The following is a 71186-nucleotide window of genomic DNA, read 5'->3' as shown; positions in this document are numbered from 1 at the left end:
GAAAGGACATCTCTGTGAAGCATTTGGAAAATGAAATATAATTTCAGACCCAGATCAAGGTGCTCTTGGTGTCAAGGTGAGTAAATCAAATCCTCCCGTCTTTCTCTTCATTTTTAATTGGAAGTAGAAGCTTCACAGGGATTTAAGCAGAAAGTCTCCTTGTGGATGAAGAGAAATTTAATTTTGTCAAGAATGTCAATTTTCACATGCGCTCGTCTACCCTGAACAGAAAAAAATTCAATCTCTCTGGCAAAAAAGTGCTTTTACATCCAGCAAGGATCTCATGTGCAAAACATTCCTGTCCTAAAATCAGTCATGGAGAGCCAGTGGTTTTACCACTTTCAGGCTGTTTCACTTTATGTCTCTAATCCTGGACTCCCAGGCCAAAGGTACCCTGAGTACAATGGGTTTTTCAAAATACGGCTCTTACGCTTCACTAAGGCAGAAAATTGAATTATGAGGGTCAAGTGCAGTGCAGTTCATTATCATCCCCGGCCTGCTATGGGGTGCCAAAGAGTGAAAGCAAAACTGGATTGGTCTTGTGACCGATTTCAAGCAATGATGGTGCTGCTGATTTGTGAGCTGACATTTTCCACTTAAGCCTGGAAGGATTATCTGGCCTGACTGTTTGCTGTGGCCCACAAACAACGGAAGCCTGACATCATCTGATTTGAGAAGAAATAAGATTTTTACCCGCTGTCCCCAGTCCCCCATTGTCTATCTACAGGCAAGTCATTCACTATCTCTGAGCTTCTGGTGAAGCATTTCTAGGAGGCTGGGATTTATGTCACCCTGATGAATGTTGTGAGTCCAATCCCTCATCCCTGGTCCTGGCACAAAGCTGTTCTTCAGAGGGCTGAACACACAGTAGAAAGTGCACCTGAGGGGGTAAAATTGTGTCTTCTTTTTTTCAGAAAGTCCCCTTGTTTCATGGTCAGACCAAGGCAGAGCAGAAATTTCCACAGGCTGCTGCACATGTTTTCAGACCCATAATAACAAACCCAGCAGCTGTAGTATACCCCAGTCCTAACCTATATCCAGGTCAGAGGATGAGCAGGGAAGGCTGGAACTGGTTCTCCACAGACAGCAAGCTCATTTCTGCCCAAAAACCAGGTCGTGGGCACCATGCAAAGCACAGCATCACCTGGAATATGAAGGGGAAAGGCAGCTACTGGAACGCAGCTGGAAAAGCTTTGATAAAAGAAAAAAAAAGTAACTTCCCCTTCTAGCTCAGTTGTGGGACTTTTGTATCTCCTTCAGCACTGAAATTCTTGGCAGCTGTTTGGACTGGTTGAAAACTACCCTTCCCCCACAGGACTGCAGGACCTTTTCCCAGGGTTTCTATGGAAACACAGCTGCTTTTAAAAATATCTGCTCCTTCCTCCAGTGTAAGAGACTCGGTGATCTCCTCATGACTAGTTCTCCCTTTGAATGGGCTGTGTGCTCATTGTCCCAGCACATCCAGGCTCTCCCTCTCTCTGGCTTGGCAGAGGTTTAGTTACAGGTTAAAGCAGCAGCTCGAGTGAAAAAGCTGGGATGCAACCTAGACCATGAAGAGGCCCCAGCTCTTAAGAGACAGGAGTGACCAGGACCAGGAGCTATTTCCAGAGTCCTCCAGTGCTTGTTGAGGCCACGGCCTGGAGATCCTTCATCCTGGCCAGTCCTGCATCCGTGGGGCAGTTCAGGTTCCTTCACCACAAAGTCACTGGACAAAGCCTGAAGGACTTCAGGGTCCAGCCCAGGTACACCTTTGCACCTCTTTGGGGTGAAAACCTGCCAGAAAATATCTGTATCCAGGCTGGGATGCAGTCTGGACAGGCAGCACTCCTGCCTCGCCCCTGACCCCACTGAATTCAGTGTTGGGAAGGGAACCACTTTGTCCCCAGCTCTCACTCCCCCTGCCAGCCACCGCTGCCTGCCCTGTTTGCCATAACAACCATTTCCAGGCATTCATGCAGACTAGAAGCACAAATCTCAGTGCTTTACATCAATCGAAGCAGTTCCACAGACAAAACCTCTTGTTGGCATCTCCACAATCCCTCCTGACTGAGCAGTGATGGATGTGACACATCACAAGCACCCTGCTTGGACATTTTGTCTCTTGCTGAGCTCCCACTGAGGGGACAGGAAGCGGCGTTGGGAAGTGCAGAGCAGGGATTCTTGCTCTGCTGCCATCCAAGACATCCTGTGATTAACAGCTGGTTAAAGCACTACTTGTTATTTCTTCACACATCTTCTCATACACCCTCAGACTTTCTCTAAATACACTGAGAGGGTTTAGCCAGGGCTGCAGCACCTGGCACAGGCTGGGCACTGGCTTTGCAGGTGTTCACATTATATTTTGTCAAATATCTGCGCTATCTGGCTCTCCACATGTTGGGGACAGGGGGAAAAAAAACCCCAGGACACCAAGATCTCTGGGGATGAACACGGAGTTTTGCCTTATTTAAAGGTTCAGACCCCTGGAACCAGACACTGCCAGGAAGATCTTGCTCAGAGGATGGATCTGAGCACTGCAGAACTCACGGAGAGAGCAGAGGGTGGGCAGAGCCCAAGTAGGGGCTGGAGGAGCAGCAGAGGATTGGGCAGCTCCAAGGGATTTGTGGAAAAGCAGCACATGAGCCCTACCTCTCTCTGCTGGAGACAGCTCAGCACACTCAGGCTTTGCTGGTCATTACTTGGGTCTGTGTCTGCCTGGGGAGGAACTCAGATCTCTGACCCTCCACAAGTACAACCAAACCAGACAGTTATCCACAAAATAATGAGATTTGCCTTTAAAGCAAGGAGATTTCGATGACCACAAGTCCTTTTCATTTTCTGGCTGGATTTTCAGCCTTTTCAGTCCCTCTTGCAGCCTCTCTTCTGCAGCTCGGATCACAGAGCTTTGTAATGACATCAGTGGGCAGGTTCACATTTCAGCTGAGGAGCTGAGGCTTTTAGGAAAACATGAAGTTTTGCAAGATTCATAAGTAAATCAGCAGAGCTGGTAGCCGTGTAATCCAAGAGTGTACATTCGCAGCCCCTTTCCTGGTAAAGGCAGCTGGGGAGTCAATAACTCCCTGCCAGAGCTGAAATTTGTCCAAATTATTTAGCAAATACACCCAAGTACTTCAGGAGAGAATCCACAAACAAGTCACTAATCCAAAAGGAGCTGAATTCAAAAGGATGAGTGCAAGTTTGCTATTCCTGGTATGCTCAGGGCACAGAGATATGAGGAATGGTGGGGGTAGGATTAAACACAATTTGTGCTTTCAGCCATGCGAGAGAAAATGCATTTGGGCTGTGAGAAAAGCAACACCACTGAGGAGTTTTTCCATTTAAATAGCCTAGGAATATCACCCAATATTTTATCTGACTCTTTCAGCATGGGGCAGCCTTCCTGCCAGCCATGGGAACGTTGCACATTCTGAAAGGGGGACAAAAAGGCTGTTTGCAAAATAGGACAAGTCATTGCTGTGAATAACTTCTGATAAAGTGAATCTCAGGGAGCCCAGGAGAGGAGCTGAAGTGTGGTACCTGTTGCACAGCCCATTTTATATTGCTTTAATATGTCGTTAATATGCACCTCCCCGAGGCATCCCTGTGTTGGCTCATGAAAGATTAAAGTGAAGGTGACTTCTGCTAATCCCGCAGTTTTTCCAGATACTCTCTCACATTTTGCTGGAGAAGACAGAGGGCACTGCCTCTTCTCTCTCCAAACATCCCAGGGATATGGTTTATATCCCAGAGCAAACATCCCACAGCAGGGCATTCCGGTGGTACACAAGGGAGTGATTTGCCTTAGGGAATCCCAGAGTCATTAAGTTGGAAAATCCCTCCAGGATCATCAAGTCCAACCTGTGCCAAATCCCCACCTTGTCCCCAGCCCAGATCACGGAGTGCCATGTCCAGGCCTTCCTTGGACACCTCCAGGGATGGGCACTCCAAATCTCCCTGGGCAGCCCCTGTCAAGTCCTGAGCACCCTTTCCATGGGGAAATTCCTGCTGCTGTCCACCCTGAGCCTCCCCTGGCCCAGCCTGAGTCCGTTCCCTCTCCTCCTGTCCCTGTTCCCTGGGAGCAGAGCCCGACCCCCCCGGCTGTCCCCTCCTGTCAGGGAGTTGTGCAGAGCCACCAGGTCCCCCCTGAGCCTCCTTTTCTCCAGGCTGAGCCCCTTTCCCAGCTCCCTCACACCTCCTGGGGTTGTTTCTCTCCACCCTTCACATCTAGGATGGCAGGCATGTGCTGTTCCTGCCACCCTTCCTAAATCTTCCCACTCCAGAGCCCCCCAGGCAGCATTTGGGGTGGAAAATGCCCCTGCAGCTGTTAACATCCACTGAGCCTTCTCTTCCAGCTCCCAGCTTTGGTGAGGTGACTCCTGGTCTCTTGGCAGGAATAAAGGCAGCAAACTCAATTTTGGCTCCTAACCTGTTAAAAGCTTGTTCATGGACTACATGAAGTAATGCCAGAGGAGAGGGACCCCAAAGCCTGTGGTGGGAGCAGCTCTGGAGATGAACCCAGGATTCTAACAGGGATTTCTCTCCTGACTCCTGAAAGCCGGATTCCTGCCCCAGCAGGGCAGAGCCAAGACAGGGAAGGGGACAGAGAAGGGCAGTGGTCAAGCATGGCTGGTGCCTCGGTCTCCTGCTCCTGTCAAGCGTAAAACAAACTCACAAGGAGTGACAAGGGCTCATTGAAGTGGAGCAAAATGAGTGGAATTCTTTTGACAACAAGTTTTTTCCCATTAGAAAAATGTCAACTCATCCAAGGTTTTTTTTTATAAGGATATGGAGGATTTCCATTACATTGAAACACACAATTTTTTTTTCTCTATAAATAAGAAACAGATCCTTTCTTGATTTTGAATCATAGTAACTTTTTATTTAGCCCAAGTGAACTGTGATATCCAGCATGTAGTGATGGCACCTGCAACCCCAAGCCAGCCAACTCCCAAGTCCCTGGGCCATCAGTCCCTGTGACAAGATGCTCAGGGACTTGCAGGGACTCAGTTTTTCCTGCTGCATTGCTGGGCACACACAAACGCCCCAGACAAGCACGTTTTTGCACACGATTCCTCTTTCTGCAACAAGCTCTGAGCAGGAGGAGCTTCTGCTCTGGCAGTGAGAGGCTTCCCTGCCTCCTTCAGCTGCAGCCCGAGGGGGAAGCCCTTATCTTCAGTGAGCACCATCCCTGAAGGGCCAGACAGAAAATCAATAGCAGTGCAGAGATTTGCTGGCTCTGAAGAGCTGAGGAGATGGAGCCCATCACACATGATTAGATGTGCTGATTATCTGCTGATTTTTAGCGGAGGGACTCCCTCAGCAGCTGCCTCTGGCTCCTCCATCCCTTCTTTGTCCTCCTCTGCCTCTGCTGTCCCTTTTCTCAGGTGTGTTTTCCTGTTTCCACATATCCCTGAGCTCTGGAACTTATGCACAGGGTTTTTTTTGGATTTTGGAGAGAGTCAGGAAGCACAGAGGAGTGGTAGCTTCAGACTGCCAGAGGGCAGGCTTAGATAGGATATTGGGAATGTGGGCAGGCCCTGGCACAGGGTGCCCAGAGCAGCTGTGGCTGCCCCTGGATCCCTGGAAGTGTCCAAGGCCAGGCTGGACATTGGGGCTTGGAGCAGCCTGGGACAGTGGGAGGTGTCCCTGCCCATGGCAGAGGTGGGACTGAGTGGGCTTTAAGGTCCCTTCCAACCCAAGCCATTCTGAGATTCCATATTTAATAAATTCCTTCTCTTGGCATTCCTCTTCCTGCTGGGACAGTGGGAAGTACATGGCATCAAGTAATCAGACAGACGAATCCATTTGCTTTCCAGCCAGGCTCTTCCCCTGGCTGCACCACAGATCCATGGGACAGACTCGGCCTGAACTCCCCTGGTGTCCATGCTCCTCCTGCACCACATAATTGGTACCAGTTAATTTATCCCCATCTTTTTCTTGTCTTTTCTACTTAAGCTGCAAAATGTTGGGCAAGAGGCTGCTCTAGTTCCTATTTCGTACAGCCGTGTTCTACCCTCCACAGGGCTTCCAAACACTTTAATGCAAATTTCAGGAATCTATAATTAGATCTGTAGCCATGCCTGGTGGTGGCTCAGAAAGCCCATCCCGTGTTTCCATCACTTTTGTGGCACTGTTGAGCATTGATAAAGCAATAAAAGCAGTGGGTGGGGGAGATAGAAAAGATTTCACTGCTACTCAGGGGGGAAAGAGAGGAAAACTGTGAATTCTGTTGTTATTTTTTCTGCAGTCCATCTCCTGTTAACTATGAGCAGGAGCAGGTACAATCTGAGTACAGCACTCCAAAGCCTTTGTTTCCGTGATGTTTACAGCTGTAGAGCCGCCAAGGATGACAAGCAATTCCCCTGAAGAGTCTGAGCACTTGCAAGCCCAGTCACATCCACAGACGCCTCAGTGCTTGGCAGAATAAGAAAATTACACTGCAAGGTCCCTGCTGAACCCCAAACCCAACCAGGACCCTCCTCTTGATAAGGTAGGAGTCTCATTGTAGGGGGAATAGAAAATTCTTGGTTTCAGATAGGCTGGAAATCCTGGTTCTGAGTTCTAGGCTAAAGGAAATTATTTTTAGTTTGTTTTCACTCTTCAAAGGCAGGAATGCTCCGTGGCTCACAGCATTTAAGGGATTAGAGAGTAGAGGTCCCTGCCCTTTAGCACTGCATTAAAGAGAAGCAGACACTGCCCAGCAGTTCAGGTAGGAAGGAGGCTCTGAAGGAATGTACCTACAATGTGTGTGTTAAATAGATATAGACATAGCTGTCACTGGGAAAAAACAACATTCACCCCAAAGACGAGTTTAGACACAAGTAGCTCTAGCTGGATTTGTGGACATGAGACGGAGCAGAGAAATCAGAGCCTACAGCTGGAGCCCTGGTCGCCAGAGGGAAAGGGTCCTGCCACCCCCTCCCTGCCAGCCTTGGGCCTCTCGAATTCCATCAGCTGCCCCTAAGGAATGAAAGTTGACCCTGTTTGTTAACTGGTCCCTGCGAACGTGGGGGTGCCTCACTGGGAAGATAGAGCAAGAAAAGTAGGGAGGACTAAGCAGCCTCATTAGCAGTTTAATTGCATAAAGAAAGTCCCTAAAAGAACTTTTGCCTAGTCAACAGCTTTCCTTTTCAATTAGGGAGGAAATATCTACCTGCTTAGATAAGGTGTGCACCACTGGGATGCTCATTAACCTGGATGTATTTGCTTTGTTGAACTTGGCTGATAATTAAAGTATTTTCTTTTGCTCCTCTTGGGAATGAGATTTTTCTGTCTCTGTCATGGATACCCCTTGAGGCAGCAGGCTTGGCTGGCAGTATCTGTGAGGAGCAAATTGTGTTTCTGTGGAGGAGCCAAAACTGGGACCTGCCCCAGGCAATGCTTCTGGAAGCTGAGCCTGGATTGGAGTGGAGAGTTTGGGTGCAGAATCTTCCCCAGCTTCTGTCCTGCCTCTGGATACCCTGTGGTGACATCCTGTGGTTCAGGGACACTGGGAAGAGACAGGGTCAAGGTCACAACCAGGCACTCCCTTCTTGCCACCAGGGAGCTGCTGTCAAAGTCCTGCTGAGGAAACTCCTCTTCAGGAAGGGGAAAACACCCCCTATTCTTCCTCTCTTCTCTCAAAAGGGATGGAACTCTCCTTTCTTTCTGCCTCTTCCCTGACCCAGGCAGGCCCAATGGTTATTTAGGCTAAATCCCCTGTATAACTCCCACTCCCAGCACAGAGCTGCCAAAAACCCAGCTGGAGTTGGACACCCCGGGAGTGTGAATGGGCCCCCAGCCCAGGGCAGGCCCAGAGCAGGGTGTGGGAGGATTCCCGGTGCCCTCTAAACCCCAGATACGCAGGGAGGGCTGACAGAGCACAGGGAGGGAGGATCCTCCTCCCCTGCAGAGCCAAACACCTCCACCTGCACCCAGACAGACTTGTGCTGCACCGACCTGCGACTGCCGATGAAGAGCCCCAGAAATCCCTGAGCCACCAGCTCGGAAACCCCTTGATTAAAAACTCCCCGGCTGCTCTTGGGCCCCGTAAGCCACAACTGCCTGTGGACGGGGGAGATGTCCTGCCTTTAGCTCAGCACTGACAGCTGCAGCACCTTCCTGCCAGCCGAGGGGACTGGTTCCTGGTGGGATGATGGATTGAGGTGAGCTGGGCTGCAGAGAGGGCCTGGCTCGGGAATGGCCTCTCCTGAGTCTGCTGACCCCAGCCCTGAAGAGGGGTATCTGTGCTCTGCTGCCATGGAGAGAGGGTGCTTTAATGGGATTAAAGGCTGCAAAAGGCTCCAGCCCTGCTGTGGGCTGGGGCTCCCACAGCTGAGGAGGGGACTCTGGGGATGGGGCAGAGGCAGCTTCTCTGCACCCCTGGAGAGTGTGCTGGGGCTTGGTGGCTTCTCAAAGCCTGTGTTCTCTGTGTTCTTCAGTACGTGGCAGAGCGTTCACACCAAGATGACTGAGCAAATTCACCAAAGGCCACAAGCCCAGAGCTCAGAGGTTTGTCAGTTCCTTCCTCTTTCAAGTTTTCCAAAGGCATCAGCCTGGGGAGTTCAGCACTGACTCTGCCTGTTCCTGCTACAGTGAGGAAGAGGGATCAAACCTGCAGAGATTTCCTGTGTGTGTGCTCCAGACTGGCACTGCTGCCTGCACTCTGCTTTCCAGCTCAAGAACTAAAGCTGAGAAAGGCACTTTGAGGCCTAACTTAGCTGGATGGCTTCTGTGCCAAACTTGTGACTTACATGCGAGATTAATTCTTACCTCAAAAAATTTTTTGTGTTAAGGAGGAAGAGAAACGTTCTGTCAATGTCCAATAAAGTATTTCAGAAGCAAGTTTTCCACTGGAGGGAAACAGAAATAAAATATAGCAGTCCAGGATTTCAGCAGAAAACATTTAACTCATTCAGAGCCATCCTGGTCACAAATATCACCTGAGTGACAACACAGGTCCTTTTCAGGCACAGCAGATCCTGTTCAGCTCTAGAGGTGGAAACAGCTCTGTCATTTGCCAAAAGAGAACGTTCGGCCAGTTGCTGGAGCCTGGCACAGCTCCAAGTGCTCCAGAAATCCTCACTCCCAGGGAAGTGTGAGTTATCCTGCTGCCAGGGAGGTGTGTTGTCTCACAGATGTGCCCCGTGTAATGTGTGTAGAGTGAGCAGGGGCCTGTGCCAGAGGAGGATCCCGTGGTCTGTGTGTTGCTTCCCCAGGCTCAAATTGCCTGTCAAACTTTGCTAGGTGGTTTTCCACACTAAACCAAAATCTTTCTTCCTACAACTTGAACCCATTCCTACTCTTGACCCCATGCACCAGGAGAACTCATTCTGCCTTTCTCTTCTCTGTTCTCCCTCTTGCACCTGAAGGCTGCATTAATCTTTACAACTTCTCTAGAAAACAGAGCACTGCGGTTATCTCAAAAAAAAGGATGGGAGCAGAGGAGCTGAGGGTGGGGTTTCTTGCCTAGTTTTAGATATCCAGAAGTTTAGAGTCTAAACTCGTCCTGTGATGCTCTCTGTGCTGTCTGGCACAGACTTTCTCAGCTGGGAATATCCTGAAAGGGCCTCCCTGTGCTACCCCTCAATCCCATCCCTTCAGTGCTGCCATCTTCAACTCCCCCACCACAGAAGTTTTTAATGAAGGACAGGATTAGGGGAATCCTGGCACTGCTTTCCAAACAACTCTGAATTTCTGTAGCCCCCATGGACCCAAGAAGGATGGAGAAGGGGCCATTTGAGAGGTTGTGCCAGCCAGCTGGCACATATGCTACTCAGCACCTGAGACACATCCTCGGCTGAAATATTAATTTACAGGCAAGACTCAAGAAAAAGGCTATTTTCAAGTTTACTCATAATGCTGACTTTCACGTGCAAAGCAACTGCCTCACTTCATCAGAGCAAACAGGTTTATCGGGTGCTCCTTCCTTTTCATTACTTTTTAACAATAAGTCTGTGATTTGTTTGAAATCTGGCAGCAGAATAAGACTGTAACAAGGAGAAGGTAAAGCTCTGTCAGTCTGGAGAAAGGGAGACAGAATCAATTTTTCCAGTGTGAAAAACCTAAATTATTTTGTTATTAATACATGCTGTAAATTCAAGCTGCTAATTGGAAAAAATAAGAACATAAACATTTCAAGGGGTTTTCGTGTTTGTGTCAATCTGGCACTTCGAGAACAAACAAGCTCTGATTATTTTTCATTTGAAGTGATGTTTCATTCCAAAACCTCCTTCAGTTGGACTTATTAGCTGAAAATTGCTCAAGAAATGCCAGAATTGTAAGAGATTTATCCAGTTCATCTCTCAGGGTTTTTTTTAAATTATTTTTTTCATTTCATTAATGATATGAGGAACAAGTTTTTTCCTCATTTCCTTTATTCACCAGACAACCATCCAATTGCTCCTTTGCTCAGCTCAGTGCAGGTATGGTTTGAAAGGGAAATTCAGCCCCTGGGAAAGGAGGAATAGATGAACTGGGGTTGAGTTCCCTGAGCCTGCAGAGAACTGCCAGGTATGACCTTAAAAAATCCTTACAACCCTCTCTGAAAACCTCAGGTTTTTGCTAGTTGCTCTCTGTAAAAAAAAAAAAAAAAAAAAAAAAAAAAAAAAAAAAAAAAAAAGTAAAACAGAAATTCAAATAAAACAAAAACAGCAAAAAATGAGGAGGTGGAGAGGGACAAAAACAGAGATGTGAAGAGGGAGAGGGAATGCTCTGAGATAGAATATTTTGGTCTGAGATAATTTATTCTGAGTAGAGGTTTGCATAAAATAAAAAAGGTTATTAAAAAAGTAGAAAAATCTTATTTGACATCAGAGTGAACAAAACCATCCAAGATTTGCTGTACCATTGGCAAACAGAATATTCTTCCTCCTAAACTTACTTTCTGAAGTAACAAGAGTCTGCACTTTAGCCCCAAATCTCAATAAACCAGACAAAATCTAATTGAACTGGAAAACCCTGAGTCAGCTCTGCTGGTGGAGCCGAGAGCCTTTGCCAAGGAAAGCTGTGCAGGATGGCAGCCCCTGAGTCCAGACAGCTCCCATCCAGCTCGTGGATTTCTCTGCTGGCAGAGGAGAAGCTCCAAGTCCCAGGCCTGCTGGCTTTCCCCACGGAATGTTAATTCCCAAGCTTCGCCAGTCCCATGCTGTCCCTGGCACAGGGAGATGAGCAGGGTTTGTGCTGCTGTGGGATGTTCCCACTCCATCTGCTCTCTCCTGGGAGCTTCGCTGCCTCAAGCTCCAACCAAATGTTGTTTAGCAGGGCAGCCTCCAAACCCACTTAATGGGCCCTGTTATCCTGCTGACCTCCTTCCCTGGGAAATCTGCCAAGGAACCAGGATCAGGGCAGTGCATTCCAATTGCTGAGGGACAGCCCAGCATCCCACCAAGCACAGCAGTGTGTGGTGTTCCCAAACTCTGAACCAGCACTTGGTAGCAGGAGTTTTTGGCTCTTTTTTGGCTTAATTCCCAGCCCTGGTCCAGCGAATCCAAAAACTGGATTAGCCATGGCAGGACTTTTTTCTGTCATGAGCTTGATGTAGTTCTCAAATAACTGGGATTCAAAGCAGATTAATTTTCTGTGCAGATTCATTTCTGTCTTTCTCTACCAAACCCAGGCACAGAACCCTTGGATGATGGCTCCCTTTTTCTTGGAATATGAAATCTCTGCAGCACCTTCTAGCAAGTGTAGTCCTTGGCCTGGATCCATAGGAAGGTTTGCCTGGCTGGTTGAATCCATAAGAAGTAACTCCAGAAGGAGCACAGAACTCCCCTTCTTCTGGGGTGGTTGTGATAGGCTTCATGGGCTACATCAACTCCTCCAATTGTGCACTGACACAGGCTGGGAAATGTCTGTTCTCTGCAGCAGAATTATTAAATATTGGGAAGGAATCCTTCCCTGTGAGGGTGGGGAGGCCCTGGCACAGGATGCCCAGAGCAGCTGTGGCTGCCCCATCTCTGGAATTGTTCAAGGCCAGGTTGGACGGGGCTTGGAGCAACCTGGGATAGTGGAAGGTGTCCCTGTCCATGGTAGGGGTGGCACTGGGTGGTTTTTCATATCCCTTCCAACCCAGGGATTCCATGATTCCATGATCATGGGGCAGCTGAACCATACTTCTGATTTCCACAGCTTCCTAAAATATTACCGGATAATAACAAATATTGTAATTTTTACCCCCATTCTGGTGCCTGTCCTCCTCAAGTTCTGCATGAGGCATTTGGAGGGACATTTCCAAAGACTCAGGAAAGGCACACTCCTGGACCTGAAGAGGCGCCGTGCTCCCAGGAGAGTTTTTAATGAAGTCCTTGCAGTTGTCATCAGTGTTCATTCACTGCCAGTATCACCCATGAAACACCCAGATAAATACTTTGTGTTTCCAGCCCATTCTGTACTGAAGTAAGGGAACCCAAATCTCTCCCTTTCAGCACATGCCACTGGTGTCAGAGCAGGATTGGGAGCGAATGCCAGCCTGACGCCTTTCCAGAGGGGGCTCAGCCATCTTCACCTGTCCATCAGTTCCCTAATTCTGCTCAGCCCAGACAGGAATGTGGCACTACAGAGTGAGTGGACAGCCTGAGCTGTCCTGAACAAGAACCACCTGAAACCATCACCCAAATCTTGCAGCCATCAGCCAGACATCCCCACCTAGAGCCACAAAGGAGATGTCTCATGGGAGAGCAGTTTCTCCTCTTCACACTGCACCTTCACATCAACCCAACATACAGTAACAAGAGATTGCACCACAACCACATGAATAAGGAATCAAGGGATGCATTCAGAAAAATTTCAGTGTCTGCACTTTGGTGGGCCAGAAACAAATGATGCAGAGGAGCCGTGTTTGGGAAAAGTTTTCAAGTGATTATGTGAGTCTGTCATGCAGCAGTTGGATCTTCTGGGAGCTGGTGGAGGAGGCTTTGCTCTTGACATTGTATTTTTTGCTTATTTCTTAACCTTGAGATGACAGCTCTTTCAGGGAACAGGGAAAGATTACATCCAAAGGCTGTCTGAAATCCAAACTTGGGTCTAATGATCTCTCCTCAAAGCACTGACTGTGAACTGGTTCTTCACAAGAGCCTGGGGGATTCAGTGCAGTAGGTGCTCTGCTCCTCCTGCAGTCACTCCTGAGGCACTGTCCTCTTCTCACAGCAATGCCTGAGCAGGTGGCACCTCCTGGGCAATGCCTATGCTGGAGACACCCACAGTGACATCCCTCCCTGGGATGGCTGGTCCGAGATTGGGGTGGTGCCAAGTATCGGGTTCAAGGCTTCTCCTCCTCCCTGCATGGCCACACCACACACCTGTGGTGTTTGGGGCTTCATGTTACTCCCATCCAGTGGCAGCTGTGGAGAAAGGAAACACATGACACTGACAGAATCCTTGCTTCTCCCATGCCAACATCCCAATCTGCCTGGTTTGGGGGCGGTGGGGAGGAGTATCCAAGTTAAAGGGTCATGATCTCCTCTCTGTTTGGCATAAAGAGCTTTGCACTCTTCCCTTCCATCTCCTATACCTCACCTCCCCCTTTCCCTCCACAGCAAACCACATTCAAAAGGTTCAGGGTGATCCTGCTGGTGCTTTGACACCATCTTGGGGTCTAACAAATGGAGGACAGATTGGGCCACATACCTGACTCCTGGGCCACACATTACTACACACACCCCTCAGCTCCTCAGTGGGTGGCAGGACCACACTCATGGGAGGGCTGAGCCTCGCCAAGGAAAGGCAGAGCTTGGCTGCTCCTGCCTCTAACATTTGCTGAGGGGGTGTTTGGGTGTTCCTGCCAGGAGCAAAAGGACCTGTTGAAAAGAGCAAGTGTGGCTGTAAATGGGCACTTCACAGCACGGTCACCTTGCTCCTGAATGGAGCTGAGGAGAGGGTACTCCTCACCAACACACGCAGAAAGAAGGGGAGTCTCCTACTGTAAACCCCAAAGGGATGAAACTTATTCCCAGTCAACTCTTTGACCCAAACAAACACAGAACAGTAGCAACACTCTAACAGTGTGTACTACAACAAGGACAGTCCAAACTGGGTTCCTTCAATGAGCAGGTCCTGCCAGCTCAGAGTTCCTCTATCCGCTCTGAACAACCACAATGGGTGCAGTTCCTTTCAAAAGGCTGGGAAAGCCCAAGTGTGACAGCCCTTGCAGGGTTCCCAGGGCCGGTGCTGTTGTCACTGCGGTGTCAGGGAGTGGGAGAGCAGGGAAAACTCTCTTGGATCATCAGGGTTTGAGGGCAGTTGAAACAGGGCTGAAAAGGTGTTGAGGTTTTCCTACAGCTCCAGAGGATGGAAACTGCCTTCTTGTTCTTCCTGGCAGATTGCTGGCAGCTGATCCTTCTTTGTCAGAGGTCCCAAGGAGGGTGAAAGATTCCCAAATAGGCCCAGAGCCCCCAGGCATCCTTCTCTGCTGGGGATTGGCAGTCCAGATGTTGATAAGGCTGTGGACAGTGGGCTGGAGGAGGAGGGAATGCTGTCAGAATATCAGGAGCAGTCATTGCTGAGTGTGGTCTTGGGAACATCACGGCCCATCTGTCAGCTCACCTGGAAGGATGGCATTGGTGGTGAGATGGATCTCAGGCTAATGAGTTGAATGTGGGTGAATTGATCCCAGACAGTGGATTGGTCATGGAATAAAGTACAGAAATTGATTTAAGTGTGGTGTGTTTGCAACCTTCCCTTCCCTTTAGTAACCATGGTAGGAATCCCTTTGCTCTCCTCTGTGACAGATACAGCTGGTATATAGCTGCACAGATGATTTGGCTTAACAGATATCAGCTTGACCAGCCCAGGTCAAAGTAAACAAGTTCCTGGACACAATAACCATAGGTCGGATTCAAACCCAGCCAAAGGACCTGAGCCAACCCCTTTGAAGCATGGATGCACCCATACCATTGGCCAGTGAGCTAGGCAGAGTTGAGACCCTTGATCAATCATGTCTGTAAGCATGGGACATTTGAAACCTCTATCGAAGGAGCTGCTGGACAATAAACGTGGGTGGTTGTTGCACAAACTCAGTGTGTTAATGTTGTGTCCCTGTCTCCGACTCCACAATGACACTCTCCAGCCAAGTTTTCTTTGGACAGGCCTGTCAGGAACTCACCTTGACCCAAAATCTGGTTATGACCAGTGCCAGGGGTGGTATTTATACATCTTCTCAACCTCATTCTGCACCCAGCAGTCTCTGGAGTTGGTCCCCAGGACTGACACAGGAGGGCTCTGGCCACTCCAGCTGCACCATCCATAGCCACCATGAAGCTGCCCAGGCTGGGACACTGCAGAGACCTACCCCAGCTTTAAATGCAAAGAAATCTCCTGGGCACAGCTTCTCTGGGCAGCTCGTGTCACTCAGGGAGGGTGGAGGTGGGAGCTAAACTGCTTCATTGCCATGGGATGCAGAGGCCAAGTGCTTCCTGCCTGACATTCTGCTCCCACAGGAGCATCTCTGATGTTCAATTTGTGCTCTCAGATCTTGCAGTATCTGTAGGCTCTGGGCCAACTCTTCCTGGTGATGCTCTGATGTTGCGGCTGCTGCTCTGCCATTGCTGCTCCGATCCAGCAAAGGAGAGATGTTCCCATAAAACTTTGTAATTGGCCCACTCCCCAGATTCTTCCTGCATGCCAACTGTGAAAGGAACATTTCTATTTTTAGCTCGGAGGTGTTGGCAAGAAATGCAGAGGATGGATCTGCATTGCCAGCAGGCAGGTAATGGCACAACCCCTCATCCCTTGCCTTTGTTCCATTCTGCCTGCTCCAGGGACTGCAAACCTTGGGGCTCAGTCTCATGCCCTGCTCCCCTGTCAGCCACTCCCAACTACAGGTGAGTTGCAGGAACAGGGAGGGGTTTTCATAAGGAAGTGTTTGTGGGATTGAGAAAGCTTTGCATGGGCTGTGTTCAATAATATCTGTGTTTAAAGGCTGCAGTGCTTATTCTTCCAATTTCTTTCTCTCTTCCCTTCTGAATTCTATTTTCAAAAAGGGGAAAATCTTTTCCAAGGTCAGGGAGAGGTTATGCTTTCAGATTTTTGCAGTACATAGCTTCAGGCTGGGTTAAAATTCTCGTAACGATCAGAGCCTGTCTTGCCTGGGATTCATTTCTTGTACTGTCTTTATCTCATCCCTTCCTGAATCCTGTTGGAAGGTTCAGCCATCGTGGCATACCAAAGGCAGAAGACACTTTTGCCTGTCTTTTTTTCCTTTAACCAACACTAGTGGTTTGTTGGCTCTTTTTGTCTTCCTCGCTCCGTTTTCTCATGACATCTGGTTGACAGAAATGAACTGCTCAACTCTGCTCTCAGGATATTGGGGGAATGCAGCAATTCCTGTTCCAGAGGAAGCTGGGACACTCTCTGAGCCTTAGAAACACCCATTCCCTTTTTCCAGTCTAACACACTCCTCTACACTGACTCACTTCATGCCACCTGTGTCATCTTTCAAGTTATGACCCCAAAATGGGGCAAAAGCACTTTCCCACCCCTTTTGTTGGATGCAAACCTAAACACTTGATTGCATTTGGGAATCAAAGACCCATGGGATTGAACTGTGGGAAAAATTCCTGTAAATGTGGCACTAACACATTGATGTTTTCTCTGTGGTGCTGCGGCTCCAGCCCAAGCATCACCTCTAATCACAAACGCCTTTGATTAGGGAGCCACAGTCTGGAGAAATGCCTTTGGAGAGGAGAAGGATGCTGTGCACTAATAAATAATGGGAAGTGATTATCGTGCCTGGGCCAGCAGGGAGGGAGAGCTACAAATCCAATGAACAGGTACAATTGGCATCTCCAGAGCCAAGCACATGGAAGAACCTAAAACTGAATTAATGACTGCTGAAAGGCTGGGCTCTCAAGGGAGAACCTGAGGTACGCTTTGACTTCTCTCTAGATTTAAGGCCTTGACATAAGAGACTTTGTCTCCACTCTCATGCTTTTAACAAGGGCAGATGACCCTACATTTGCAAGGATGGAATGTAGCACAGATAAATTGTTCTGGTATTAACTAAGCCTTGAGGAGAAATCACTGGATAATAGGGTGCCACGGATATTCACTGCATGGACAATTGCCAGGCCTTGCTCGAGGTCCATCTTTCATCCCACTAACTTTGTAGGGACACAGTTACCTGGTTGCAGGTGGTTCATTGGTTGAAGGGCTATCCTAACTTTCCCATTTAAGATAATATTTCCCTCCCACAATCTTTGGCTTCGGCCAGTTTGTCCCAACAGCCCCCAGCTGTGTGTGTGAAGGAGCTGCTGGGCCAGTAATGATCCATTCATGGACAAACAGCCCCTGCCTGGGAGTGGTCATTGTGGTCACTGCTCTGGAGTTGTCATTGCTGAAGCTTTTCAGCTGCTGCCAGGTCTGGGTGTTGCCAGAGGGGGCAGCCTGAGGAAGGTCGAGGGAAATCCATTCCTTGTCTGTGTGACTGGAATTTCTGCATGTACAAGTGCATTAACATTCTGGTGTCCCTATTTGAGATGCTTTGCCTTGATCTGCCTTTGCCTTTTCCCTCTCAGTCCCAGGTGGTGTCCTCCACTTTTCCCCAGGCCAGTGATAACCTCTGTCCCTCCCTGCTCTCTCTGTGTTCTCATGGCGTGGCAGAAACAACACGAACATGAACACAGGCAGCAAATACAAAAGAGGATGGTGCTGTTTCTGAATGCAGTAGGAGCCACCAAGGCTGGGACAGGAGTGTGATGGTGTATCTCAGTTGTGTAGCTCCTGTTACCGCTGGCATTGAAGATTATCACACTCCTGTAGTACAGGATGGAATTTATCCCTGGCTCTGTGCTACCAAATCACTTCACAGTGTGTACAGAGCCTGCCCTTCAGATCCTTGCACTCTGCATTCTCCAGCCAATGCAGAGAGTGAATAAAAAGCACAGGAGAGTCAAGGTATACCAGATTCCCCTAAATGATACATCTGTGTTGTGCTCCAAAACAAAAGAAGGAAGCTGCCTAGTTAATCTCAGCTTCCCTGGAACCCAGTGCAATGTCTTTATCTGTAATTCTTTCTCTACTGTCAGGACAAAAACCTTTTCATAGAATCACAGAATTGTTGAGGTTGGACAACATCAAGTGCAACCATCAGGCCAGCACCAGCACCACATTCACCACTGACTGTGTTCCCAGGTGCCACATCCACACGTTTTTTGAATGCCTCCAAGGAGGGTGACGCCACCACTGGACAACCTGTACCAGTGCTTGATAACTCTTTCCATGAAGAAAATTTTCCTAATATCCAACCTAAACTCACCCTGGTGAGACTCCAGGCCATTTCTTCTCATCCTGTCACTTGTTACCTGGGAAAAAAGCCCAGCCCCACCTCACTGCAAGACATTTTTTTTTATTAGATTCTTTGTAGTTTCCCAGGGGGAAGGACAGGGCTGTATTTGTGCTGCAAAGAGCTGCATATAGAGTGTTAACCACAGAACTGCATTCAAATAGTGTCAAGACAATTATGATGGCCAGTTAAGTGCCAGGATCAGCAGCAGGGATTGCAGGAGGATCCAGAAAGAGCCAAACATGCCAATAAATTCCACTGAAACAGTGCTGACAATGACAGAGCCCTGTCATTGGGGGGGACCTGGGGCTGGGGGGACCTGGGGCTGTTTTAAATAAAACAGTGCTTTGTGGCAGTACGGATCACTCTTAGGAGCTGATTTACCTCAGTCCAAAGCTAAACATCTTCAACACAGCTAAGAGTTGTGCCTCAGACTGGGGGTCATCTGCTGCATATCCTCCTCTTCTGGAGAGCTCATGCTTTTAAATGGATTTAAAGAGTTAAAGGTCACAGCAGAAATTCTCCAGGTTTCATAAAATCCTAAAATGGCCTGCGTTGGAAGGGATCTTAAATATCACCCAATTCCCAGCTTTAAGAACACTGAACTTCAACAGGACTGAGACACCCACGCCAAACTGCTCCATGAACTTTCTCTGTGGTCCCATAAGACAGAAAGAAAACATAAAACTCAGATCTGTATGGAGACAGAAGAGCCCCCTTCGTTCAAAAGTAAATTGGGAAAGAATCATATGGTGGAGGGGAAGAATGACAGCAGCAAGAAGGGGAGACTTCTCTTAATCATGCCATGTTAGATCAGTGAACTGGAAAAATCATGGCAAGTCTGCCAGAGAATAAACTGTCCAAACCTGGTATCATCTGCAGAGCCACAGACTGTTTAGCAGCTGGAACAGAAAAATGCATTGCTTCCCATAAAACTTGCCTCCCAGAGAATTACAGCCTCTTATTTGTCATGCCAGGGTGGGTGTGTGGGGGGACAGGATTGGAAATAAATGCTACAAATGCTCTCTGTTGTGAGTAGGGAGTAAGTTTATCTCCTTAGCCCAGAACATAAAACCCACAGCTGCACATGGAAACTAGGGTGATTTACAGCCCATCCCTTTGGCTGAAAGCCTCCTGGAAGGGATGAGGTGTTTCTTCTTCAGCACAAGTCTGACCTTTGCCTTGCGTGGGTATGGGAGGAATAAAAGTGAAGGACCCCTGAAGAGAGGAAAAACGGTGCTTTCCTTGGAGATGTCTTCCCAGGGCCACGCTGACAGATCTGCAGTGCTTCTCACTATGGTGCCATGGAGCCCTTGACAAATGCACCCAGGAAAACCAATTCCTCCCGGCTCCAAAGCCACGGGGCTGGTGGGAAAGTCCTCCAGCAGTCAGGAGAGGAACATTCTGGGTGCTTGGACCAAGCTCTGACACCTCCCTACCCCCTTATATCCTTCTTCCAGGAGTTATCCCATGCTGGAAGCCAAGGTGGTCTCTTTGGTTGCACACCCCCATGGCAGCCCATAACCAGGAGCTTTTGCAGAAGTTGAACCATCAGGGTGGAATTCAGGGAACAGTTTTCTCTATCATGGAGGGGTTGCAGAGCCAGAAGAAATCTCTTCTCTGTTTCCTACTTCCCTCATGGATAAAAAAAATAAGAGAAATCATCCCTTAGGAAGAAGGGCTGTTTGTGGTCCACTGATAAAGAAATCACATTCATATTTTTCTTGTTTTAATAACGACAATAAAGACTCAGAGCTTTCCCTTCTGACTGGGGAAGGTCCAGTTTAGGGAGAGGAGCTCTGAAATAGAGCATTTCCTTAAAGCACTCTCAGACCTGGCCCAAATTTTAGGGCCTTTTCACTGCCTTCCCTGAAGGATGAATTTAGATCTGCTGAGCAGTCTGAGCCCAAACTCATCAGGATCTGCCTCAGAAATTCCCCAGGGCTCCTCAGACTACCCTTCTCTTCCTCCTGCTGGAAGCTGCAATGGCAGACCTGCCTCCCAACACTCACATTGTTTGTTGTTAAATTTTCCTTAGGCTTCCCCTGGGCTGTGTCTTGCCCAGTAAACAGAGACATGAGCAGATCTCTGAAGAACCCAGAGCCAGAGCTTTCCTTACAGCTCCAGCCTTCCCCTGGCACAGATATCTCTCCCCACTGCAGTGTCTGCTGCCCCGGCTCAGCAGCTCCCTCAGAGGGTTTTCCTATGGCTGAATGGGGCCGGATGAGCCTTCTGGAGTCCTTTCCAGGTAGGCAAATCAGCTTCTTGCCTCACTGAGTTTCTCTCTGTTCCACTTCCTGAGGCTCCTCTGAAATCCAATATCCAGAGGCAAAATAAAACAAATCCTCCCGTCCCAGGCTGTCACTCAGATGGGTTTATGCCAACAAGGAAGGCATTAGTCATTAATACACAGAGTAGTCATGAGAACCTCAGAGCAGTCATTAATATCCCAAAGCAGTCTCCAAAACCCCAGAGTTTGGATCAATGTGTGTTTCTGGCATGTTTTCCCTCTCTGTGGACGTGGGATGTTGTGTGTCAGGGGGCTCAGGCGGCTCCCAGCTCATGGAGGCTCTTCTGGGATTCCTATTCTCCTTAAGAACCCTCCCCTACTCGCTGTGGATGCACAATACAACACGAGCAGCTCCCACAGCCCTGATGCTCTCCCTCTGCTGCCTGGGAAAGCCAATAGTATGGAAAGCCCAGGAGACAAGGGTGCAGAGGATACCGAGGACTGAGCCCACACGTGGCCGTTTTTCTCAAGGTACTGAACATTCTCCTCTGCAAACACTCGGACCCTTTGCCCTGGTGCCTCTTGCTGTGCCACCAGCCCGGCAAAGCCCACTGGCCCTGGCTTGGAGCCTGCTCGTTCCCGAGGCTGGGCAGGGGCTCTGCGGGGAAATGATCACAGAATCATGGCTTTGCTCCGGTTGGAAAAGCTCTCCGAGATCACTGAGTCCTACCATTCCCAAGCGCTGCCAAGGCCACCAATGACGATCTCTCCAAATACCACATCCACAAGGCTTTTGAACCCCTCCAGGGATAGGGACCCCACCAGTGCCATGGACAGCCCTTTCTAATCCCTGACCACCCTTTCCATGACAATCAGAACACCCTCGGGAGAAAAATGTCGTCTCATCTCATTTCTAACATTTCACAGCAAAATGTCAATTCGATTTAGTGAAATCCACTTCAGATCAAAATTCCAAATGAATCACATGAGTTTTCTTGTTTAGTTTCAAAAATGCTGAAGTATTTTACTCAAGGCTGGTAAAATAAGCAGTTCTGACTTGTCTCTTTCATCCATTTTATCTTTAACAGGTTGCTGTACCGAAATATTGATGGCATTTTATAATAATAAAACCACATTTTATATACTAAACATCCCCTTAATACATATGCTTGGAAACCTACTTAACCTCATATTTAATACAAATTCTTCATCATCTATGAAGTCCAGCATAATACAGTATAAAATCCTATCATGTTATGACACAGTTCCGTATTTTGTGGTAATAAAGGAGTAAAATGCAAACAAGCCCATGTCAGGGTTACCTTCATGTTGCTCTGATTTTTATTCTGATGGATTTGGCATGCACCATGGAGCAAGAAAACACGAATTGGTCCCAAAAAGCTGCTTTGCCTGGGTGCTGCTCCAGCAGGACAGGAACCCACCCGAGAACAGCAGCATTTCCCAGGGAGCCACAAACCACCCAGCTGGAAGATGTCAGCTCAGCAGCTCTGACCATTCCAGGCCTGTCTGGCCAGGGAGAGCAGGGGCTGATTGCTGCTGGCTCAGGGGGCACTGGGGGGCACTGGCAGCATTCCCATTCTCCAAGGCCAGGGATCCCATCCCAGGCACGGCTCAGACTGTCCTGGCTGCACTCACCTGGGCACACCAAGGAGCTGAGCTTTGCCTTTGTGCCCTTCAGTCTCAGCTCAGTGGAGACAAGAGGGATGGGGGTGAAACTGCCTGGTAAGAGCTGTTGTCTGAACGAGAACACTTGGCTCATCCAGCAGGGGATAGCACAGCCCAGAGCCATAAATAATGCATAGATCCCTCACACGGAGCTCACTCCAGCCTTGCATTCCTCAGAGAGTCAGCAAATATTATTTTTCTCTTCTCTTTTGTGTGTCTGTGGACTGGTGGGTGGCTCAGGGAGAAGGCAAAGCTCCTCTGAGGTGCTGTGCTGATCTGCTTTTACATCTTCCTTCCTCCTTCTTCTCCTTCCCTTCTCTGCCTTCCCAAAAAGCCTCTGCCCGAGCTGTGTCAGAACAGTAGCATCGCCAAGCTTCCCTGAAAAGCTGGAGTTGCAGCTGGATTTGGGAAGCAGATGGGCTTAATGTGTTCATGTAACCGCAGGTTTTAGAGCCCAGTCAAACAGGACAAACTGCAGCTCAGTCTGGGACCACTCCTCCCAGGAAAGCAAGGCACAAGAATTTGGCTGCTGGACAGTGGCAGGAAAAAAACCATTAATTTCTCTCCAGCCTGATGAAAATGCTTCCCTGAAAGCAGGTTTGGAATTTTCTGGCATTGCTAAGAGGAGGGATCCAAAATTCACAGCTGCTGAGCAGGTGCTTGAAATCATAATTCATTGGTGTCCCCTTCCTGATTGCCCAAACACTAACGAGCTGCTCAGAACCTGGAACTGCTAATTACGTGTCTGAGACCTAAAAGGAGTACTCAAGATGTCTTCATGCTATTAAAATAGCCTAGACTGAATTGTTGCCAGACTGTCCAAAGAAACCCTGGGATTACTCAGTAAGACACCAGACTCTGAGTGGATAATTAGGGTTTTGGGACCCCAAAGCTGCTAAGAAGGTGCTCAGGACCTGATGCTTCTCCAAGTCCATTTTTTCAGAAGTAGTTTGAGAATTTGGACATCCACTCCTATGTTCCCCTTGCACTGTCCTTGTCTCTGCTGGAGTGCATCCCTTCAGGCAGGATTTGTGATCCATGGCTTGTTCCACCGAGCTGTAGCTTTTCTTCTGGATCTGAGTCCCACGTAGCAGCCAGTGGAGAACAACCCTATTAAAAGCCACAGTGGTGTCACACTGACATGTATTTCTTCTTCTAAGAGCATCCTGAGATGACTTCAGCTCTGACCTACTTTAAAGCCAGGCTGATTTTGTCCAAGCAGCAGCTGCATTGGAAGGCAAAGAGATGGAAGGAAAAGCTGCTGAAATCCAGATTCCTGGTTAGAGGTTTTTGCCCAGCAAGACCCAGAGCTGCTCGACTTTGTAGCATACTCTTCTGTCAGGTCTTTAGTTTTCCTGACACGTCTTTCCCCAACACAGGGTGCAGCCTTGGCTCTCCCGGCAAAAGACAGTGGAAGCAGTCCCGGTTCATCACTGCATCTTTTACACAGCCAGCAAATGGGAGAAGTAATTAACTGCCACATGTTTAGCTACAGTAATTATGAATTTGCATTGCTCTCTCTACCAACAGAGTGGACTGGGCTCCCAACACCCTCTCAAGTGTTTCCGAAGTCCCCACATTCCCTTTTTGGGTGAATCCTGCATCTTTCGAACAACCACATTCAGCCTTAGCTCTGTCTGTATCCCTTCTGTCTCTCAATGCCTTTCTGAGGATATGGGACTCCTGGGATGTTTCTCAAAGGCCCCTCATCACCCTGCATTCCATATATTCTGGTTTGCTTCCATCCCCCATCCAGATGGTGGGAATACCAGCCAGGACAACAAACCTTGCGGTGGGAGCAGCAGACAGTGAGGTGCTCCAGAGCAGTAGTGACTGAGCCTATATTTTGGATTTCAAGGGAATTTCAGCAGGTCTCTGATTATCTCTGGGATTTTCCATTGTTTTGGCAGGAAAGAGTTCCATTCCTGTGGCTGCTGGGACTCTCTTGCGAGACTCCTATTCCCAGAGTCCCCTCCATCTCCTGCCGCAGGCAGTCCGTGTCACAAAATATATTCCTGATTTGTTTCTGACCTTGATTCCTCACCTCAGCCCATGTGCCCGTGTTGGAGGACGCTGGGATGTGGGCTGGCTCTGCACACCGTGCACACTCCCTGGCAAATGTTCCAGTGAGGAACATTCATTAAAAACCAGCAAACGTGAATTATAACTGACTGCATAAAGGTGCTGGTGAATTGACAACACATGCCCAGAGCCACAGCAAATGATCCAGAACACAGCAGCAGGAGATGGAAAGCTCTCACTTCCCAGTCTGCCGCGGATCTCAGGGTGAGGCTGAACTGTGGTTTGGGGCTTGTCCTGTACACTCATGGCTGTGTTCACAGCATGGACCTGGTACTGCTGACCAGAGGGGATTTCAGTGTCTGAGGCAACTCTAGCAAGGTCACCCCCACCCTCTCCAACAGCTTTATTGCCCCCCATTCCAAACAACCAGGAAGGATTTATTCCTGAGGCTCTCTGCATTGGCTAAGCAGAGCATCCCTCCTTCTGCAGCAGGAGCAGCCCAGCTCTAGCAGCCTGATCCATCCTTTACCTCAGGATAATCCCTCTAGATATCGGTCACAGAACCTTGCAAAGCACCCAAGGGTGCCAGCAGTACCAGCTCTGCCTGCAGCACAAACGAGTCTTAGCAGGGTCGTCACTGCCCTGCTTCAGGATGGACTCAGAGCAAACTCCCAGTGCTGCCACTAAAACCAAGAGAAAGGAGGTTGAACTGCACATTCAGCACAAAGCTGGGCTGCCAGTCCCATCTTCATTAGCTAAATAACCCCCAAGCCAACGCAAAGTGGGTCTTAATTAGTCCACATCTGGACCTCAGTTTGTCCTAAGAGCATTCCCACATCATTGATGCCAGAGCCCCATCTCTCCCGTTGCCTCCCTTCAGCAATCCCAAATCTTCCAGGGCAGCTGATTTGCAGTTGAAGCCCGGACCACAACCCTGCCAGGCACATTCGCTGCGGCTCCAGCTTTGCCGGGGATGTTTCCATACAGCTCTAATTAACGGCAGCAACAAGCACTTTCGAGCCATAGAGGGGAACCCTGGCGGGGAGAGTGAATGTTCCTCTAACTGCTCCCACAGACGTTTCTCTCCAGGAAACGGGAAGGCAAACTTCCAAATCTGTTCCCTCTGCTGCAGCACATTCCAGCCCTGCGGGGGAGCCAGGCTTTGGAATGAGCAATGGATTTTCTCTCCCTTATTTGTGGGATAACAGATCAGGTGCTCTGTTTCCCAGGTGAGTAAAATCCAGCCCAAGTAACTCATTTCTGCAGAGGGAATTTATTAATATATTTTAAAAACAGGTTCCCCTTTCTCTCTGTGTTGTACTGTGAGTACTGGTCAGAATCAACTGAACCAATGCTGTCCCTCCCTCTTCTCCCTTGCTTCTCTGAGATCCCATAAACCAGAGAGAAAATGATATTATTTTTAAGCAGGAGAGAGGAGAGACCACTTTTCTGCTCCATTTTTGTGTGATGTCTAATACAACAGCATACCAGGGGCTCCCAGATGGGATATGAATATAGATAAACAAAAATCCAGCCATCTCTAATGCCTTGACTTCAGTCAGATTGGCCATTAGCAGGATCCCGTTCTCACTGCAGGCAGCATGAACACCCTCGGGGAAGCTTCTGCAGCCTCCACAGGGGATCTTCACCCAGCCCTGGACAGGGTTAAGCACCCACAGGATTTATACCCCAGTAGACTCAATAGTCCTGTCTCTATGCAGACCTAGAAAGGAGCTGAGTTAATTGAATTCCCAGAACTGACAAGCTGGGCATTAAAGTCTTTTCAAGATCAAGAAACACAGAATTGATACTGTATAACTCCAGGAACGGGGGGGAAAGACCTTTCCAGGACAGGGCTGTGTTTTTCCAGGTTTCCCAGGCACCAAACCACTCTGCTTAACCCGGGTGAAAGGTGCCTGACTCCCACGATCCAGGCGTACACCCAACCCATTCCTTCAGTCCAGGAAAAGGTTGTCCATGGACTTGGAGAGGTCCTTGGCCACAGCCTCCTGTTCCTGGCAACCACTTCACACAATTCCACCACTGATGGATGATCCTGGTTAAAACCCTGCTGGGTTTTTTATCCCTATTAATTTAGAATTTTGTTCCTTCAAAAAATAAAAACAAACAAAAAAAACCCCCTTTCTAACTTCCAGCATCAAGTTATCCATGAACAATCTGTACCATTTGCTCCAAAGCCAGCACCATGCTCTGCCTGAAATAGCTCCATTTCCCCCCAGTCTTCAACCCCTTGATGGATTTCTTGGGAGTTATCCCAGTCCTTCACACAGCCTTTGCCAGGCTCACTTAAACAAGCTCAATTCTCATAATCTCCCCTCAAGAACAGGTGTTTCTTTTCCTTAATCCTCCTCCCAGTCTTGCTCTGTACCTGTTCCAGGTTGGATTCAGCTGCTTTGGGATGAAGCCACTGCCTTTTCCAGTGGCATTAACAACTCCTGATCTCTGGAAGAGCTTTGTGAAGAGCCTTGGCAAGGTACCACGAATTGAAGCAGCCACTTCATTAAACCTCCCCAGTCAGGACCTCTGCCATGTCACCCTGGTGATTTACACAACTGCACACAAATCCCCAGGTGCTGAGCACTGGGAGCACTGCCTGTATCCCCTGGGATCCATGTGCAAAACAAACAGGCGGGGATGGAGCATGGAGCAGGTCTTTGCTCACTGATATTTGAGATCTGTGCTCCAAAATATTCTTTGTAGTGCTCCATGATCCCAGAATAATGGGATGGTTTGAGCTGGACGGGACTTTAAAGCTCTTCCCATTCTTCAAACCTCTCTGGGAAAACTGTTCCAGTAGCTCCCTGCCTTCCAGGATTGTCCAACCATTCCCTCCATTGCAGAGGCCACAGCTCCTGCCCCTGGAGGGGGACAAAGTTTGGCAGAATGGATGAGGAGAAAAGGCTGAAGGTCAGGGAGTGGTTTCAGGAAGGCCTGGGAACCCCAGCTGGCAGGACCAACTCCCAGCTCTCAGCTCTAAAATTCTGCCCATGGATGTCACTCCACACCAACAGAAACCTCCCCTCTGGAGCTGAGCCCGAGCTGATCCATGTGTCTCATGTCAGGGGATTTGGTTTCTGAAGAGGAAACATTTTACATCTGAAGTCTTAAATATTATTGTTCCCTGTTGAGTGTGGGTTCAAAGAGGAAAACAGTGATACTTTTCTCACTGACTCTTTTGCAGCTCTTCTAAAGACATATAAGAACAGTAATGAGTCAGTCAAGCACTTTAAGCTGTCAGGCAATGATAAATGAGACCCACTAAAACCCTTCTGTCTTTGCCAAGGGCACTCTGGATTATACTTGAACCTGTTCTAACCTTAGCACTTAACCTTCTTTTCCACAGAGTTGCCTTTGCGCACAACCACCACGAGGAAGTCAAAATAACAAATCGAAGGAATGGCTCCCTGAGTGGAAAAGGAATCTTTGCTTTACAGTTGGGACTGGGGTTTAAGTGCAGTTTATGTGCTTGCTAAACCTCAGAATTTTAAAGGAATGGGGATATAATTCCATGTTACTAGTAAGGGAGGGAGGATAGACATGAAACTCAGCATGAAAGTATTTTTTTTATGTCAGCTTGGCATGAAAAATGTGGAGAAAGAATAGAGATAAGCATTATTTCCAGCAATCAAAAAATCCCAGAATCATTGAGGTTGGAAAAGACCTCCAGGATCACTGAGTCCAAGTTGTGCCAAATCCCCACCTTGTCCCCAGCCCAGAGCACTGAGTGCCACCTCCAGGAATTCCTTGGACACCTCCAGGGATGAGGACTCCAAACCTCCCTGGCCAGTTCCAGTGCCTGAGCACCCTTTCCATGGGGAAATTCCTGCTGCTGTCCAAGCTGAGCCTCCCCTGGCCCAGGCTGAGGCCGTTCCCTCTCCTCCTGTCTCTGTTCCCTGGGAGCAGAGCCCGACCTCCCCGGTTGTCCCCTCCTGTCAGGGAGTTGTGCAGAGCCACAGGGTCCCCCCTGAGCCTCCTTGTCTCCAGGCTGAGCCCCTTTCCCAGCTCCCTCAGCTGCTCCCGGTGCCTGCAAGGAATGGGCTGTACATGCCAGTATCCCTTGGAATTATCCTCTGCTGCTCTCCTTTGCCTCCCTGCATCTTCTCCCCAGTCCCCACCAGCCCAGGCATTGCTCCCAACCATTCCCCTTCCCCCAGCCCTTTTTGCCTCTCCAAGCAGACACTGGGAGGGCAGAAAACCCCAGTTTCTGGACACTCAGCTCAGGAGCAGGACACCAAACCTCTGCTGTGGGGATTTCCAGCTGGATCTCAAAACCAGGAAGCTGTTAAGGTTAGAAAATGCCTCTGAGCTCATCAAGTCCAACCCACAGCACCACCATCACGTTCACTGTTAACACTGGCCTCAAGTGCCACATCCATAATTTTTTGAACACTTCCAGGTGTGTTTGGTGGTTGCCCTGCCCTGCCTCAGATCCAATGCTTAACAACCTTTTCTATGAAGAAATTTCCCCTGGTTTTCCCTAATATTCGATTAAAACCTCCCCTGGAGCTACTTGATGCTATTTTATCTCTTCCCCTCAATATTTTAGGAATGTGAGATTCCTTGTGAGGAGCAAGGATCATATGCCTATAGCTGGGATTTACTGCACCACTGTTGCAATAAGTGATACAAACTCATCATCTGCATCTTTGAATCATCATCATCATCTTTAACAATCAGGTGCCCACACCTTGACTGACAAACACCACATGGATGAGACGAGGGGAGAACCCTGGTGCACACCAAAAAGCTAGAATATCACACACCTAGATGTGCCTGGACTGACAGAGAAGAGGAATTATTTCAAGTGAGAAGCACTGCAGGGAGATAGAGCTGCTGGGGCACAGCTCTGAGGAGGGGGAACTAAAGGGTTTCTCAGCACTAAAGCCACACTGATGATTTCTGGTTTTTTGGGTTTAATGAAAGTGTGTCTTTTTTGAAAGGCAAGTGCAATTACAAGAACATACTTGACTCAGACACTTATTTCTCCTCCTGACAGGAAAAAAAAACCCAAAAAAACAAAAAAACAAACCCCAAAAAACCAAACAAAAACAAACAAACAAAAAAAAAAAACCAAACAAAAAAAAAAGCATGGAAAGGCCAGAATACACAAAGGACTTGCAATAACTGTTAACAATTGAAAGCTCTTCCCCAGATTTCAATATTACTTTGCGAATGGGGACTGTACTAACCTGCCTGATTTATAACAAAATAAATGCACACCGCATTTCCCTGCCCCTGGTAACTGAACTGTCCTTGCTTGATCTCCAGAAATAGTTTGTCACATGAATTTACCTGTGGTAACTGGGTTTTAATGCCTGGTGTTAGATGGGTTTGAAACATGGGAGGAAAATATGCTGCAGTTAATTGTTCCAACAGCCACGGGCACCCCCAGTGGAGGGATTTAGGCTCAGAAATACCCATCAACATTTAACAGTGTTCCAAAGAGGAGGGGAGGTGGACGCTTTACCTCAGGATGCTGTTCAGCTCGCAGGCACTTGCAGAAGCTATCTGGGGTTTGCAGAGCTGCAGTAGCAGGGGGTGCTCAGGTACTCTGTGTACCTGATTTGCAAATGCAGTAAGAAAAGCTTTCAAAATGCTTTTTGAGTGAAGACATTTGTAGAAAAATCTGTTTGGTTTCAATCCCTTCCAACCAGGAATGATGGATTCTCTCGTGTTTGCGCAAAATCACAGCCCATGTCATTCTCTGCAGCAGGTGAAAGCAATTCCCCTCCCTTAGTTAAAGTTTAATCAATTTTAATAATAAATGTTTAATAGCAAACATAAACCAGAAAAACAGCCCTTGCCCCAAGGAGCTGACAGTTTTATTTCAAATCCAAAGACTGGAGTGTGAGCCTTGGATTGACAGGGGGTTGTGGACACTCTGAGCTGGGCAGGATTTCCCACTCGGGATCTGAGGAGTAGGATGCAAAGTTGAGGTCACTTCATGCATTCTGAGTCCTGCAGTGCACCTGCAGCACCATGGGCCTGCTCTTGGCACTGGGAATTACTCAGAATTTGAAACACAATAATGAATGAAGCCTGTGTTCCTGAGAATTTGGTCTTCTAATCTCTCCCTGCTCTGTCCCAGGTTCCTTAGCCTCCCCTAGCACCATCAGAACAAACCAGGACCTGCCTTCACACGCACACCTCCCCTGGGATGGTTCTCCTGTCCCACAGGGGGCACAAATCCCTGCATCCTGGTTTGATCTTGCTTGTACTGTACTGCCAGAGACGTGTGAGCTGTCTCATTATCGCCAGGCTGCTCCTGGAGAAAGTGGGGCACATGTGTTTGTTGGCCAGCTGGTCCCTGTCAGACACAATGTAAAACACAAGCACTGACCCTGTTTTCCTCCCTGGGCTCCAGTTCGGGTCTCTCCCAGCTGCCAGTTTTCGTGAAACTTGTAGAAATCACATGGTTTTGAGACTTCTCCTGTTCTTTCAAATGGAGGAAAATTGCTGAAACCTTCTCTTATCAGGAAATAAGCCTAAAACCATCTCCATAAAGCTCAGAGGTTAGGCTGTCAGAAGCATCTTGCTCTGACTGCCCTTTGAAAAGCATCTTGCTCTGACTGCCTGGTTTGAAAGCAGTAAATTAAATTCCCCTATTCAGGGAAAGACAGACATGAATATGTAACTCAGGGTTCCCCCTTACTAGCCTCAGATGACACCAGGGTTTGCCTCAAAACCCCTATAAAATAGAACCTGGGTGCATTAGAACCTGCTGACCTACAAGAGCAAGATGTAGAGGCAGCACATGGTGAAAAGTTCCCCAGCTTGGCATCACTTTTTCCATTACTTAATTCTGAACCGTATTATCCATTAAATGAGATATCAAAGGGTTTCGGTGTTTCATTTTGCATTGAGATCTTTATTTTAATTAATTTCATGGAAAATAGAAATGCTTTAAGGCAAAAAGCTTTTCACATGGGAAATCTCAGGAGACACTTGCACAATTTTCTGGTATCATGCACAAACACCATAGAAAAACCCTTTCCCTCTTGATCTGTTTTTCCCTGGAGAGATGCAGATGTACAGAGACATCATCACAAGACTGACCTCTGAAGGTCTTTTTGTTGTACCAAGAGATAATGAGGAGAGGGAATGATTTTTGCAGGGATGGATGCAGTTGTGGGAGCTAACAGAGGGATCTCACCCCCATCAATGTCTTTAGGAGGCAAACTCAACTTGTCTCTGCCCACAGCTCGTTCAGAACTGCCGTGTACACCCTGGCACCTCCTTTCTCTGTGCCTGTCCTGGAATTACAGGGCCCTGCGAGGGACTCGTTGGAACTGGTGTGGATCAGCTGCAAAGCCCTGTCATACCTGACAGAAATCCTTTTGTTATTCATGTGGATGTCACACATATTTCAGGAGATGCTCCATCATAATTTAGCATTAGTTAATGGCTATTTAGAGTGATCCTGCAGCATCTCCAGAAAAGATGGTGGCTGCAGCATCTGAGGCCAGGGTAGAGGATGAAAAATGCAGATCAACAAGGATAAATATTAACATCCAACACAGCAGCTCCTTCTCCCCAGCATGACCTCTACACCCTCGTCATACTATCCATGGAAACTGTTCCCATCTTTTACATAAAGATTGGTTTAGATGGGAATGCTGTTTGAGAAATGACCACAGCAGCAGTTTTCCCAAAGCCTTATGGGAAAACCTGCCTCTTTTCATTAAAAAAATTAAAAAAAATCCTCTGTCTTGGTTTGAAAGACAGGTGTCTGCTAGGGAAGGCAAAAAGCCTCCCTTGGAATGGAGAATATAAGGCCCCTCCCTCTGAATGATCATAATTTTGAAATTAAAGAGCTCTCAGGCAAGGATATGAGGGGTAAGAATAAGAGTTCTTTACTAGTATGTATAACAAGGCAAACAACCAACAACAACTGCAGCATTAACAACAAACAGAGCCAGGAACCTCGTGACGGCCTTCTCGGCCAAGAAGGGAAGGGATGGAGGAGAGGCTTTGCTTCACAAAACCCTGGGGCAGTCTGACCCCGGTGCCCCTGCAGGACTCTGAGGACACCAAGCTGGAGCAGCAGGAATGAGCAGGAATGGACGAGATACATCTGAAGCTCCATGGTGGTAACTGGAATGGTGGGATGTCCCGGCAGGGCAGGGGTGCGAGCCCACAGTGGAGCAAAAAGCCTCAAAGCAGCGCCGATGGAGCGGCAGCGCCAGGACAGGGCCAGGCCAGCTCCAGCAGGGCAGGAGCAGGCGAGCTCAGGATTCCTGGGCACAGGAGGAGATGGTGGTAGGTCTCTAGGACTGGGTTCCAGTGATAACAGTGAATTCTCCCTGCAGTGAGCAACAGCTTGACCCTCCTTCTTCCAGTGCCAAGAGCAAGAGCCAGAAGCTGCCCCCAGCCCCATCCTTTACCTGTCCCCAAAACTTAAAAAAACTTCCCCCTCCGGGAGAAACTCCCAGACACCAAAAGAGGTGTGGCCAGGTGCTGTACTCCTCTCCTTTGGCCACTTGTTGGTTTTGCTTAAGTACCCATAAGTACCCAGTAGTTAGTTTCCTAGCAACTTATGGGAAAAAAAATCTATAAGTAAAAAAGAAACAAATCTAACCCCCAATATCCCCAAACAGTAAATGCTTCAAAGGAAGAAATTAAAATATCAGCCTTGTGTGACTGCTGTATCCCACCAGCAGCTCCTGAGCAGAAGAGGACACAACATGTTATGTTCTGCGAGATCCTGATCCCCACACCCCTAACCCTAATCCCAGTAGTTTATCCAGAGGAAAATACCAGTATGATGAACAGAAACTGCAATTCTGAGCAGAATTCTGGTTCACCTGTTCATAGAAACACCAAGAAATCTGTTGGCGAATGTCAGCTCCCATCCAAGGTCCCCTTCAGCTAAACCATCCCATTCCAGATGGCTGAGAGTCCCTCCCGTCTGCCGAAACATAATTCCATCCCCCATTCAAGGTCGAACTGACACTTCTCTGACATCCTGGTTCAGCTTTCACAGGTTCCTCCATCACTGGAGAACTGCTGAGCAGTTCATAGCTCTGCTGCCACCACTTCACATGTGACAGAGCCATAAGCTGCTCTTCTAAAGCCTTGCAGGAGGCACTGGAAGGGATAGAGAGACTTTCCTGGATGTCTCAGGAGTCACTGTCCATTTCAGTGCCAGGGAGCAGTAGAGTGTGGTGTTGGAAGTTTAGATGATCAAGGGTTAAGCTTCTATTTATTCCTCCCCCTGCTCATTAATGCTCCTCTTCAATTAATTTTGTCCTGCCTATGGCAACTGCAGTGATGTTTGCTGGGCTGTCGTTGCACAACCCCATGTGAATCCTGTCCTGTCCTCCTGCTGTTCCAGAGCTCCAGCTCATCAGTTTTACTGAGCTGGGAGAAATCTCCTGTCACGGAGCCCTTAAATTACCCCTCTCACAGTAACACAGCTGAATCACCAGAGAGCGTTTTCTGGGGTTTATTTATTCTCTTCTCCTGGCCTAAGATTAATGTCCCTCAAACCTTTAGGTGAACCAACAGTTTGAATCACTGTTACGGGATTCAGCCCCTTCCATAAAGTGAAATCCTTGCATGACTCCTCCACTGCATGAGCGTGGGATTTCAGAGAGCCTGGAAAACGCAAATAGAACAAGAAACCAAAAAATGTCTAAATGGGTTGCTTTGATTTTCTGCTTCCAATAATGACAAAACCTTTTAAAAGCAAAATAAGTTTCAATAATTTTTAATTTTAATTTCATTTTAAATTGCTTTAATGTCATGCCCATCTTCATATTACATTTATATATCAGTATTCATCACTATTGAAACAGCATCATGAAAACTCAATTTTATAGAGCAGCTAAAACTTGGTCCCACTGAAATTTCTAAAATTTTTGGACCTCCAGTGGTTTAGTTTGGGGTTTTCAGTTTGCATTTGGGATTTCTTTCATATAGGCGAGGAGGACAGATTCGGCACTACTGGTTTCCCTCAGGAAAAACTCCAATTCCCAAGAAACTCATCCTGGAAGTGAAATCTTTGGACTGACTGAAAGAAAGGGATGCCTACAGACCTGGCATGAGACAAGAGCCTGGAATCCCCTTCTCGTGCAAGGTCAGACCAGTGTGGGGGAGTACCTGAGGAGGAGATGAAATTTGACTCAGTCTTTTTCACTTCTGATTTTTTTTTTTTTCAAATTCCAGTCTCTGAGGAAATCACAAAGCAGAAGTTGCTTCTCTGAAAGGAGCAGGCAACTGAGCAGCTCCTCTTGCACATGAAAATCCCTGATGGCCCCATTCCCTTGGATGGGCTCCTCTGGGAAATCCAAGTGCAGATTAAACCTCCTTTCATCCATCTCACCCTGAGCAAATATATGTGCATTTTCCATTACCCTTCTCTCCTTCACTTCACGCTCCTTGCCTTAACACACAGGCTAAATCCTTCCTTGCACGGCACAACAGCAGCAAATGATCAAAACAATTCAGCTTTTCTTCAAGTAATGGCATATGCTTGGTTGTAAATATTCATGGCTGGGTGGAAATTGGTTCTTGATGGCCCTGAGCACACTGGTGTCAGTCGTGCTGAAATGACTCTCAGTCTCTTTTACCTCCAAGGGGCCATTTTTTTTTTTCCTGGTGCAGGTCTCATATATTAATCCATGGCAGATGGAGTCAGACATGACCACCTCATCTACCTCATTTTCCCTCTTAACTTGTTGAGCTTCTGGTGCCTGAGAGGTTTCGTCATGGATTTCCACAGGTCGGGAAGTCCCAACAATCTTCTAGAGGACCATTCAGTTGCACTCAACCCTCAATAAAGTCAATCTGTTTAAGGCTTTTCATCATGACCTCTCAGCGGATGCAGGTGTGTCAAAATAGACACTGACTTTCACAGCCTTCACATTTAGCCACAGATCATGATTTTGTCCCTCAGGAAGATCTGAGTCCTCTCCACTCCCAGCTCTCTCATAGCTGTCATCACTTGGTAAGCAAGGAAGTTTTCCATGGGTCTTTTTCCCAAAAAGCTCTTCCTATGGAATGCTGCAGGGTCTCATCAGTCCAGTAGGCAGAATGCTTTTTGTATTTTTGAGTCCCATATAGAGCTGGTGTAGCTGTGGCAGCAACACAATCCTCTGACACCCTGCTCACACCCACCTCATCCTGATAGCTTATCACCTTTATTGCCCTCACCCTAGCTATGCCAGTGGACGCAGAACTCTGCTGCATGGCCGACCTGAGCCTGGATGGCACTCCAGGCATAAATTCCTGTGACAAATGCCTTTGGGAAGGCATAGGAGGTACTCCAGACCCTGTCAGAGGAGATGGAGATGCTGTGCATGACGTGCCCATCCTGACGCTCCTTAGGAGCTACCAGGCACATGTTTTGTCAGCAGGAGCTGAGTGATGGATTTGAGGGTTTTTTTCAGGGAATCACCACTGTCTGCTTCTAAAGCAAATAGGGATAGCAAATAGGAAATGGGAAAAGACAGGGGGTTGCTCAGAGAAACTCTGGTGGGCTCATTATGGAATCAGAGCTGTGAATGCCTCAATGCTCAGTGCAGATGGGACTGTCAGCAACTCTGCATTTTAGGGCAATTTTTGTCCTTAGGTCAATAATGCAAACTTGAACTTGTGCACAGAGTTCACAGAGAGAAAGGTGATCGTCTTCCCAAACTGGCTTTCATTTCTCAGGAAGGCTGAGGGTGAGCTGAGTGTGAGAGCAGGTCAGAGACAGGCAGAGCTCCTCAGGGTTAGAGCTGTGGTTTCCACCTCTGTTGGTGACAAAACAATGGGACTGAGGGCGCCCTCAGCAAGCTTGATGGCACCAAGCTGTGTGACACATTATAGGGAAGGGATGGGATCAAGAGGGACCTGGACAGGCTAGACGGGTGGGAATGTGTGACCCTCACAAAGTCCACCAAGCCCAAGTGCAAGGTCCTGCAAGGCTGTTCAGCCTGGAGAAAAGCTCCAGGGTGACTTTGCTCCTTCAGAGCCCCTTCCAGTACCAAAAGGGGTCCAAGAGAGACGGAGAGAGACTTTGGAAAAGGGACAGGACAAAGGGGAATGACTTTAAATTGAGAGAGTAGGTTTGGATTAATATTAGGAAAACATGCTTCCCTGGGAGGGTGAGGAGGCCCAGGCACAAGATGCCCACAGAAACTGTGGCTGCCCCTAGATCTCTGCAAATGTCCATGGCCAGGTTGGATGGGGCTTGAAGCAGCCTGGGATAGTGAAAGGTATTTCTGCCCATGTCAGGGAGTGGAACTGGATGATTTAAAGGTCCGTTCCAACTCAAACCATTCCAGGGTTCTATGTTTCTATGAAAAAAATTAGATACTCCAAAAATAGCAGAAGCCCCAACAGGTCTGCACCTGCTTTTTGTTATAGAATCATAATTCAGCTTGGAAGGGACCTCAAGAGGCCAGAGGCCCTCAGTGATGTCAGATCGATTTTGTGTTTTTTTAATCAAGTGGGAATTTCTCCTGTTTCACTTCATGACAACTGGTTTAGACTTTTACCCATTTCTGTCCGTGGGGATCATGGACCTGGTAGTCAGAACCTCTCAGGGAGAGTTTAGATTAAACCCACACAAAGATTCCTCAAGAGGGGACATCTGGGAGGTTGTTTATTATCTGCCAAGAAGACTCCAAGGGACACTTGCATGGGGCAGGGAGTATGGACAAGCTATGTCGTTCCACTTTGCCTCTCTAGCTGGAAACCAGGCTGGGTTTTTTTCATATATTCCTTGTCTTTCATGGCCTTTAGCTTTGGACATGACTAGACTAAGTCTGGTTCCTGTAGAGAGAGCACAGTATATGTGAAAGCTTCCTGTGGTTTCACCCTCCACCCACTGCAGACAGAAAACTGTACCCAGGAGAACTCATCCAGGCCAGTTGTCAGGGAGACCCTGTGAGATGAACTGTGTTAGTCACAGAGAGCCACAGGCGAGGGAGGCACCAGGACATGGTGGCTGGAAGACATTTATCAGATCTGTTCTCAGTTGTTGACAACCTTGGTTTTCCACAGCTTTGGGCAATGCAGTTCTCATTGTCTGGGAGAAATGAGAGCTGAAGCACAAGAAGCTGCATTCATTTCCAACACTAAGAAAAGCCTCACACAATTCCCAGGACAATTCTGATAAATCCTGGCAGCCTTTAAACATCTCCTCTATCCTTGAAACTCAAATGACACCCACCTTGCTCAGCAGTTCTTCCCCATACCAAGGGTGAATTTGCATTTTGCTCCAGCTGCTATTTGGAGTTCAAATCCCTGAGCAGGTGGGGTGTGGAGGACAGAGGAGCTCTCATCTGGCCTCCTGATGAATAACTCTAAGGAATGGGAATCACTCAGAAGTGAGAAGTGATTCTTGCTCTCCTCCAAACCAAGTGCCAGCTGCTCCAGCAAGGGAAGGCTGAGCCCACATCTGGCTCTTACACACATAAATTCTTTGTCCTTCCTCTCCCAGGGCCCTCCCCCGTGCCTCATCTCCCTCATCATTCATCCCCCTCTGCTCTCCAGCTGGCTCTGACACTTTGGCTGTGCCTGTTCCTGACATTTCCCACTTGTTTAAATCATTCCCCATCCCAAAGCCTGAGTGAGGGAGGGCAGCATGCCTGGCTAAGAAACAGCTCGAAACACATCTAAACACAGCCCTTTTTGAGGATCATTAAGGAGGACTGTCACTGCTCTGGTCAGGTCTGCAGTCAAATCAGCATCCCAAATGCGGAGCACCAATCCCCCAAGTTAACAACCTACGGCCCATTTCTCCAGTTTCTCTCCTTTGGAGTTGTTTCACCCAGTGTTTATACTTCCAGTATGTTGTGGTTTGATATTGGCCAAATGCCAGGTATCCATGAAAGTCCTATGCTTGCCCTCTTCTGCTACAGTTGGGCAGAGGAGAGGGAGAAAAAAAAGATTAAGAATTAACAAAGAGTCCATGAGTTGAGGTAAGGACTGAGAGAAAAACCTTCTAAGGGCAAAATAGGTTTAAATTTAAAGGTATAAGGTAAAACTATTATTAACAGAGTCAGAGAAGGGTAATGAGAAGTAAAATAAACCCCTAAAACACTTTTTTTTCCCCCCAGCCCCTCCCTCCTTCCCACCGACAGCGCAGGGAGGGAGGGAGTGGGGGTTTTGGTCAGTTCATCACTCCGGATCTTTTTCTGTTTGTTTAGGGAGAGGAGTCTGCTGTGGGGTCCCTCCCACGGGCAGTCTCCCTAAAACTCTTGTGGCATGGGTCACTCGTCCATGGGGTGCAGTCTTTTAAGGATGGGCTGTTCTAGTTTGGAAGTAAGGGCCCTCTCTCTGTATCTCTGGAAGCGGGAGCCCTCTCGCTCTGTTCAGGTCTCCCACTGGATCACAGCATCTCTGGCATCCACCCACTCCGGCATGAGCACTTTTCCCACAGGCTGCAAGTGGATCTCTGCATCCCCCATGGACTTCATGCATTACAGGGGGACAATTTGTTTCACCATGGTCCTCACCATGGCCTGCAGAGGAATCTCGGCGTCAGCTCTTGGAGCACCTCCTCTCCCTCTTTATCTTCCACTGACCTTGGTATCACCATGTTTTCCCTCACGTGCCCTCATTTCCTCCTCCTCTCTGACTAGAAGAAAAGCACCTGCTCACAGGTACCATTGCCAGAAAATTCCACGAATTCAAAGATAGTTGCAAGATCCCACAGCACCAAAAAGTTGATCTTGTGTAGGTTCTGCATCTGGGAATTGCTCGTCATGCTTCCGCTGCCGGCCACGCGGCACTGCGGCCAAGGCGCAGGCAATGCCAGCACGGCACCAGCACTGATTGACACCTCTCCTCCTGCGGGCCACCGGGAAGGGGAAGCTGCCACCACCCCCCCGTGCTTCTGCCTGCAGCACGGCTGGCTGGGGGCGGCCAGGCAGGCAAGGCTCCCCACGGGTGGCACTGGGATGGCCCCCGGCAGCAATACCATGCCGCCCCTGGGAAAAAACTGGCGGGTGCTGTTTTGATTTTCCTATAAAAATGTCATCACAGCGGCATTACCACCCTCTCTAATTGTACATCTTCAAGCACGTCCATCCTCAGACCCATCAGACATTGGCTCTGTCAGACATGGTGGAAGCTTCTAGCAGCTTCTCACAGAAGCCACTTTTCTGCCCCCCCCTGCCCCCTCCCCCCCCCAAAACCAGGCTGTGCTAAACCAACACACAGTATTAAAGAATTTAAAACTGGATTTGCCATGAGAAGGCCCCACTGAAGCTCCACAGCTTCCATTAGATTTTAGCTCTATTAACCATTCCAACCCAGGAATGGTTTTCCATGAGCATTGATCCCAAATGGCATCCATCCATGACACTTCCTGCAAAATATAAAGCATTTCCTACCATTTTTTAATCAATAAAGGAAATACAAACCCCATCAGTGTAACAGGGAATTGCCATACTCATAAATCCTTATGGGACAGAGAAATTTAATTCAGGAAAGCACTGGGTAGAATGAGGCTCTGCATTTCCCAAGGGCAGGGTTTGCCAGGAGCAATCCTCCTCCTTTTAGACACCCAAAAAGACACTATCTGCAGCAAAATGATAACCCTGCACTCCCTCTGTGCCCACACCCAGACCCTCAACAGCACCTGCAAAAATTGAGATATTCCAGTGTAGACTGGGAAGGCTGCACAGTGGCCTGATTTCCTGCTGGAAGAATGACCTGTTTGTATAGAAGTCATCACTGGATTGCACATCTCGTTATTGCACATCTCATTATGGCAGACCTCATCATGGCATCTTAGATTCTGGAGCAAACATTGGAAAAAGTTGTGACTCTCCAAAAAAATTGTTAAATAGAAAAGTAATGTTTTTCTGAATCAAGTACACACTATCCTGACGTTTTTTCTTGAAGAAGGTGGAAGTTGGATAACAGATGAGAATGGACTTGTTAGTCTAAAAAGCCAAAGCTATTCACTAAACTAGCCTGATAGATACACTACAAAGAATGGCAGAAAAAATATGTCTAGAGAAAGCCAGATAGATTGACAGAAACTCGTGTCTTAAAATAGCAATATTCACATGAGATATGCTTCATTATGTGGACCCTGTCGGTCAGAAGAATGTATATTGAAAATAAATGAGTTCTATCCTTCAATTGTCATGGCCACTGGCAATAAATAGACACCTGATGAAGCAGAGTGGGCACGAGGGAGAACTTTGTGTTAGCTGGAATGACGGGATGTGTGAGGAAGCACAGCCCAACATTGTACTTAGCAAACAACCCAACTGAGGGACATGGTACTGCCCCAGACACCCAGAACACTCTGGAACATCCCCCAGAGCCACGGCCGGGCTGTGCTGGGCAGGGCTGTGCTGCTGGGGAGCATTTCTCAGCAAGGGGGGACTGAGGGATCCCATTCGCCTGCTGCTCACATTCCCAGTGCCCACTCCCAGGCCATCCCATCTTTCACTCTGTGTTTGCCCCATGGGCTGAAAGGATTTTCAGAGGTTTTCTTCCCGTTGCCCCCCACATTTGCCAGGTCACACACAAAATCCTCCTGCAAGTGTCCCCTGCCACCGCCCAGCTCATCCCAGGCTGGAACAGCAAAAGACCACGAGCCACACCAGCGGCCCCAGGAAAGAGGCTTTGCTCCACACACCCACGGGGACTCCCAGAACATCACATTGGTGTGGCCAGGGCTGATGAGCCCAAGCTTTGCCAGGCTCAGCAGTAGTGGGATGGAAGACCTTGATGTCATGTGGAGCAGCAGGAGCACAGCTCCTCCAGGAAAATGCCATCTGCCAGGTCAGCTCCAACCAGACCTCCTGGGGGGAGCAATGCAGAAAACAAGGAGGGGATTTCTTTGGCTGCTGCTGTCAGGCTTTACTCCTCCAAATACTCCAAGGGAATGGCTTTGCTAAAGCACGTTCTGCCAACTTTCTCTTCTTCACTTGCTTTGCCTACAGCAAAACTCTGCATTATCTTCTCTGCTGTTCTGTGTGTGGCAATGCCAGCACAGGATCCGCACATCCTGCTTAGACCTGGCTGCTCCCTTTGGGGTATTTCTGAAGAAAAGCTGTGGGGACTCACTCCAGGGAGCAGACCTTAATATGGGAAATTTTATCTGAGGGGTATTAGGGGGAGAACGAACAGGAAGTGCAGGAAGAAACCACAGCTCAAATCCTGTTATTAAAGCAGTGACAGAGGATTTTAACAGGGCAGTGGAGGAGGAAGGAGGGTAAAGTCAAGTGTTTTCAAAATGGCAAGATGCTGCCATTCAGCTCCTGCTCTCCATGCAGCAGCAGTGCAGTGGGCTTTATTCAGGGACACCCTGCACACAAACCCCCCATGCAGCAGAAGGCAGAGCTGACCAGAGACAGCACAGCACTGGCTCCTCCAGCAGCACCTTATTGCAGAGTTCCTGTTTGGTGCAGCCGTCTGCTGCAAAGCTCCTGCCTCCTCTGCTCTCATCTGCCAGAATTTGGGGAGTGTGGATAAAAACCTCGTAGTTCTTCACCCTGCTGATGTATTGCAGAACTGCCCTGGGATTTACACCCTGTTTCCCTTCAGGAAACAAATCAGGCTTCAATGATGACTCTTCTCCAGCGGGTGCTGCAGCAGGATGGATGTGCTGTCACTGAGCCTGTGTGCAGCTGCAACAGGTTGGTGGTGATTAAATGCAAAATTCACCCAGGACATGAGGTTCTGATTCAGCCTGGAGGCAGTTCACAGACCTTTACAGCATTCTTCCTGTGGAAACACCTACTCATCCTTCAAACAGACATTTTTTTCCTGCCTCTTATCTCCAAGAGGTAAAATCTGGAAGGAAAACAGGGTTGTTGTGTCCCTGTCAAGTGCTGCTTCCTGGATTTCCATAACCTTGGGGATTACCTGGAGTCAGTGAGACTGAGGCCCTGACTCTGTGAGAGACAATGTTATCTTCTGGCTCAGGTAGGAGCTGTTTTGCAGAATGGGCTGAAGTATTGCACTCAATCTCTCACTTTGACAAGGACAAGCGCTGTTAGTCCATAATATCCTGTCTCTTTCTAGTTTGCCCTGATCTGTTTTAGCAGAGCATTTATTTGACAGACAGGTAATGTTTGTCTATCTGGAAACTACAGTACCCCCCATGAAATTAAAAAAAAAAAAAAAAAAAAAAAAAAAAAAAAAAAAGAAAATCATTGTTTCAGAAGCAATTATCTCAAAACCTCAGTATCCAGGGGTGACACCCTGCTGGGTCCCAGGGGGGCTGCCAAGAGCTCCTGTCTTCCCTGAGAACAGGACCTGATCTTTAAAGTCCTTTTTTAAGCCCTGCAGGTGCTTTGAAAGTGCTGGTTGCTCCCTGGATTTGAGGTTTTTGCTTTTGACTGGCTCTTACTTCACTCTTGGCAAGTCCACAGGCAGGATACCTCCTGGTCCCCACACTTTGCTACAGTCAAGGGAGGTCTGTCCATCCTCCTGGGATGTGTCCCCTGGACTTTTGCATCTTTTTATCCTTCCTTATCCCATTCTCCAGACTTGCTCACACATGGCTTTTCTTTAGCAAGCTGCTCTCCTTGGAACTTGGTTGACACCTTCTTACGACTTGGATGACCCAACCCCTCCTTGGACCTGCCGAGGGAGCAGAAACAAGGGAATGGTTTTCCTGGATCTCCTGTTTGAAATAGGCACAACATTGGAGTTATGCCCAGGCAACAACTAAGGCACAAAATTCTATGCTCCTGCTCAGAGGTGTAAAGAAAGCACAGTCCAGGGGATGGCAATGACTTTGAAGCTGGAGACAGTTGGACTCATTTGCTCGGAGATCCAAAGCAGCACAGACAGAAAATATTCACTTCTCCCAAAACCAGACAAGGATTCTGCTGATGAACCAGGCAATCACAAACTCTGCCCAGGGCCTGCTCTCCACAGGATACACTGTAATTAGCAGAAGAACAGCAGCACTCCCAAGAAACAGCCATCTGAAACCTGTAACATTCCTGACTCCAGGATCACAGAGCCAAGGCACTGCCCAGCTTGCCCAGAGAGCACAGTGGGACTTAGCCCAGACCCCAGCACCCCACGGCTTGGCCAGGATGGGGCTCAGCCCCCTCTGCAGCCCCCTGCCCAGACCCCTCACCCGCCCCAGCAGCACACATGGGCATCACTTCATACAGACAACCTCCTAGTAATTTTTGTTTTACGCTCACACATTAACCACCACAGCACCCAGACCAGTCTGCATTGTCATCAGGGTGCCAGTCAGAAGCTGGAAACTCAACAGCAGCTGCTTCCCTCAGGATGCTCAAGTACCCAGCTCACTCCACTTGCCCCCATCCCAGAGCAGACTGGGATCAGAGCAGAGCTTCTCAGTTGCTTTTCCTCTCCCTCTCTTTCCCCTCCTTTCATCTAACACAGCACAGGAAAGACACAGCACCAGGCAGGTACCCAGCTGCTACCCACACTCCGTAGCAAATCAGGATTTATGAGCCAGGAACAAGAAGAAAAATTTCCCCTTCCACAGTTCCAGGAAAGCTGCAAACACCTGGAGAAATACAGCTGGACACTGCTCAGACCAGCCCTGAGCAGCTGGCCTTCTTGTTGGCTCTGTCCAGCCCTCTCTGCCTCCTTCAGCTGGCTGACATCCACTGGGGGATGTCAGAAGTCACCCTCTGCCTGAGGGGCAGAGACCCTCAGGCCCCCTGCGATGCTCAGCAGCACCCATCTGACCCCAAGCAGACACTGAGAGCTGTGGGCCTTACCCAGGATGGAGGCTGGACCTGCTACAAGCCCCTTGCAGGTCTGGCCCCACAAAACCCCCATTAGGACTCCAACAAACTTCAGCTCAACAGGGCTCCTCCTGCTCCTCCTCTGCCATGCCAGAGCCTGGCAGACACTGCCTCATCACAACGGACACACACAGCTTGGCTAGTGACCTCCAGGGCTGTCCTGGTCCTGCAACACCATGGTCCACATGCCCAGAGAAGAGAAAAGCAGAGTCTCTGCTTATACTCACAGTTTTGAAGTCCTTGTGGTTGCACTCCTGGCCTCTGAACTTGCAGTACAGCATCATATCCTTCAGGTCGTGGCCAACCCGTGCCAGGAACTCCTGCATACTGAAAACTTTGGGTTTATACTGCTTAAAGTTGGCCTTTTCTTGGAGGATGGCTAAGACAGCAGGGTCAGCCAGGTGAGGGTTGGGGATCTGCAGGTTGACGTCCAGCAGAGCCAGGAGCTCCCCAGCATGGTACAGGTCATTGGTGGTGAGCCGGGAGAAGCGGAATTCGTTGAGGTTACAGATGGTGACAGCAGGAAACACAAGGCTGTTCGCCACCACCTCGTCCACTTTGGTCACATGCTGGTAGGAGAAGTAAAAAGCCACCCTGTCTGAGCTCTCCACCAGGAGGAGACCCAGCGAGCCCACAAAGGCCAAGGTCCAGAGCAGGCGCCGGATGGTCACCGGCCCGTAGACAAAGACATGACGGATCCCATGGAGCGTGGTGGTGTTGGCAAAAATCTGGATGCTGGAAGGCTGCAGGCTGCCCATGCTGCCCTCGCTGGTGCTGTCCTTCAGATCCATAGTTCATTTAAATCCTGGTCCTGCTTTTGGGGTCAGTCTGGAGGCAGAATTGGGATCCGGATCTCTCCCCTCTCCTCTCCAAAGCAATTAAACCCTTTCAGGGGTGAGCAAGGGAAGCAGAGTGAGACCAGCTGCTGTGAATTTATTCCACAAGCTCAGCAGTAGCTTCGTCGGGGTAAATATTTATATAAAATCCATTCAAACTCTCGCTCTTGATTTCCTCAGTGCGATAAGGAGGGCTGGTTTTATTTAGGGAGACACCAAGGTGATGTGGAAGAGATGTGGGTGGGCAGTGAAAGCTGAGCCAATGGCAATAAAGTCCTCCCCCTGCACACACTCAGAGGCACACTCGAGCCGAGGGGAGCTGAGATTAAGCAAGCGAGCCTAAAACAAGTGGAGGCAGCTCGCAGGCTGTTAACTAGTGCAGAAAGCCGAGGATGCTGCTTCCCGGATGCCTTTAGCCCGACCGGGAGATGGTCCCCGAGCTCCGGGGATGCGACTACAGGATTTAGGCATCTCTCCTACTCCCCACCTCTCCATTTTGGGCAGAAAACACCACCGCGAAAACCCAGCCTGTGCTGTCGGTGTGATTTGCGTGGGAAAGATGGGCAGCTAATTCAGCGGGAGAAATAGGAGAGCAAAAGGGAGAGGGAAAAGGAAAGGCTGAAAAATAAAAGGCAAGGCTGAAAAATAAAAGAAAAGGAGAGGATTGCTGCTCAGCTCCATGCACGCAGACACACAGATTAGAAAGCAGTGGCATGAACGTGCTCCTTTACACTGCAGCTCCGAGCAAAACCAAGGCAGGGCAAGAACTGGGGAGCGGCAGCGGAGGGGCTGTAGCATCTCTCATCTCTCCTGTCTGTCTCAGAGCTTTCCTTCCCTGCAGGACTTTCAGGGAGAAGCGCTGGGAGCCGTGAGTTGCACAGTGATCCTGAACCCCGCGGCAGGGCAGGGAGAGGGAGCTGCAACCCGGGACCCCCAGCTCCAGCCTGGGCTGAGTCCGAACGTGGCTGTGCCTCGTCCTCCTGAGGCTCCAGCTCCTGAGCCCCCGCCTCTGCCCCCCGAGGCTCGGAAGGCTCCGAACCAGCAGGATCTCCAGATGTTATTCTGTTCGCTGCTGGAAGGCAGCTGTGATGGATGTTTGGGGAAGGTGCTCCCAGATGTGCATTCAGCCAGGAGACTGGCAAAGAGTAGGGAAAGGAGGGGAGGAAAACTGGGTTTTCTACCCAGGAGATGCTGCAGATCCTGTGACAATGCCTCGGTACAGGAGAGTATCCGTGGTGCAGCTGCTGGAGTGGGAATGAGGGGGATCCGTACCAGAGGTGTGAGGTGCTGTGTCTGAGTAGGGCTGGAGTAACTCCCTTCCACATCAGCTCCATGAACAGCATGGGCTTTGCTCGCTTTGTTTCAGATCCAGAATTAAAACCCAGGATTTCTGTCTCTGTACAGTGCCCAACCCTAGGGCAGGTGAGGGTCCCAGAGCATGGAAGCACCCAGAACGTGACTTTCCCAACTGGGATGAGATGGGACTAGAGGGTTGAAGCACAGGCAGAACCTGTCACAGTCTGCAGGGCAATGCCTCATGACTCTCAGCCATCTATAAAGATTATATGGGATAAAGTGAGCCCAGTTTCTGGATTTATAACCCTGAGTGCTGTTACCATGGCAACAGACCATTTGCACCATTTTACCCCTTCGCCTTTCAGGTGCTTGACTTCACTGATGGACCCCCAAGACTCTTGTCCCCCGGCCATGAGCCACCCTGATGATTTTCACCCAGAGATAAGATAATTCCAGCTGTTGCTCTCTCCACATTTGGCCTTGGCAGCCAAAGGCAAGCCCAGCTGTGAAATCCCCCAGCATGGATGTTCCTATGGGAATATCTTTCAGTCTGAGCTACCCATACCAGCCCTGCTACAACACTACTTTCTCCATTCTACACCAGGGAATCTGAGGCAATGAATGGACAAAGGACTGGGAAGCCCTGAGCTGCATTTCCCAGGAGGACTTTTCAGCATACCAGGTTGCTGCCCTGAAGCTGAACCCTCCTTCCATAGCCAGAAGGCTCCAGCACTGTGGTGTCGTGGATGGCTGGGGTGCAGAGGGAGCAGGAGCTGCCTCCAGAGTCTGGTTTCCTATTGTACAAATCCACATCAGCCCTGAAATGCAAAATATGGTCCCTCCTCCTGCATCTATGCCTGTGAGTGAAGCCGGGCTCTCAATACAGTGCATTGGTGGCTAAACAGAGCTGTGCTCCTCCTGCATTACACAGAAATTCAGACAAGGAGAGGTGCACACACCTCCTGCACCTTGTGGTGCCTTTTCCAGGAGAGTGGGAAAGGCAGAGCTGAGCACACCCAAACAAGCTATGGCCCAGAACTAAAGCACCTGAGGACAGAGTGGCCACAGCACCCTTGCTGCTAGCTCCAGACCTCGCTGCCGTGTGCTCACCACCCCTGCATGGTCAGGGACAAGACCCTTCCCCTCTAAAATATTCCTGGCCGGAATGGGCTCCCTCTCCTGCCCATTCCCAGCCCATCTGCGAATCCCCTGCACTGGCTGGTGTGTCAGTGCTTTCATTTCTTCCCCGTTAATGCTTTCATTTGTTCACCGAGCGTGCTGCCTTTGCAATCGCGTTTGCTGTAATTCACACCATAAACCATCTGCTGCTTTTATTACTGTTGAACTGTGCAGGGAGCTTTGGCTGCAGCCCGGAGGGAACAGCCCCGTGGCCAGCAGAGCTGCCTGGCACCAGCTCCGGTACCAGCTCTGCTCCTCTGCCCCTGGGGATGGGCATAAACCAGGGAGACAAATCACAGAATGATGGAATGGTTTGAGTTGGAAGGTATGATCTCATCCCACCCCCTGCCATGGGCAGGGACACCTTTGCTATCCCAAGACGCTCCAAGCCCTGTCCAACCTGGCCTTGGACACTTCCAGGGATGGGGCAGCCACAGCTGCTCTGGGCACTGTCATGCTCTGGTGAGGGCTGGTGGCTCAGGCTGTGCCCAAGAGCTGCCGTCAGCCACGATGTCCTGGGAGCCAGGCAAAGCAGTGCCTGGGGATGGGCTGGGGGGTAACACCAGCAAGGGTGGAGGATATGGGATGCAAGGGCTGGTAAGGGCTGCTGGCCCCTCTGGCCACCCCTGTGAACAACCTCTCGAAGAGGACATGCAGGGGGAGGACAAGGCAGCCTGGCTGGTCCCATAAGCCCCCTGAGGTGGCAGAGCCCAGCTAAGGACACCTGCACGAGGGAACGCCCCGGGAATGCGGAGCATCCCTGGCAGGTGGAGGAGCTGCTATGGGAGCTCATAACCCAGCCTCAGCCCCTGGATGCTCCTCGCAGAACGTGTGCTGCTTCAAAACTGCTGCAGCAGATGAGCCAGGCAGAGCCAGAAGACATATTCCTGAGAAAAATCCCTTCTCACCCCTGTGCAGAGGTGGAGGGAAGTGGTGAGGGCCAGGCTGGCTGGCAAGAGGGCAGGCACAGGCTGAGCCTTCTCTCCTTTTCACAGCCTGTGCCTGCCCTCTTGTGTCTTCAGCACTTGCTGCAGTGCTCGGGATCCCAACCCGAAGGACCAGGAAACGACTCTATTCGAGGAAGAAACAGGGATGAAGAAGAGGCCTGACTTGTGTGAGCCCCTCTGCTTCCACAGCCCCACCTGAGCCCTCCCGGAAGCACAGCCCAGGTAAAAGGTTTGCAATGAGAAAGGCGGGACTGACCTCACAGACATAGCAGTGGGATGTTTTACAGAGAAAATGAGGTGCTTTGGTCCCCCATGTGGCTCAGTACATGGTCCCCACTGCCCTAGGTCAGAGCCATCGCCTTAGCCCTGGAAATTGCTCTGTTTTCTGCCAGTTCATTTGTTTGCTGCTCCCCTCTGGGCTTGAAGAGAAAAAGGATTTTAAAAGAAAAAAAAATTAAAAATAATAATAAAAAAGGCAATGATGGCTGAAGTCCAGGGAAGAGGTTTGTCTGACAATCACAGAATCATTTAGATTGGAAAAGTCCCCTGAGCATGTTGAGTCTAACTGAGTTGACCCAGCACTGCCAAGGCCACCCCTGACCATATCCCCAAGTGCCACATCCACACAGCTTTTAAACCCTGCCAGGGATGGGGATTCCACCCCTGCCCTGGGGAGCTGTGACAGGGCTGGACACTCCTTTCCAAAACCAAATTTTCCCTAATCTCCAATCCAAACCTCCCCTGGCCCAGCCTGAGGCCGTTCCCTCTCCTCCTGTCCCTGTTCCCTGGGAGCAGAGCCCGACCCCCCCCGGCTGTCCCCTCCTGTCAGGGAGTTGTGCAGAGCCACCAGGTCCCCCCTGAGCCTCCTTGTCTCCAGGCTCAGCCCCTTTCCCAGCTCCTTTAGCTGCAGCCACAGATCATTCTGTGGTTGCCTTGAGCATGAGGGAAATGTCCCATCAATGTCACACTGGGATTTCAGTTTCACAGGATGCTGCTTTTGCTGTGGGCTTTGAAGGCAGAAAGGACAACAGGCATTTGGGAGGGAAGTCAGGGAGCATTGGGCCAACAACAATGACTCCTGGATAAAGGACTGGTTAAGTTAATCATGATCTGTAACTCTCCCTCCATTACTCAAACTTTCCCCAATTTTTATGGACTCTCTTGTCACTTAAATATTTACTGCCAGTGTCTTCAAAGTGGGATGACAGAGCTCCCCTGAGCAGAGAGGGCTCAGCTACTTAAAGGAGTCCACCTTTCTTAACAGGAACATAATGCTGAATGTTGATATTTCCCCTGAAATTAAATCTGATCACTTCCAAAGTAGCTTTGGCTCAGTTAAACAGCTTTTTAATATATAAAGAAAATTGAATTTTTTATTAGATTTCAGAACATTTAATATTGTGCTTGGATTTATAATGGGGTATAAAATGAAAGCAATGGAAGCAATTGAGAAGGAAGTCTCCTTGAAAGAAAACCAAAAATATTCAAATAGCTGCATGAAATGCCTTCTAAAGGAATGTCATAGAATCCCAGACTGGTTTGGCTTGGAAGGGACCTTAAAATCATCCAGTCCCACTCCCTGCCATGGGCAGGGGCACCTTCCACTATCCCAGGTTGCTCCAAGCCCCAATGTCCAGCCTGGCCTTGGACACTGCCAGGGATCCAGGGGCAGCCACAGCTCCTCTGGGCAGCAAAACTGCTGGAAAGTAAGACAATTAATTGGTCCATTTCCCTGACCATCTCCCTCCAAAGAAAGGTGATGATGAAAACATCATACTGGCAGAGAGCTGAACCAGCATTTTCCAGTGGAAGAATGATTTTGGGGGGAAGATTTCTCCCCCAGCAGCAGAGAGGATGCTCCAGATGCCTTCCTCCTCCCCCTCCTCCTCCTACAGAAATATTAATGCACATTAATACTCCCCTGGAGGCTCTGGACCCCAGCAAGGGAATATTGGATTTTTAGGGGTGTTTCCCAGCACTCAGAGCCTGCCCTGCTCCCTCTGACATTCACAGCTTCTCCACAATAACAGATTTACCAGCCCTTTCTCTGAGGCTGTGTTCATCAGGGTTCCAAGGTGTTCCTGTCACAGGTGACTCGTGTGGCACCTGCTCAGCTCCAAAGCCAGCTGGGACATCCCAGGGACTTTGGCTCCATCCTCCTGTGCCTGTCCTTCACTGCCCACCCTGAGTAAGCCGTGGTGTCTCTTCATCCCATAAAAAACAAAAGCAGTGCTGCTTCTGTCCTGTGTCTTGAGTTTTAAGATTGAGGGATGAAAAAATGTACTAAAAAATTATATTTTCTCTGGTGCCTCTCCATTTAAATAGCCCTTGAAGTCATACTTGTTCTCCATTAAGTTTTACACGGTTTTATTTTCAGTTATATGTGTTAGTTCTGCCTGATACTCTTGTTCCTCAGAAAGTCTGTAAAAACACCTTGAATTATTCATTAATAATTCAAGTTTAGGACCCATTCCAGGCTCTTGTTTCTGGATAACACCAGACATTTGTTCTTGTTGGCACATGAAACAAGCAAGGAAAATTCACCAATTTTTTTTTCATCCTTTTGCCCAAAAAACATCTTCATTAGTTTTCCTTTCTTTTTAACTTCTCCTTCAGTGCCTGTGAAGCTCTTAACTAAATTTCTCCAAAGGAGGCAGTTTTCATGGGATTACAATTCTCAGAATAATTAGAGAAAGAATCCCACAAATTAAGAAGTCATCTTTCCATTGCCATGGCAACCCTGATTGTCCTTCCTTAAGTGGCTGAACTGGGAAAACAAGGAAAAAAAAATCTCAAAGCTAATTGCAATCCTGGTGCCAAAGGAGCAGAGCTGGGAGGTGACACAGGACAGATGTCCTTGGGGGACCCCAGGGGGATCTCTCTGTGCCAAAGGTCCAAAGCTGTTGGAAGTGTCCAAAGGAGAAACACAAGGATGCAGAATGGTCTGGAGGGGCCGCACAAGGAGCAGCTGAGGGCACTGGGATTGTTCAGCTGGAGCAGACTGAGGGCAGACCTCAACAGGGCTGCAGCTCCTCCCCAGGGGCAGCTCCGATCTCTGCCCCCTGTGACAGGGACAGGACCCAGGGAATGGCTGGAGTTGTGTCGGGGGGGTTTGGTTGGGTGTCAGGGAAAGGTTCTTCCCCCAGAGGGTGCTGGGCACTGCCCAGGCTCCCCAGGGAATGGTCCCAGCCCGAGGCCGCCAGAGCTCCAGGAGTGTTTGGACAGCGCTTCCAGGGATGCCCAGGGTGGGTTGTTGGGGGGTCTGTGCAGGGCCAATGGGTAAAAAACTTCTGTTTGCATTTGTATTGGGAGCAAATCCCAGCCTCCACTATCCCAGGTTGGTCCAAACCCAATCTAACCTGGCCTTGGGATACTTCCAGGGGTCCAGGGGCAGCCACAGTTTCTCTGGACACCCTGTGCCAGGGCCTCCCCATCCTCACAGCCATCTATCCCTGCCCTCTGGCAGTGGAAAGCCATTCCCTGTGTCCTGTCCCTCCAATCCCTTGTCCCCAGTCCCTCTTCAGCTCTCCTGGACCCCTTTAGGCCCTGGAAGGGGCTCTGAGCTCTCCCTGGAGCCTTCTCTTGTCCACCTGAACCCCCCACCATCTCTCCCAGCCTGGCTCCAGAGCAGAGGGGCTCCAGCCCTCGGAGCATCTCCGTGGTCTCCTCTGGAGTGGCTCCTGCAGCTCCACGTCCTTCCTGTTCTGGGGACCCCAGGGCTGGAGCAGCTCTGCAGGTGGACCTCCTAAAGGCAGAAATATGAAGTGAGTTGACTGAAACGACTCTTTGCTGTGGGGACAGATTGATACACTGGAGAAATGTCCTGTGGCATCATTAGAACTCTACGGAAATCAGAGTCATGGAAAACGGGTGAGGTTTGCTGAAGGCCACACAAGATGCTTTTGGCTGGAACATGTAATTTAATTTGGGCTTCCCAGTATCCTGGATGGGCCTAATACTTTCCCCCCTGGGGGAATGTTGGATGAGTTAGTTCATGGTTATTCAATGGGCTGAGAAGCAGCAGGGACAGGAACTCAAACAGATTATGGTGTTTATTCTCAGCAGGATTCTATCCACTCCAGGGGAGCTGTTCCTGCACCAAGAGAACAAACCTCATCTTAAATCCTTGCCCTTTCTGAGGAGGAAGAAGACATGAAATTTCTGTGTTCCTTTTGGATGTGATTTAAGTCAGTGCAGTAATAACTGCCCAGAGCTGCTCTTGGCAGAGCTGAGCAGCTTAGGCATTTTGCTCCATGGAGCTGCCCCAACTAAACAGGTCCCTTCAACTGGTGTAAGACGTGACAGAAGAGGGTCCTACCCTGAGTCCTTTGCTCATCACATGTTCTCTGAGAGGGTATCTGAGGTGATGGGTAAGAAAAAAGGCCCAGAAAAGCTAAAGAATATTTTTGCTTGCTTTCAGAAGGGGAAAAAATTGCAAATTGGGCTCAATAGATCTTTTATCCAAGTTCATTTCTTTCTATGAATACTTCCCTGTTCGAGGGGGGGGCTGGCACAGGGTGCCCAGAGCAGCTGTGGCTGCCCCTGGATCCCTGGCAGTGTCTAAGCCCAGGTTGGACACTGGGGCTGAGAGCACCCTGGGATAGGGGAGCGTGTCCCTGCCCATGGCTGGGAGTGGCACTGGATGAGGTTTAAGGTCTTTTCCAACCCAAACCAGCCTGGGACTCTCTGCTGGCATGAAATGCATCACCAGTCCTCTACCACAGTGTCTTTGCTGGTCTCCTCTCTATGGAAGGGCAGAAAGTTCATTCCAGAAGGTGAAGGAAGGTTCTGTTTTCCCATCATACAGGAGAAACCCCTCTGCTGAGCCCTCTGTGTGGGTGAGAGCTTTGCTGGCTTGGCTGGGGGAGGCTGTGACCAGGCTGGTGGGGATGGGAGTGACTCAGTGCTCTCACTTGGCAGACAGCAGTGAAGATCAATTATCTGAGCAATGGAAATGCATTTTCAGGTCAGTCAGAGCTTCTTGTGGTGAAGCTGGTCAGTGATATCTGGGCAGGAAAAGGCTGCCTGGAAAATGAAATTGAAAGAACCTAAACCTTGTACAATAACAACAAAAAATCCAAACAGAACCAAAACTTTGGATTATTTTATTTTATTTAATTTAGTATTTTGAAGCAGAGAATCAGTTATATCAGCCTAAATATAATAGATTAATGTCCCTACCCCACCATGTGCTGGGTGTGGGTGGGAGAGAGTTAATTTCCTTCACAGTAACTTGTCAGGGGCTGTGGTCAGGATTTGTGCTAGAGATAATCCAGGGATGTTTTGCTTTTGCTGGGCAGGACTGACAGAATTGGGCCTTTTCTGCTCCTCACCCCACCAGAGGGGAGGCTCGAGGTGCCCAAGAAGCTGGGGAAGACACAGCCAGAATCCCAGCTAATCCCAGCTGATCCCAGGGATATTCCAGACCACATGAAGTCATACTTAGCTGGGGGAAGAAGGAAGAGAGGGAATACTCTGAGTGTTGGCCTTTGTCTTCTAAAATCACCATGCCAGTGATGAGGCCCTGTTTTCCCGGGATGGCTGAGACCTGCCTGTGATGGGAAGTGGTGAATGGACTCTTTGGTCTGCCTTGCTTGCACACACAGTTTTTGCTGTACTTATTAAAATGTTTACCCCAACCCAAGTTTTCTCAATTCTACCCTTCCAATTCTCTTGGCCCATCCCATCGGGATGTGTGAGGTTGAGTTGCAACTGGAGTTAAACCAGGATTCCCAACGTGTTCCCTACAGTCCTTCCAGACATACCCCAGCAAGGGGGATGTTTCTGGGTTGGAGTTTTAGGCTGGATGTGGGATTTTGGCGTATGAATCTCCACCCCTAAGAAATCCATCCCTGAATTTACAGCTGAACAAGATCTTAGCGGCTGCTGGTCTGAGTTACAGACCAATTAGGAAGAACATTTCCAAGTCTTTTTCCTCCACAACCCTGTAGGTGATTTACAACATTACCAACTGGCAGGTTCAGGAAAATCCCGGGGCTTTATTAGAATCACTGAGAGTGCTTGCAGCCCCTCGCAGAGACAGAAGGGGCCAATTCCCTGTTTCATTTTGCAAAGGTAGCGGGGATGACTCTGTAGGAAGACTGATTTAAAGTTTTAATAACAGCCAGCGAGGTGCAGAGCCCTGTCTTTGCCTTCTCAGTAATTCATGCTTAAATACAGCACCAAATCAAGTTCTAATGAACGAACAAGGCAAGCACTGCCTGTTTCCCTGCTGTAGTTCTGTTTCTGGTCATGTTTCTGGCTGGGCAGGATGTGATGGAGGTTTGCTGATAGCCGAAAATGAGCTGGGACTCAGATCCCAGGTGCTGCTCATGGTGGTGAGGGAGCAGCTCTCCAGGGCAAGTGGGGAACTTCAGAAGTAAATTCTCAACCAGCAGAAAATTGGCCATCACTCATCTGCACGTAGAAGCCAGGTGTGACAGCAGTTACTGCTAGAGCTTCAGCTCCTGCTACTGAGAATGGAAGAGCCTTTCAAGGATCTTGACTCTTACAAAGTGGCCAGGAAAGGTCTCACTGAGTCAGTGCTGAGAGGACGATTAGGAAGGAATTCTTCCCTGTGAGGATGGGGAGGCCCTGGCACAGGGTGCCCAGAGCAGCTGTGGCTGCCCCTGAATCCCTGGCAGTGTCCAAGGCCAAACTGGATGGGGCTTGGAGCACCCTGGGTTAGTGGAAGGTGTCCCTGCCTATGGCAGGGGATTGGACTGGATGGCGTTTAATGTCTCTTCCAACCCAAACCAGTCTGGATTCTATGAGCAGAGCAAAGCCCAGCAAGTGGGAAAGGATCTCCAGTGCAGTCACTGTAGCTGAGATAGAGAGTAGCAGAAACATCTTCTGAAAGAATCTTCCTGAATGCATCTACAAAAAACATCATACTGAAACTATCCCCCAAAGGCCTTTTCCTGAAAGCCTCTCCTGAAACCATCTTCTGAAAGCACCTTCTGAAGGCATGTCCCAAAAGCATCTTTCTGAAAGAATCTACTGAAAAAATCCTCCTGAAACCATCTCCTGAAAGCACCTACTGAAAACATCTTTCTGAAAGCATCTTCCTGAAAGCATTTCCCATGGTGGCATCTCTCCAACCCTTCAGCATCGTGCCCTTGCAATTAAAATTTCTGCTGTGGGTCACCCCCATATACCAGAGTCTGGCCAGGAAGGAGCTGTAAATACAAGAAAAGTGAATTTGCAACCGGTAAAAGCCCTTAAAGAGAAAATTGTGATTTGCTTGAGCAAACCTTGCCAAAAACTGCTTTGTTTCCTCCTCTCAGGGGAATTGCTGAGAGGCGCAGGATAGATGCAGGTCTGGCTCTCATAAATCAAAAGCAGGCACAGCAATGCAACCCAGCCTCTGCCAGAGCTCAGTCACTGACATTTACTTATCATTCACAGCACTCAGTGGCTGGGATATGGGAGGAGTATCCCTGGGGGAGTCACTTTCAGCATGCCATCTGTTTTCTGGCTGACTTTCCACAGGAAGCTGCTCTGTGATGGTGGAACTCAGGTATTTAGGAAGGTGAAGAATTTCTATGTTCCATTCCCTGCCCAAGTATTACCAAACCAGTCTGGTTCAGGCAGTGGGATCTGCTGTCAGGGTGAGCTGTCTGATGGCACATTTCTGTTTACACTCTTTCATTGGATCATGAAATAGTTTGGGTAGCAAGGGACCTTACAGCTCATCCAACTCTACTCCCTGCCATGGGTAGGGACACCTTCCCCTGGACCAGGTTGTTCCAAGCCCAGTTGAATCCAGCCTTGAATGTTTCCAGGCTCTGAAAACATCCTCTGGTTTCATCCTCTCCCCAATTTCCAACCGGTTTAAGAGGAATGAATGTGAAACCACTTGAAAGCCAAGTCAGAGAATGTGCAAACATCTTTGATGATGATTCAAATCCCCTCTGTTAATGCACTATCCTCCTGCAGAGACCAGAGATCAGAGATCCTCATGAGGATTTCACTGGGATTCCCAAGGTGCAAACTGCAGCTTTGGGCAGTCACATTTTTGTCACTGTTCATTCCAGGATTGCTTGTCACTGCTCGAATACCAAGTTCAGAAACCAGTGCAGGTGAGCACAGGGAGCCTGTCCCTGCAGGCAGCAGGAGATGCTCAACTTGTTCATCCTCTGCTTACCCTGTGCTCTCCACACTTGCTCTTGTTATGCTGAGACCAAATACAAGTCCATGTAATTGCAGAATAACTTTGTGTGAGATTGCATTTAGTCCAGAACATAAATGCCTTGCTCAGGGGAAGGTTAATTGGGTGTCAGAGAATAAACCACAAGGAGACTTCACTGCAAGAGCATCCAAACTGAGTGAATCCAAGCCCATTTATTTTGCAGAAAGATGTATTTGGGGCTGCCTGGTAGCAAAGCCAATGCCAACAGAATGATACCAGTCTTTGATCAACACAACCACCTTTTAGCAAATGGAGGTTTATCCATCTTTTAAAAGTTTGAAAGGGGTTAAAAAGAAACATTGAGTCCTTTTTAACAGCCCCAAAAATTTATGAGGATTTAATGAGATCATCTCAAAAGAAAATGGGAAGAAAAAAAGGAAAAGTAAAGATTCTTTCTCTTGACACTCGCAAAATGAAGTGTCTTGATGTCTCATTGCAGTGCTTTCAGCTCAGAAACTGCCATGGTACAATACTGGGAAAACCTGACAAACCCAGAATTTTAAGGCCTTTTAAATTAAACAGAAACATTTAAATTTTTGTTGAATACAACTTCCTGTTTCACCTACAATTACTCCTGTTTTTAAAGTGAGTAATGGTTTTAATCATATTTATTTGGTTCACCTTTTAATACAAAACTATGCCTGTCAACCAAAAGCAAAGCAAACCAGCAATTTCTGAGCTCAGGTTGTAAATAAATGAGTATTTAGGTGTTTTCATATGATTATTTTGCTGTGCATGTTTAGCTGCAGGAAACATAACTTAGTTTTCTTTGCAGGCAAAGGGTTGCAATCAGTTAGTTCAGCCCCTGCAAGAGATTTGAAGTCTCTCATATCCACTCCCCTCTCATGCCAGTTCCTCACAGGTTCTGAGAATAGATGACTTCTAATTTCATTTGGCAGAAACCAATATATTTTCACTGAAGCCGGGAAAGACAATGTATTTTTCATTAAATCAGCTCTGCCTGGAATAATGTAATTTTATTTCCACTGCTTCAAACTTCTGCTTGACTGTGAGCGAGTGGTGGGGATGGAGAGTGCTCTGGTGGCTCTGAGCTACCACCACCCAGAGCTCTCTGTTCATTGTTAATTCCCACAAAACATGGCAGGCCATTGGACCTAATGATCTCAAAAGTTGTTTCCAACTGAAATGGATCTGTGGTTCTATGCTCAGGCTGTGACCATAAACAGGATGCCCTGGCTTGGGGACAAACAGGGGGCTTTACATGATGCCTTAGCAGGCAAATCTCCACAAAGTCCGGAATTGTCTTCATATATGTCTTCGTATTTGGGAAAATCAGCCTCTGTTTGAAACCAGTATTGGAGGAGTATCTCAAGGCAAACCAAAATGTAAAGCTACCTCACATGGAGGCAGCAGTCACATTGCTCCCTCTTTCTCTAATTTTGGGAGAAATGCCAGTACTTTGGAAAGAAAAGCAGGTTGTAAAAATCATGGCATGATTCAGACAAACTCTGAGACACTTTGCAGGTATGGAAAAGCCAAGGGACCTCTCTGTTCACACTTTCTACACATGATCCAGCAGTGGGGCTCTGGGAGCAGGAGTCAGTGCTGGCTGAGGAACAGAGACCTCCTGCACACCAGGCCAGTGCTGCCTCCCTTTGGAGCACGTGAAAAATGAGCCAGACTGAGAAGCATGGAGAGCTTTGAAGGGCAGACAGGCAAGGAAGCATCAGAGGAGAAGGTTGTTCATGTGAAGGCTCTTCTCAGTTTGCTAGTCCCCTTGGGAAACGTTCACAGCCTTGACTCACACACAAACCTCCCATGAGGGGATTTTTCCTTGCTCTTGCTTATGGCTACCCATGGTTTAGAGTAGATGTAAGGAAAAAATGCTTCCCTGTGAGGGTGGTGAGACACTGGAAGAGGTTTTTTCTCAGAGAAATTGTGTCTGTCCCATCCCTGGAAGTGTCCAAGACCAGGTTGGATGGGGAGCAACCCGGCATAGTGGAAGGTGTCCTCCCTTGCCCATGGCACTGGATGGACTTTATGGTCCATTTGCACTCAAACCAGTCCAGGATTCTGTGGTTTTATCCTGCCTGCCTAAACAGGGACTGAGGCAACTTCAAAATCAAAAAAAAAAAAAAAAAAAAAGAAAAAAAAAAAAGAAAAAAAAGTCTCTCCTTTAAGACCAGCCAGAGCCGTCACTTTGCAAATTCTCTTTTGGCGACAATGAACTCATTCCCTGGTTGTGGAAGTCATGTCCCCTTTGAGAACTCCTTGCAGTGGCTAAGAAAAACAAATACCTCGGAGCAGCGGCTAATTCATTAAGCACCAATTATTCCACCAGCTCCACCAATCAATTGCAATTGCGGGATAAAATCCAAGGGGAAAACATGAAGTTCCAGTGCACTGCACTAGGTGGTAGTGCCTGCAAAGGAAAAAGGCGGGAGTGGTTCTATCCAGGGTCCTCGGCACTGGGCACTCCAAAGTTAGGGGGAGATGTGGAAAAGAGTCACGTTCTCGCACTGGGACAGGATTTTGCTCCTTTCTGGTCCTGTACACTCCAAACAAATCTACCAGCAGCACTCAGATACCAACTCTGTATGTAAGGAGAAGGCAAAAGGAACTTTGTGAGAAAATAATCCTCACCCAAAGTAATGAACAATCAAAAAAAAAAAAAAAATTCATCCCTGAGTGAAAGTGTGCTCTTTCCAGAAGTATAACCCTCAGGGCTCTAGGGAACATGCAAGCAGACCCAGCTTGGACAAATGAGGAAGATACAGTTTGGGGTAAAAGGGAATTTTTCCCCAAATTACCTCCCAGGCAATGAAATTAGCAACTCCCCTGTCCCCAGGAGTTGTAGATGGTGACAAAGCTGCAGATGGAAATATTCATTTAGCTTAAGTCAGTGGCACTCTCTCTCTGGACAGTGCTGGTTTTCTCCAAAGCCAATTGCAGGAGGCTTGGGCACATCTATGCATCCATCCCCTGCTGCAGCTGTGGGATGTCGGTGCTGCCACAGCCCAGCGTGACCCCTCTAAAGTCTTGTCACCAGCCGTGACTCACAAAGGCAAAGAGTGGCTGGTCTCCAGCAGCAAAGCCAGAGGTTTCTGGAGTTGGGAGTTAATGAAAGGAGAAATTCTCTTGTAACCTCTAAGCTTGTTTGCCCTGGAGTCCCAAAGATTGCTGCCCTTGGCCTAAACCCCTGTCTAAGAGCTGTGGGGAGGGGGGAGAAGCAGGAGTTATTTCAGTAATAACCAATTCCCAAGGAATATCCCTTCCTATGTAAACATTAATAATTCACCTGGAGAACAATATTTCCCTGTCAGCTTTGTCATGTGTTTCCCCACAAAGGATGTCACCCCCTGCCCCACCACCGCTCCCCCCCCCCCCAGTGTTACTGTCTTTTTTCCTCATTAAGGCAAAAACACAGTTAAGAAGTTTCTATTTAACTCTGTGTCATCAGCTGTAGACCTGGGACCTCTGGTGAGGGTGTAAATTAAAGAGAAATACACAAACATTGAGATTTTCTTTGCAAGCTGCTCATTTAAGTCTGTTTCCATTGCCCAGCTGAGCTGCCCCACAGGGACGGGGCAGAGATAAGAGGAGGTTCATACCTGCATCAATGAATTTGGATGCACATCCTCACCCTCGAGGCCAGACTGGACGGGGCTTGGAGCAACCTGGAATGGTGGAAAGTGTCCCTGCCCATGGCAGGGGGTGAGACTGTCACCCTTCAATGTGTCTTTCAACCCAAACCATTTTGGGATTTAACCAGCTGGTTTCTCTTCTCTTTACACTAAGGACCCACAACTAGTTTCTGGGATGCAGCAATTTGGAAGAAATAGAAGAAAGGGCTCATGTTTGCTTTTGGGCAGAGCAGCAAACAGATCTATCGGGAATACCCTTATAGGAAATCATGGGCAATCCCCATCGTCCCATCAGAGCAGAAGGCTCAAACACTGTGTTAGCCTCAAATCCCTGCTCTGGCTTTTCAACATCAATTGAAAATGCATTTATGGAATTTTGAATTTCCTGGCATTTACCTCAGAAATATCACACAGGGTTTATTTTTCTTAATAATGTCCAAAGGTTTGGGTAAATAAAAAAGTGAAACGTTTAGCACTCTTCAACATCTGAGTATATTAAAAATCCCTTCAGTACATCCTACAAAATGTATCAAAAAATACCAGCATCGACATAACAGTGTAAGATGTAAATGGAACAAGGAGGCCAAGCATTTTCATTCTGTGGGAGTGAGTCTATACCATTTTAAAAAATATTTTCCCTGTGCTGTGGTAGCTAAGCCTGTGCGTTACTATAAACCATTTCTAGCAGATTTACACTTGCAATTGGAGGCAACTCCAGGTAATTCTGCATCTACTGAGGACATGAAACAGGATTTAGCATTTGCAAAAAGTCAACTGGGCAAAATATGGGGAGAAAAGTCTTATCTTTTATTACCCCAGCTGGCATAGTTGGAATAAAAAATAATGTTTGGGAATAGCCACACAACTGTCACTTGAGAAAACACATTGCTCTCTTGTTCAGTTTTATATGATTGAGACTGTAAGTTCATTAAGTTCATATCTTTCATCCCTTAGCAGGAGTTTGTTTTTCACATTCAACTTCTACTCAAGGCTAGTTTGTTGTGACTCCTTGTCTGCTGGAAATTAAACAAGAGAATTGCTCAAAAAAAGGAATTATTTTTCATGCCAAAAAAAGTTCTACTGTGTCAAAATCAACCTGCTCAAGTTTCTTCCCATTGTGAGGGTTTCTAGACCAATCCATAGTATTTGCAGACTGGAGCTATGGAAAAAATGGAAGTGTCCTCAAAGGGAATTCTTTGGGGTTCTGTCCTGGGAACATGGTGGGAAGAAGCCCATTGGTCTTGGTTTTCCCACCATAGTCAAAGAAAGTGTGGTGTTAAAAACCTCCTTTCCCATGAATTCTGATGGAAATTTTCAAGATCCAGGTGGAAACCATTCATGTTCTGCTTGAAGAAACCAAGGCCCAGGAGTTACAGAGTCTAGGATTAATCCTGCTTGGTCTAATTCCACAGGGCTCTCAACAGGCCCAACCCCTCCATTCCACCAGTCTCAGGCAGCTTGGACTCAACACTGGTGGGGCAGCATCTCAAATCCAGTTCTGGGCTCCTCACAACAAGAGAGACATTGAGGGGTTGGAGCATGTCCAGGGAAGGGTCTGGAGCCCAAGGAGCAGCTGAGGGAGCTGGAAAGGGACTGAGCCTGGAGACAAGGAGGTTCAGGGGGGACCCTGTGGCTCTGCACAGCTCCCTGACAGGAGGGGACAGCCGGGGGGGTCGGGCTCTGCTCCCAGGGAACAGGGACAGGAGGAGAGGGAACGGCCTCAGGCTGGGCCAGGGGGTGCTCAGATTTGGTATTATTTGGTATCATGGAAAGGGTTGTCAAACCCTGGAAAAGGAGCGGAGCCCTTATCCCTGGAGGTGCTCAAAAAGCAAGAGGACAAGGCATGTTGGGATGTGGTTTATTCAGTCAGAGGTTGGAACCTATGACCCTGGAGGTCTTTTCCAACCTTAATAATTCCCATCATTCTGTACTTGTGTCCCCCTGGTGGGTCTGTCTGCAGCCAGGCTGGAAGGAGCGAGAGGCTGCGTCCCAGGTGGGAACTGTGCTGGTGAGGTCTCGTGTCTTCAAAATGTAGGTAGTCCAGCCCAGCTCCTTCCCTAAGAGATCAAAGCCTCATTCCCTGATCTGGTGGCTGGTGTGGCTTGGCCTTCATTTCTCCGCCTTGACTTTAATTCCTGCAGGGAGGATCCTTTACAGCCTCACAGCCAGAACTGGTTGTTTGTAGGGCTGTAAAGAGCCAGTAACATTTATAGCCCTGAAGAAGTGAAGGCGGGGGCAGAGTGTGTGGTGTCAAAAGCTTTTCCATTTTCCAGCTCTATCTGTTGGTGCATTATCCCTCTGAATGCACTTCCCCTGCACCAGAATGTTTATGGTCTCTCCATGCCCAGCTGCATCTTCTGTGGCACCAGGCATGAGCTCTGCTCCAAGGACAGCGGACAGCTCCACAGGGATGTGATTCCCAGTGACAGCTCCACAGGGATGTGATCCCTGGTGACACAAAGCCAATCTCACAGAGCTCCTGCCTGGAAGCACATGGAGCTCTGCACCCTCCTCAGTGCTCCCAGGCCTGGCAAGCAGTATAAGGTTGGCTTGTTGTCAACAGGAATCAGGAGCACCCATTGAACACCCCCTGACTATGAAATCAGCTCTGGTATTAGGGGTTTGTTGAGCCACAGGAAAGGAATCCCAGCTGTGCCTGAACCGTCTGTTCCCTCTCACCAGGGAAGTGGGAGGGATGATGGGAAAGTTTGAATTGTCACCAGGACATGGCTTTTCTCACCATCAGAAGAGCTGAAGCTTTTCTTCTCTGCAGAAAAGCCCTAAAGCCATTTTTATCTGCATTTCCTTTCCCCACCCGCCACCCCCCCCCCCCCCTTCAGGTGCAGGTGCAGGTGAATAGTCAAAAGTCCAAAATTTTTCACAAATGAAGAATCTGCATAGAAGTGCAGAAATTCAAGTGCTGCCAAGTGCTGTGTTCTCTTACTACTTTTCAATGTTTTTAACTTCTGTTTTATACAGCTCCCCAGATTGGAAGAAATTGTGAAGCAAAATGGTAATTATTATTTTGGTCATATCAAAGCAAATAGTAGATATAGATAAACATTCTCAGATTTTTTTTTCCCTAAGTTTAACTATTAATATTATCTTTAGCACAGGTAGCTGTAAATCCACAGAGGTGGCATTTGGGGAAAAGACTTCCATTAACAATTTCCCAGCTTGCTGTTACTCCAGATTTGGAAGCAACGTCACATCATTTCTCCAACTGCCCATTCCACCCTGGTCAAAGAAAACAGAGCACTGTCTGCCCCATTTCCTCCATTAATCCAGCAGCTTTTCCAATCTGTTGTGGTTCAGCCTGAGTTCCCCTAGCATTACATTTAACATCGGCTGACCACTCAAAGGCTCACACTGCAATAAGGAGAAGTATTGAGCAGCCCAAGACATGAATCTCTTATTTTATTTCTGCACATAGAAATCTCCAGCATTTCCTGTCCCCCCACCCCCATCTCCCTTTTCCAGTAGTGAGGCTGCAGTTTGAACAGCAAAGGGCATGGGGATTTATTACAGGCAGAACAAAAACTGAGTAGCAAAGGGAAGAATAACAGCAGCTGCTTGCTGACTCCCGCTGTCAGGGACCTTATAATTCACTGGCTTCCCTCGGCTTTATGCCTTCAGTGGATGCACTGGAGCAGCTCCACAGAAAGCAGCCCTGGAATGAGTGAATAGATGGGCCTGCTGCAAACAAGGATTCCAGAATTTATGTAGGGGACGTGGGAAGTTGCCAAAACTTCCTCCATGAGCCCTTTGGGGCATTGTTGGCTGGGCACAGGACAGAGATTCCCCACAGATTCATTTTCTGGTGGTCCCTGATGTATCCATTAGGTTTTCCTTGAAGATCAGGCGGGCTGCAGAGCAAATCCCGCATCCATCCTGCAGATCCCTTGGGAACACATCCTTAGCATGGCTTCTGGTGAGGGCCAAGAAGCCCAAGGAGGTGCTTTGGCCATCAGACCACTCCAGAAGGGGTTTGCAGCACTGGGATAGGGAATTAGGAGTGGGATGGATCAGTGGGGTTTCCCCAGTTGGGGAAGGCTCCCAGCCAAGTTGGGAAGACACTTGCCAGATGCAGACTCCTGGGATTTTCCTAGAGTGAAACCAACATAAATTGCTGCTCCCAGTCCTGGCTTTATCTGTACCCATATCTTTTATTCAGCAATTAAACACTTTTGCCAGTGGCATGTCCTTGTTGTGGCATTTGCTCGGCTGTCTGTGCCTCCTCAGCCTTCCTGAGAAAAATAAAGCAGCCTTTCCCCCACCTCCAGGAAATTTGCTGTTCTGATTCGGCAGTTTGTTTGGGTTTAATTGCAATTATGTTCTTGGGTCTTTAATTAACCCAGTGCTTTTGCCTCTCTTCCATGCCAATGGCAGCACCGAGACTCTGCAAAACCAAAAGTTTTCCTAGGGGAAAGCCCTGGCAGGAAGGAAAGTGGGGAATCTGGGCTGTGCCAGCCACACAGAGCTGCCAGCAAGGGAATTTCTGCCGTGTCCTCTTCCCATCTCAACTCCATCCCCCTGTGGCTGTTCTGGGAGTTCCAGGTCTCCTGTGCCGGACATCCACAGCTATGGAAAAGTTACATCTCCCTCCCACCTTTCTCCAGAGCAGCAGAAAAATCAACGTGATGGAGGAAGTAGAGGAACAAAGGCCTCAAAACAACACCTTGGGCTCATTAACATTCAGGATGGTTTCACAGAGTTGCGCTCAGCAAGTTCCCAACAAATCCACAAACGGGGTTTTTATCCTTTTCTGGGTACAGAAAGGGATAGGAGAAAAAGAACTACAGATGCAGAAGAAGGCAGGGACAAGAAAGGGTCAAGAGCATCTTTTGGGAGAGACACTCAGGTGTGGGCATGAGGGTCCCTGTGGCCACCAGCAGCAGCCAAAGCTCTGCTCACCCCAAATGGTGCATTTCCTGCTGCTCCTGGCTCACACATCCCAGAACACACCTTGGGATCTTTCAGCACAGGGGACAAGTTGAAATCATTCACTAAATAAAGCCTTGGGAGAGTGTGACAAGAGCTGACAAACCTTGAAATGCTTCAGCCCAGAGTGGCCTGCAGGGCCCCTTCCAGCTACAGCTGTTCAGTTCTCCACCTGAATTCGATAAAAGCAGATGGAAAAGCTTCAATTTCCACTTCAATCTTCTTCTTGACAAAATCAGTCCGTTCAGGGGCACATTCCATTTCTTTAAATCCTTATTTTCAGCTGAAAAGCTGAACCTGTGGGGCACTTCTAGCCAGTGGTGCAAATTAGAAAAAATGCCCGTGGAAAGCAGAGGAAAACTGCCTTTTGTGTACCTGGCAAGCTTGGAAATGTCACGCACCACAAAAATAGGCAAGTTTCACATCTCCCTGCCTGTTTCACAGCAATGCTTATGTCGAACATTTATGTATTTTGCCTCATTTTTTTTACAAGCACGGTGATTTTCACTTGTACCCAACCCAGATTTTGGCCTGGCCAAGGGAATGAAAAATTGTATGTTCTTTCTTTCTTTTCTTTCTTTCTTTCTTTCTTTCTTTCTTTCTTTCTTTCTTTCTTTCTGTCTGTCTGTCTGTCTGTCTGTCTGTCTGTCTATCGGTCTGTGACTTTTGGTCTTTAATACCTATATTTCCATTATTCATGCATGTGTTTCACAAGGAACATCCTAAGGGGCAACATTTCATGGAGTATGTGGTGGAGCCATCCTTTTGTGCATCTCTAAAAGATGCAGTCACCAAGGGATGGACTTTAAATCAAATCAAAGAAATAAATAACTAAAGGCCATTAGCCTGCACAAAGTCCATGGAAATTTATCACAGGGAGCAGGAGTTCTCCCAGCTGGAGAGCCTTGATGGCAAGGATGTCAGTGTTTTCAAAAGCCTTGGCCAAGCACAAGGATGTGAGAATCTGGTAGTGCCCACTCAGGTGAACTTTTTTTCCACATAATTAGCAAGCATCAAGTTTCCAATTCCTTGTCTCTCCAGCTATTAAAAAAAAAAAAAAAAAAAAAAAAAAAAGCTTCATATTAATCATACTCTGAGTTATTAATTTCTCCAATTTTCTTCCGGCTTGTAGTTTAGTAAATTAAAGTCTTTTAAAGTATGTCTCTGCCTGTTTCTGCTCCTAGATAACATTTCTTGGTTTAAAGAGTGTATGCAAGAGCAGATATAATCAGTTGGCCAGAAGGGATGGGATTTTCAACTGAAGCTGAAGCAAAAGTGTAGGAGCAACTTTTTTGCCTGGTTGTATGGGCATGACCTGCTGTGCTTGATTCCCCATTGCTCAAAAAAGTCAGTGGGAGGAAAAAGCTATTTCCTACCTCTGAGACAATTCGTGACCATTAATACACTGACATTTATGGGCAGGCAGATAAGAGAACAAGTCACAATGTAGAAAGGTCTTTTAATTATGTTTAATATTCAAATTAGGACTTAACATGGCTTTTTCTAGCTGTACTTAGAATGATTGCCATGAAAATAATAGATCTTTCTTTTCAGGGATCTAATAAAAAAATGATGAGGGAAGAATAAATAATCTTTGCACAGGCCCAGTTCCAAATCTTTGCCCAGTCCACAACAAAACTCCAGGAAGAAAAAAAAAAATTCCAAAAACCAAAACATCCCAAACTGTTTACTTTCAGGTTGATTAATGCATTTTTCTCAAGCTGACATGAAATGTTTTCTCCTCATTTTCAGGCTCACCTTTTATTTTAAGTTAGTCAGAGAAAGGATAAATTGATTTCTGAGTCAACATTCTGTTCCAAAAATAACAAAATACATCTGCTCCAACTGCTTCCGTTCAAACCCAGGGAGAGGCTGCAGATCCTGTGTATTCCCACTTCATTTTCCTCCCTCCTGATCAGCAAAACTCATTTCACTTCCAGGGTCACAGCTACAATGGCAGGTGAGATTTCCTCATTCCTGGGGGCCGTGTTTGCCAAGGGCACCCAGGATCCCATTACTGCCTGCGCAGGTACCCCAGGCCTTGGTCCAGCTCTGGGCAAGCAGAGACAGAGGAAATGCATCTCCCACCTGTCCCCCTCCCCTACATTTATTGCCGGATTTTTCTCTCCTCTCCTGAATGCTCTTTGGTGCATTTAGTAGCACTCAAATAGCTGTAAACATCTTTACATGGTTTCTTTTATCTCCTCTCAGTCAGCCAATGAACTTAGTGTGTTCACAGATTGTGTGCAAGGAAGGCTCAACCTCCTCTACCTCCTACATTTTCACAAAATTCAATGGCTTTCAAGAAGACACAATAACTTCAACTGTTTTCTGTCAGGGAAAAAGTGGGAATATTTAAAAGATGCCACGGGAAAGAAAAATCTTTCCTCTCCACCCCCAACAGATACCCCATTTTCCAAGTGAAAAGGACATTTTCTTTGGAACAGTCTCCTTTTATCAGAAACCAGTGAGAAAAGACAAAGAAGTGCCAGAAGTATTGTCCAAGCTGAGGTCCAAAAAACATTTGTTCAAGCCAAAGGAAAGTCTCATTAAACTCTGGATCAACAAGGAAATTTGAAGGCATCATTCAAAGCAAAATACAAACAAAAATAAAGATTATGACAGTGATGTCAGAGATGTTACTCAAGTGATGTCACTGGTTTTCACCCTGCCCTGCTCCTGCCCCAGCACCTTAATCCTTGTGTTCCCTTTTCATTCAACTAAATAATTTTCCTGCTTTGGAGCTCTTCCTGGCCCTGTTTCCACTCCTGGCCCTTTCTTGCTTTGAAAACCCACAAAATGATCTGTCTGCTCTGGTTTCCCAAGAAAACCCACTGGGATGAAGCCATTCCTCCCTGCAGGAAGCTGTGTGCCCTAATCCTGACATTTCAAGCTCCACTGTGTCCTTCAGTAAGAGCGATACCCTTGTCCCATCGTCTCAGCTGGACCTGGGACCTGACATTTTGATGACTAAATTTCATTGAGTTTAATTCCATTTCACTGCAAGGGACTCATGTACTTTTTAATGCATGAATAATTCCATGCAAAATACTTAAAATTAGTCACTTTGCAAATCCCGGGCACTCCCTGATTCGGGATAGCAGGCTTCACTGTTTATTAAATATTAATCTGCCCAGCTCATGCATATCCATTCTGATCCAGCTTCTCGTTATGTCAGCACACTCCACTTTTCCCAGAGTCCCTGCCTGGAATTGCTGCTCCCAAAGAACAGCCCTGAAAGACATTAGGTCTGCCAAGAAACTGCTTATGATCTTTCATTTTCATACAAAATTTATTTTAATGTCTCTGCCTAACCCAGCCCTTTCGATTTGCCTTGACTATAACATGACTTGTTTTACAGAAAACAAATCATGTTGTGCCCTTAGTAATAATGACAATAAAGAAAAATAATAATCCTGGGGGAGAGGCAAAAGAGCTGCAGCAGCAGTTTTGTCACCTAACATCTGAATATGGGAAATCACTGGGAATAAAAGACATCTGGGTGGGAGTCAGCTGCTCCACAAAAAACATCTCCAGAATGGAGGGAGCAACTCCAGGTGTGCCTCCTGCTTTTCTCTGATTTTACGATAGTAATCGAGAAAGCTCCAAGTAGAAAAGAGCCCTTGAGACCTATGAATTCCTTGGCAATATGTGCAGCACCAGCCCACATCTCACAATAGAGCACTGCAGAAAGGCTGGGGGGCTTGACCCATTTGCAGCTTGAAAACAAAAAAGGAGTAAAAGAGGTATAATTTAGTTTTAACTTCAAACATCAAAGTCCTCTGAATGCTTCTTGAACGCTGAGAATTGTGTTTGTTTTCCTCAGGCTTCCCAAACAATCCCATGGCTGGGGTTCATAGGATCTGTCCTAATTTTAGAATTATAGAATCCCACAATGGTTTGGATAGGAAGGGACCTTAAAGTCCAAACATTCTTCAGCCTGGCCTTGGGCACTTCCAGGGATCCAGGGATCTGGAAACTACAGTTTCTCTGGGCACCCTGTGCCAGGGCCTCACCACCCTCCCAGGGAAGAATTTCTTCCTAATGTCCCAATTAACTACCTCTGGCAAGGCAGAAAAGTGTCAGGAATCATGCTTGTGGCTTTTCTGAGTGTTTGCAGAGGAAAGCAAAGGGCTCATATGGGACCTAAGGGCAATCATCTGCTGAGATTTCCTGGGTGGGATCCTTGCAGCTGTGACAGTGCTTGGAAGGCTGGAAGGAAAGCAAGATGCCACCCCAGCTTCCATGGCTGTCTCTGAGAGTGGCTTTGCACTGTAACAACCATCGGATTGTCTTGGACAACATGGATGTGATGTCCTGGCTCCAACCCCCACGCTCAGCCAGGGTCTCAGCCCAAATGAGAAGTTTAGAGAGAGGAACCGGGAAAAATGGTGCTGCCAGCAGAAGATGCCTATTGCTTACAAATAAAACCAGGCAGATGGCCTGCTGAATTTTAATCCTTAATTAAAAGTGCTTTACTCTCTAAGCTAATTATAGACTAATTCCTACTGTGGGAGGGGCTCCTTTGGCACGGAGAGGGTGGTAATGTACATCTCAGTTCGCCTCCGCATCAGCAGCAGGCTCGGCCCTTCCCTCTGCTGCCTGAGGGATAAAAGAGGGATAAAGATACCCCTGGCTGTTAGCTCCAAGTAGACCTTGTGAAGAGAAAGGAAAGAAAGGAGCAAGGGGTCTCAGGCAGCCTTGCTGTGATGGAGTAGGATCACACTGAAACATCAGTCACTGCATGGATAACCCAGAGAGCTCCTAGGGGAAGCCAGACCCCAAACTGGATTGTGACTAATAGTGAGAGCTCTGCCAAAGCAGATTCATTTCTTCCAAGTGACAAAAACCTGATTTGGACTAATGTTTGATATAACTGAAAGAGGTCTCTGTTAACACTGAGATTCCTTTCCTCAGAATTTGAACTTTAAACTCAATCCAGCCTCCCTGTGTTGCACAAGCCTGAAGTGCCACCTCCCTGCACGTTCCTACACTGTTTCCATGAGAGCTTCTGTGTCCACTGCATGGTGGAGGAAAGCTCAAACCACAGATGATAAATTGTCGGGAGAAGGACCATTCGTGCAAGATTTAAAAGTGTAGCAGCTGGAGCAACATCACGTCCTTGCAGCCACTGTGATCCTGGGATGACCTTGCTGTCTCAGCAGTTCTCACCCCACACCCTCTTCTTCTTCAAGGGTCTTTTGTCTCCCAAACTCATGTCCTGACTAGGACAACACGAAATGGCCTCTAGTCACACCCGGGCAGGTTTATATTGAGCATTAGGAAAAATGTCTTCACTGAAAGGGTTGTCAAGCCCTGGAACAGGATGCCCAGGGCAATGGTGGAGTCACTGCCTCACCCTCCCTGGAGGGATTTAAAAGCCAAATGGATGTGGCACTTGAGGACACGGGTCAGTGGTGGCCTTGGCAGTGCTGGGGCAGTGGTTGGACTAGATGTTGTTTAGGTTTTTTCCAACCTAAACAATTCTCTCAATCTCTGATTCATCATCTATCACTTCGATGTCTTTGCTAAGTGGCAAAAGAGAGCAGGATTTTGTCCTTCTTCCTCATCTGTCTCCTGTGACCCTTCCCAAATGCAAAGGCAGTGAGGTTCTCCTGTCCCACTGCCACCCTTTGCTGAACACAAATTCTCCCAGACAGTCTCTGTGATTTCCTAGCTCTTCACATCTATTGTCCCATCTCCAGCCCCACCTTGCAATGAGAGGTGAAAAATCTGAGGCTTCTAAAGCTCCACCCCCTGTGTGGCTTAGGCTGGTCTGGCCTTATCACGCCAGAAGTCAGCCTTATCAGCAGACGTTGGCAGGGCTGTTGTCTTTCCAAAGGGCCCAGGGAATGGAAATGTTGCTGATCTCTATCTGCCTGGCATGTCTCTTTCTTTCTCCATCAAAATCAGGGTGAAAGATCTTTTTCAGCCCCTCTCTGGGTTCAGGGAGGTCAGGTTGGGGGAGGGAAAGGGATGGAAAAATACTCAGCAGATGAGAAACTTTTCACACAATTTTTCCTGCCTGCAGTTTCTATATATAGCTTTAATTAGAACATTAAAGGCACCTCAGGATTATGCTGTGAAATTTGTTTCCTTAGCCCTGTAACTAATGCCCTGCAGTTTCTCTGCCATGACTTCATTAAATCTCCCAGCAAAAATCTACCTATGGAAATTGCAGAATTGCTGTCCTGGGTGGGAGCACCACGTGAGCTTGGGGAAGTCGGAAGCTCTGCTTTAAATGCTCTCTAATTACCTCCAGCCAAGGTTACAGAGGAAGTGGTTTGGCACCTGTGAATT

The 71186-nt window shown here is 48.2% G+C and overlaps 1 protein-coding gene across 1 annotated transcript; it reads right to left on the bottom strand.

The window, feature by feature from the left end:
• Positions 1–13139: 13139 nt before the first annotated feature.
• On the bottom strand, positions 13140–44804 carry LOC136301613 (acid-sensing ion channel 2-like). The gene is made up of 2 exons (XM_066204741.1): positions 44119–44804; positions 13140–13298 (listed from the first exon to the last, which is right to left on the bottom strand). The coding sequence occupies exons 1-2, from the start codon at positions 44680–44682 to the stop codon at positions 13140–13142; spliced, it is 723 nt and encodes a 240-aa protein (XP_066060838.1). The 5' UTR covers positions 44683–44804.
• Between the last annotated feature and the right edge of the window lie 26382 nt (positions 44805–71186).

This window comes from Chamaea fasciata, unplaced genomic scaffold, assembly GCF_029207755.1.
Source record: "Chamaea fasciata isolate MVZ Bird 193981 ecotype frontalis unplaced genomic scaffold, bChaFas1.0.hap1 SCAF_27, whole genome shotgun sequence".
Lineage (NCBI taxonomy): Eukaryota > Metazoa > Chordata > Aves > Passeriformes > Sylviidae > Chamaea > Chamaea fasciata.
This window is presented reverse-complemented; position numbering and strand designations above follow the sequence as displayed.

Coding starts and splice junctions, on each gene's coding strand:
- LOC136301613 (XM_066204741.1), bottom strand. CDS start 44,682: ATGGATCTGAAGGACAGCACCAGCGAGGGCAGCATGGGCAGCCTGCAG. Junction 13,299..44,118: donor ACCACAAGGACTTCAAAACT/GTGAGTATAAGC, acceptor CTTTCTCCACAG/CTGCCACTGGATGGGAGTAA.